The sequence below is a fragment of the Papaver somniferum genome, chromosome 5 (genome assembly GCF_003573695.1).
Source record: "Papaver somniferum cultivar HN1 chromosome 5, ASM357369v1, whole genome shotgun sequence".
In the NCBI taxonomy this organism is placed as follows: Eukaryota; Viridiplantae; Streptophyta; class Magnoliopsida; order Ranunculales; family Papaveraceae; genus Papaver; species Papaver somniferum.
Genome location: NC_039362.1, coordinates 113388708 through 113460796, shown reverse-complemented (window position 1 = coordinate 113460796; position 72089 = coordinate 113388708). Strand labels below are relative to the sequence as shown.

Below are 72089 nucleotides of genomic sequence, written 5' to 3'. Positions count from 1 at the left end.
GTCTTCAATGATAAAGTATGTGACATTGTCGACAAGTCTGGAAAAGTGATTTTTCAAGGATCATGTGGCAAAAATAACTATTATCTTCTAGATACTCAATTTAGTAATTGTTGCAATTTGACCAAGGTTGAATCTACACAGCTTTGGCATGAGCGTTTTGGTCACATCAATTATCGTCTTCTAACTAAGATCATCAACAAAGAACTTCGTAGAGGCGTTCCCAAAATTAATCCTAAGGTTGAAGGTGTATGTGGTGCCTGTCAAAAGGGTAAACAAACGAAAGTTCACACAAATCATCCTGAAATATTCTCACCAAAGCTCCACTTGATTTAATTCATATGGATCTTTTCGGCCCAATTCAACAATCTACAGTGGATGGGAAGAAGTATGCTTTGGTTATGGTAGATGATTACACTAGATTCACCTGGGTGGCATTTTTTGCTCACAAGAATGAAACTCTCAGTGAGTTCAAGATTATTGTTAATAGAATCCAGAATGAACAAGGTCGCAAACTAACGAAATTTAGAAGCGATCGTGGCATAGAATTCAGACACCAAGGTATTTGAATACTGTAACTCTCTGGGAATTATTCAACAATACTCACCACCTTCACTCCATAGGAAAATGGATTTGCAGAAATGAAGAATAGAAATATTCGAGAAATGGCTAGGGTAATGCTCCATAACAAAAACTTACCATTAAGGTTTTGGGGTGAGGCTGTTTTTACGGCTTGCTATTTGATCAATCGTCTTTATTTACGGTCAAAGACCTTAAACACTCCCTATGAGTTTTGGTACGGTAAGAAACCCAACTTACACTATCTCAGAGTGTTCGGAAGTAAGTGCTACATTCTAAAGGATCGAGAACAGAAAGGGAAGTTTGATTCAAAAAGCGATGAGGGCATTTTTCTCGACTATGCATCTGACAGTCGTGGATTCCGAGTCTTTAATCTCAGAACCCAAGTCATGATGGAATTACCTAATTTTATCATTGATGATTTAAGTAATTTTCATCATGACGACTCTCCTGTTGAATTGCCTCCAACCGAGACAATTGAGAAAATCAAAGAAACGTCATAATCAGAAGAAGTTGTTCCAACGGTTGCTGATCCTGATGTCTCTAGTGATGAGGAGAAAAACTCTAGTCAGGATGTTCCTCTTGAACAAGAACGTGTCACCACACGACATCTTTGGGTTCAAAGGAATCATGATACTAACAATATTATTGGAGGTAGGGATTCTACTGCTAAGACGAGAGGTCAACTTCAAAAGATTTGCAATTTTGGTTGTTATCTATCGTAAGTAGAGCCTAAGAATATTGATGAATCTCTTAGTGATCCTTTTTGGGTAAGCGCAATGCATGAAGAGTTAAATCAGTTTCAAAGACAAGATGTATAGAAACTCGTACCTTGTCCTCCCCAATATAAATATTGTTGGTACCAAATGGATATTTAAGAACAAGTATGATGAATTTGGAACCATTTTTAGAAACAAATCTAGACTTGTCGCTCAAGGATATTCACAGATTGAAGGGATCGACTTTGACGAAACCTTTGCTCCTGTGGCACGTCTTGAGTCCATTCGATTATTATTAGCTCATGCTTGTTTTCTTAAGGTTAAGTTGTTTCAGATATACATTAAATCCTCCTTCCTAAATGGAAACTTAAAGGAAGAAGTTTATGTCTCTCAACCTAAGGGTTTTGAAAACCCTGATTTTCCCGATCATGTTCTTAAACTTAACAAGGCACTGTACGGTTTAAAACAAGCACCTCGTGCCTGGTTTGAAAAACTAACTACTTCTCTTCTTAGGAAAGGTTTTTCAAGAGGTGGAGCTGATAAAACATTGTTTACCAAATGGAGTGGGAAAGATGTTGTAATTTCTCAATTTTATGTAGATGATATCATCTATGGATCAACATAGGAGAAGCATGCAAAAGATTTTCAAGTCTCTCTTGGTAAGAAGTTTGAAATGAGCAACGTTGGTGAATTAAAATTCTTTTTGGGTTTACAAATTCAACAACACAAGGATGGAATTTACTTATCTCAAGAAAAATATGCAAAAAATCTTGTTTCAAGATTCAACCTCGATAAGTCAACTCCAAAACTTACTCCTATGCCTACCACGGGGAAACTACATAGAGATGAGAAAGGTGTAAATGTGGATCAAAAAATATATCGATCTATTATTGGAAGTCTTTTGTATCTCACTGCCACGAGACCTGACATTTCTTTTAGTGTTGGTTGTTGTGCTAGGTTTCAAGCAAATCCAAAGGCATCTCATCTTGCCGCCACAAAGAGGATCATACGCTATATCAATCACACTGTCGGGTATGGTCTTTCTTACACTTTTGATACTAACACTGATCTTACTGCCTATTCAGATGCCAATTGGGCATGGTGTGTGGAAGACAGAAAGAGTACATCAGTGGGATTCTACTATGTAAGGATGAATCTTGTAGCTTGGCATAGCAAGAAACAAAATTCACAATCTCTTTCGACATGTGAAGCAGAATATATTGCTGCTGGTTCATGTTGTACTCAACTTCTATGGATGAAACAAATGCTTGTTGATTATAGAATTGATTCCGGAATAATGAAGATCTTTTGTGATAACTCAAACGCGATTCGCATCACTGAGAATCCTGTTGATCACTCAATGTTAGAGCACTTCTCGGTCGAACTCGCATGCGTTGCTATCTCAAGCATATTTGTCAATGTTAGTGATCAAAACTATAAGTCTTGATTTCTAGTCTACTATAGCTAAGTCTCGGACTAGGATAGAAAGTGTAGTTGAGCTCAAGAACTCCATGCCGATCATCATACAAGACGAAGAACTACTCAAGTAACTGGTGGAACTTCATCGACTAAAAGGTATGTGGAGACTTTAACTTATCTATCACTCAAAAGTCTATCTACTCTATCTCCTATCTTGAGACAAAAGTCGTTTTTCTATATAGACTTTGATTATACACATTTGCTATTTCGAGCCGAGTTTATCTCGCTTATCTATTTCTCGAAATATGTGTTGGTAAGCTTTCACTTTGGCCAAGTTCATCTTTACCTAGTGACGAAAGTCATGTTATGTTTCAATCACTTGAAAATGGCTTTGACGAAAAATGGTTTGTGAATAAAAACTATATAACATCCTCTAAGAATGTTTCAATGATTGGAATGAGAGTTTAGATTATATAACCAATGTTGGTATAAGCATTGTGTGGTAACACATACATGTATAAGTCCTTATTCCTTGAACCAAAGTATGCGTACTTTGCTGCTCAGGAAAACCGGAACAGAGTCCGCGAACCCAGTCCGCGTACTGTTGGAGGTTCTCTTCCCGAGAAAATCTGCTGGAGTTTGTAAACTATTTACAAACTTATTCTGGGTACTTAAGTCCGCATACCTAGTACGGGTACTTAGGTTGGTTATATTCTAAAAACGATTATTCATGAACTTATACTTATATTAATTAAGGAATGCAAGTTTGCAAACCGTGGCTATAAAGTTCATGAATTGATAAATCCTTTTTTCCTTGATTGTGTCTTGTATACTTCTATAAGATCTAAGAAAGTGAAAAACTCTCTAACTAGTTCATTTGAGTCATTTGAACTAGTTATGGTGAAGAAGAATATGGTTGATATGAAAGTGCTCATATGGCTAACCATTTGGTTAACTACTGTTGAACCAACAACTGTACATGTTTGGGTACGGTTACAAAAACCTAAAACGTGCATTTCATTTGTGTGTAACAAGCTAAGTTTAAGATCTAACGGTTGAAAGATATTAGCTTGAATCTAATCAAGTTTTCATCTAACGGTGAATATTGAATGCTTTGTTAATAAGCTAACATTGATTGCAAACCCTGATTTGAAAGACTATATAAAGGAGAACTCTAGCAACTGGGAAACCTAATACCCACACCTCCTGTGTGATACTAGTTGTATAAGATAGAGTCGATTATCCTTTAAACTTAGGTTTCTACAAAGACCCTGTAGGTTAACGACTTGAAGACTTCATTGGGATTGTGAAGCCAGACCGATACTACTTTCTTGTAGTTGTATGATCTGATATTGTTGTTTCTATACTATTGAGTACAATCGTAATGATTGGCTTGAGATTGATATCTCCGATAGGCAATATATAAAAGTAATCACAAACATCTTCGTCTCATCGTTTGTTATTCCACGATATCTTCTTTTGCCGCGTCTATTAAGATTATTGTGAGGTGATTGATAATACGAGGTTTTTCTTCGGGAATATAAGTCCGGGTTATCAATTGGTTCATGTTCACCTTGATTTATCAAAAGACGGAACAAAACTCGTAGGTATTTCTGTGGGAGACAGATTTATCTATTACCGTAGACTTTTCTGTGTGATACACATTTGTTTATTAAAGTCTTCGACTTTGGGTCGTAGAAACTCTTAGTTGTGGGTGAGATCAGCTAAGGGAATCAAGTGCATAGTATCCTACTGGGATCAGAAACGTAAGGAGCGCAACTGTACCTTGGATCAGTGTGACATTGATTGGGGTTCAACTACAGTCCAGACCAAAGTTAGTTTGTAGTAGGCTAGTGTCTGTAGCGGCTTAATACAGTGTGTGTTCAATCTGGACTAGTTCTCGGGGTTTTCTGCATTTGCGGTTTCCTCGGTAACAAAACTTCTGGTGTCTGTGTTATTTTTTTTTCCGCATTATATTTTGTTATATAATTGAAATATCACAGGTTGTGCGTTAGATCAATCAATTAGAATATCCAACCTTTGGTTGTTGATTTACATTGATTGACACTTGGATATTGGTCTTTGGTACCATCCAAGTTATCTCTCTTGTATTTAATTAGACTCGCAGATTTCTATTTGCTTGAGTAAGAATTAAATCGAGAGATCGAGATATTATAACTCTTTGATATACTTTATTAAGATTGAGTCTAGTTGATTCTCTTGAAAGTATATTGGAGTTATTCCATACATATTGCTAATTGAAATATTGGGTGTGGTTGTTGTACCCCCACTTTTTCAATTGGTAGCAGAGTAGGCAAACACGTGTAAAGATCTTACAAGTATGTGTTTGTGGCAATCTGAATCTATGGACAAGAGTACCATCTCTGATAAACACGTCATCAGAAACAAAAGTTATGTCTCGTCTATTTATATTAAAGAGAAAGATTCTTCAATCTCAAATATAGACGAACCTTGTGTTCAAACAAGACAGACAGACTCTGACATGTGTTTTTCCGATTACCCTTCAAAAGAGTTTATCTCTATTAATGAACGGGAAACAGCTGAAGAGAGTGAATTGATTCTAAATATTGTTAGAATTCAAGCTGATAGATTTAATTGGTTGAAACATCATGTCAATGTTCTTCTTGGTGTAGTAAGAGACTGCAATTTCAAAGAAAATACTGAAGATCATTCTTCACGTATGTCTCTTGAGGCAAGCCTCAAAAAGGATGCTTTGGTAAGTGAACATCGCTTGAGTAAACTCTCAATTCAAGGATGCTCTAAGCAGTCTAATATACCAAGTACTTCTGATACGACTGAAAAAGTTCCAGCTCCAGAAGTAAAATCAGAATTCCTTCTGTAGATGGTGGATTTTCGACAAGGGATAAAATTGTAAAACCATAATTATACGTGCTCCTAATCCAGCAATCAGATGAGTATTGAGGCTCATGTCTCTCATCGAAGCATAAAAGCTCATGCCACAAAAATCTCTGACTGAGACTACTGTCTCTCAGAGTTTATGTAGATGTGTAGTCTCTCAGCTGAGGCAACGACATATCTCATGAATACTGATCAATTTCAATAATTTCTTTTATATAGAATCGAAAGATTGGACGGCTCCTAGACAGCTTGCCTGCTAGTATAGAGCAATAACGTCTTCAAGATGTAACAATGTTTTCCCTGACTATATAAAAGAAATATGACGCTTCAACAAGCTCATATCACTCAATTCCTAAATAATTAATGCTCCTAGACGATCCTACTAGTATAGAGCCCTCAATTAATTATTCCTAAATCATTAGATTCATTAACTGAGTCCCTGAAAAATATTCTAGGTTTTTTCATAATATTTCGTTACTTCAATTCATGGTTCTTCCCAGCAGAATTCCACGGGTTAGTAATAAATATTCAACACACGGGCATTTGAGCCACTATCGAGTAAGCCCCGATCAAAATGGTGCAAGTGTACTCATCAATAATGCAATAACGAGCACCTGAATGCACGAATGAGCATTCCAAAACACGAAGGAACGATGAACCTATGCAAAAATAGGAAGAAAATAATAAATAATAAAATATTAACCAAGGCGCTGGGGGACTGGGCCCATCGGCCGACCGGTCGTGTCGTGGCCCGTCCCACACCCAATTTTATATTTTATCATATTTTTATTATTTTCCTTGATCTCATGAAAATTCCCTCATTTGAACAAAATTCCTTCGTTTCAAGGAAACTCCTCAATCTTATGGTGTTTCCTTTGCATCAAGGAAATAATAAATAATTAGGAAAGGTGTGCGGGACCAAGCCTACTAGCCGACAGGTCATGCCCTAGTTGTGGCCGGTCCCACACCTTGCATTTCTTATTATTTTATTATTATTATTTTCTTCATCCCATGAAATTCCTTGATTTCATGATATTTCCTTCATCATGGAACTAATACATAAAATTAGGGAAAACTCACGGGACCGGGCCCTAGCCGGCCGCCCATGCCCAAGCCGGTCCCACACGCCTTTATTTTATTATTATTAATATTATTTGTTTCCTTCATCTCATGGAAACTCCTTTACTTCAAGGAAAACTCCTTAGTTTCAACAAACTCCTTGATTTCATGATATTTCCCTAAAATCATGAAAATAATATAACATTAGGAAAATTGTCATGGGACCGGGCTCATTGGTTGGCCGGCCATGCCTTGGCCATAGACGGTCCCACACTTCATGATTCCTTTATTTTATTATTATTTCCTTTATCTTATGAAGTTTCCTCAGTTTCAGCAAAATCCTTGAGTTCTTCATATTTTCTCAAAATGTTGCTCAAACGCACATCCGAAAATATCAAAATTCTCAGGACTGAGACACGGACACTCTGGCGACGTGAGCATGTTACCTTGACCGACCAAGGTTGGCTCTTTGTCTTGCAAGGAGCCGGTCCCACACATTTTCACAATTTGACATAATTTGCACAATCACACGTATTAGGTCCAGAATCATTCCAAATAACTTGGAATTTCATGGAATAATCGTCAGTCGATCCCGTGACCAACCAGGGCCGGTTTCATGACCCCTTGGTCGGTCCCTCATCTCTTCATAATTAATTAGGTTTTATCACCTAAGGCTCAGACGAGCATTATTTTAATAAATGATTAGACCAGCATTTAATCATCCTTTCACCAACTGGTCTTCAAAAGACTTTGGTATTTGCTCACTCGAGTATCTGGGCGTAGCCGGTCCCTCCTTCACTCCATGGTTGATTTTCAATAAATCATCAATTAATCAACAATTGATCAAAATTAGGGTTTCGAATCCAAAGCTCTGCAAAAACATGATTTTGAGCAGATTCAAACACTAATAATTTTACGAGGATCCCATGATCAACATTTTATTAATTATACTCGGTTCAGTTGCCAGTATCTTAAATATTGGTTCAGTTATCAATATTCAACAATCCATCGAATGAGCAATATTTGCTCACCTTAGCTATTAACATTTACTTGAGAATCATACCTCTGTCTCAATAGACACATTCAATTCATGAGTCTCAGAACATTTGCAAATCATGTTCGACTTAGCAATACAAGGACTCATCGTCCCATGAAGTCAGTAACTGACTAACTTTTTTTTTTTTGGTAAATCCAAATTGTATTAAAAATAGCAAAGATGTACAACAAAATAAGCTATAAGAAAAGAGGTCAGAGAGACCCCAAAAACTTGAAGCCTATTTGAAATGAAAATCAACCAAGTACATGTCTGCAACTGACTAACTAAATACATGTCTGCGCAATCACGAGACATCAATCGTGTTACATGGGGGGATATTAACTAGGGTTTGATCTGGCGGTCTACGACACGTGTGTTCATACAAACGATGAGAATGTGAGCAAGTCGTGCAATCAGTTGAAGGAGTTAACAAAGTAGTGGGTAGAAAATCAACCAAGTCTCCGCACGATGAGCAACTGGTTTTAACACGATTTCCACTTCCCCACTCTTTGACTCCAGCAACTGTCACACTTCATGGAATCAAGGTGTTTACAATTATAGCAATATAAATAAGTCTCTGAATCATGATTGAAAACAAGACAATCTTTCGTCAAACAGACAACAAAGAGATTAACTTCTCAACGTCTGAGCAATTACTCTCAACATAGCAAATTCAATCAATCAGAACTTATCTTATTTATTCACGCAGAATACACAACACACCTACAATCTTCAATCATTATTGATCTCACACATTTCTCAGCTTCCCTCCTACAGATCGACCCATCCTCTCTTGTGACCGAATTGACTCTGGAACGACCATTGTCTTGGTTTAGGCCGGATTCCTACAGATTGATCTCTCGAACTTAAAGCACTCCCTTCTTGCAGTGCATCTGTGTGAGGTTAAGCATTTCACTCGGTTCAAGGAGTCTCCTTCGTACGGTCGTCTTCTCAATTCCGTAAAAACCAGCAAATCGTTTTTCCCCATCTACATATTGGCGACCACAGTGGGAGTTCATTATCTCGGTTGCAATTCTCAATTCTCACAAATGGTCGTTCCATAGTCAATTCTCACAAATCGTCTTAGGTCTGGTTCAGTTACCAATCGGGGTTCAACACCCGACCCCAATATTGCAAGCTCTAGTGGTACTGCCAATACCAATCCTTCGGCGCAACCAGCCACTACTACTCCTCCGGCGCAGCCTACCACTACTACTCCTCCAAATGCTCCGGTGATCACCCCTGCGAATGACGGCACTGGCGCCATCAACAATCCACTCTTTGGTCGGTCTCCTGAAGAAATAAGAGAAAATCCACCTACCATTGGTGATCTCATGAAGGTACAAGAGACTCTCGCCAAAAATCAGACTGACATGGCTGCTACTCAGAAGGAACTATGCAATTATCTCAAGACTCTTACAAACAAGATGTCAGAGAAAACTCAGGAGAAAGGAAAAGTTAAAGAAACGTCTTCAGACGCTGATCCCGAGGTCACTCTGATCCATGTAGTAGATGATGAGGAAATCCCTTAGGCTGCAGACAATCCACCATCGAAAGATCCATCCAGTTTTATCACTCGTGAAGACCTGGAGCGCCTTTTGGAGGATCGTGGTAAAGACAAAACGTCTTCTGTCCACTGTCACCAACCTCCATACCCTGCTGCTACGCAAAGGATTCCTCTGCCGAAAGGTTACAACTCTCCAACATTCACCCTTTATGATGGAACCGACAACGCTCGAGAACATGTCTCTCGATTCTTGGAAGCATTGGGTGCAGATGAGCACAACCATACTGTCCGAATGAAGGAATTTTCAAAGTCTCTGAAAGGCAGAGCATATACCTGGTACAACAGCATCGCACCAGGAAGTATCAAGAGTTGGGGAGAAATGGTTAATGCTTTCTATAGAAAGTATTTCTTCGTTTCAGAGAAAATCACCCTCTCTGATCTCGGAAGGATGTTTCAAAGAATCAACGAACATCCTTACGATTATGTGAAGAGATTCATAGCTCAAGCTTTGGACTGCCATGATCCAAATGTCATAGAACAACAACTTGTGGACTTGTGCATCAACGGAATGATTCCAGTCTATATGGATTTACTGGAAAATCTCAGGTTCCAGACTTTCTCCGAACTTCATGAAGCGTCTAAGAGATCGGCAACTACTGCACCTGCTTTACTGGAGGGTTAAACTACAAAAACCGAAGAACCACGGGAGACTCGAGGTAGCAGACGTTTGATCAACAAACAGTACAACCTCAAACCTTCCACAAACGATGTAGCAGAAGGGGGCAAACGAAAATCCGAGCCACAATGCAAGCATACTTCCTCAACTCCTTTAAAGGCGCAAAGGAAGGATAATACACAAGTTCCTTCTCAACACATAGAAGATGATCCAGAGGCACCTGACTTCCCCTTTTCCATTGAAGAAGTTATTGAACTGCTAGATTCCTGGGTTCAAGACGGCGCAATCAAGTTGTCGTATGTCAAGAAAGAACCAACTGAAGAATCCATGGAAAATCCTCGTTATTGTCGCTTTCATAGGTTAGTCAACCATCCCACAAGTGATTGCAGAACCTTAAAACGCATATTTAAGGAAAAGATTGAATCAGGAGAGCTTAACTTGGGGACTGGAGGAGTACACAGAGATCCTCTCCCAGTCAGAGCCTTCACTCTTTCTGAGCAACCTGTCAAGGAAGCAGTTCAATCCTTAATTGAGCATGTTTGCGAATTGGTGTATTTATCAAAATCTCAAAGGGGAGACATGTTTGCTGCATTAAACCACATTGTGTCAGGAAAGCGTTTATCGATCCAGGAGACGCCACATGAGCCTTCAGCAGCAACAGACAAAGAAATGTACGACTGGGGACTTCTCACCACAGTCCATCTCAAGGGAAACAAATTCAGACGAGCATTGATTGATGTTGGCACTGCTGTCAATGTTATCCCTCTAAAAACTCTCAGAGCCTCCGGTATCACACGACAAGAAGCCATTCATGCTCCAACATCAATTGTGGATCATGAAGGAATGCCCAGAGAGGCTTATGGCCACATTACTCTCAAGGTGAACATAAACTCATCCTGGACAGAAACAAAGTTTTACATAATCCGAGAACATCCAGGATATGATATGATCTTATGGCGTACGTGGATTCATGCTGGAAATTTAACACCAATACCTTATATTGCACACTTCTTGAAGAAACTTCTGATTCAGAAGAAGAAGAAGAAGATATTTCACCGTTCGAGTATCTGGAGGAGGTAAAAGCCCTGACAGGGCTAACACAAAAGCCTGAAGAAAATGCAAATTCTTTCATAAAAATATTTCGTACACATGCAAGTTTTATTCCTCCTCATGTGTCCATATCGTCAGTTTTCAAATATGCTTATTTGGTCCGAGGGCTTCACTCCACCAACAACTCAGCTATTGCAAAATGCTATGAGTGGATAACCTCACCTCAGCAATATTTCACTAAGTGGATGGATGCAGAACCTCTCCGAGTCGAACACCTCACTAATACAGTCATTGATGAAATAATGGCTGAATTCGACAAACAGTATCCCAAATATTCTCCTTTACACGAATGTCCACATGTGCCGCAAGGTTGGAAGACTTCAACAACATGAAATTCCACTGCACGAAGAATCCCAAACCAACAGAAGATATTCAGGGCACGGATGATCAAGTCTAAAAAATTCCAGGAAGGAGATTTAGTTCTCAAAGAAACCAAGCGTAACTTTCACTCTGCAAAGAACTCCAACTGGGAAGGACCTTTTATGATCTCTAAGTATGTTACTGGTGGATACTACAAATTAATCAACATGGACACCAAGGAGACTGTGGCCGTAATACACGAGAATTGGCTCAAGGCCTTTGATGTTTAAGGTTTTGGATATTCGAGGTATTGGATGTTCAAGGCATGAACACCCCAAATATTTGGCGTTTAGAATTTTCTTTCATTGTATTTCAATTCCTCCAAAATGTTTGCAATACTTGCATTCAGTAATTTAAATTCAACAATTTATCAAAATTCAGTTTACTTAAAGAAAATCTCTATCAAACCCAAAAAATCCTCAATCATCTACTTATCCAAAACTAATCAAAACCAGAAATAAAACCTTAAATCTCTCATAAGTTCAGAAGTTCAAGAGATTATGAAAAGAAATCAAAGAAAATCAGCAAAGAAAGACTTTTGCTCTTCTGAATCCTTCAAGACTTTTAAAGCTGCCTTCTTCATGTTCAGCTCTTCAGTCAGCCTAGCAATCTTGTCTTCCTTCTCCATCACAACATCATTTGGAAAGGATATGTTCTTCTCACATGAGTCCTTGATAGTATTTATCTTCTTACGAAGCCACTTCATGTTGGAGCCAAGTCTTTCAGAATTCTCCAAGTTGAACTCCCAATCAAAGAGTACATATGGAGTGACAGTATTTCTGGCCCTAACGCATATGTCACTTACAACACGCAAGATAACACTTACTTTCATTGTTAAAGAATAATCACGCTTGGGATCTCTGGTAACGATGATGTGACCAAATTTCTTCCATATCTTCTCGTACAAGCCGGCATATCCAATGGGAACGCTGAATCCACCAACCAGTTCGTGATATGGGAGTGATGCATCAAATGGAGGGTCAAAAGCAATCCCTGCACTCGGGTATTCATGCACTACTATATGATTCTCGATTACTGGAGCAACTTCCACGGTCATGCCAACAGTTTTTTCAGTTTCCTCTACTCGCGGTTCAACTTCTTCCGCCACTGAAGCAATAACTATTGAAGTCTCAACATCATTGATAACCCTCTCATGGCCTTGAAGTGCAGAGATGGTTGTCTCTCCATCAATGGCCCCAGGGTTGCTCGAGTTATCATTATTAGCTCCTTCAATCTCAACTTCGGTATTTGACACCTAATACGAAGATTACATGAGATTAGGATCATCCAAGCATGAAACCAAAGGAAATCATAAAGTTTGACATGAAAGTGAACTAATGATACTTAAGTTCTTCATTTTACATGCTAGACATCAGCAAATAACGTTAAAGTCACAAAAACACGTTTTACAACAAGCTCGTCTGAGAAGATTTTACACTTCCCTGTACAAAACGACGAACTGGGAGCAATTGGTGAAGAATCTAAGTCTTCGTTATATACCCTTCTATTCGTATGGGTCTTATATACAACATATCAAAATTTCATGACAATCGGATGAATGATCAAAACGATGTGGTCAAAACATCGGACTACATGACAGCTGAAAATTTTCTGGAAGTCTCCTGGAAGTTTACTATTTCGCTGATTTCACCTCCTAAATGTACTCAAAACTCTAAAACATTATTAAATAAGTCTTGGAAATTTCCTGGGCATAAGGATACATGGGTAGATTGCGAAAATCCGAAATCGTATGAAGATTCTACATCATTTTTGCTATAGGGCTGAGATCTGAAATTTCTGGTGACGTATTTCGGCAAAACTTTTTGTATATTCACATGAATTCTCATCCACCCATTCATAAATCAGGAATGTTATGCTCCTATGGATTAAATTTAAAGTAAATACTTACTTGGGTGGTCTATGAAGCGTTCGAAGAACCTGAATTACCCGCATTAACACCAAGAGCACCGTCACTTTCATTCGGTTTTGAGCTCTGAGAATTTTCTTTATCGCCATTTTCCGAGGATGAACGATCATCACCAGTACTATCCACCTCCATGGAGACATCCTCCTGGACATATTCTCAACAATTAGCATTTTGTCTACAAAGAATCATAATTGGATATACGAAGAAATACTTACGACCTCTTCTTCACTCAAATCAGAAACTGTTTGCCCAGCGGCAGAGAATTGAAGACCGTCAATACTTGATGGAGTAAAATTCTGTAACAAAGCAACAAACATTGGTTTTGCGATCCTAATTACACGGATGAGAAGAAGTCACGGTGAAAGAAATATCGACAACTCACCAAAGAAATCACTGGGGACTTTATGGTGTTAGGTAACATCTTATAATTCTTATTCCTGCCTTCTCCACCATGAATAATTGCTTCAGTTTCTGAGAGGTCTTACGTTACGACCGTCCTGTAGAAAATTTTGATGCAGTAATCAAAACACAATTATCATAATTTTATGAAAATTATACAAAGAAGACTTACTTGTGAACGGCATGGAGATGTTTTCCGCTTATCACCACCAGGGAAATGCTTCAGTATTGGTCGAGTAGCAATCATCTCAGTAGAAGGAGGCTCCTTCACCAAAGTTTGATCAACCGACACGAAATCGAGTAAACCCCCCGAGTTGTTGATCCCAAAAGTTTATGTAACCTGGAGTTACATATGTGATTCGCTCAGAGCTAGGAAACCCGTATTCACTTCCTTCCACATGTGTGTGGTCTAAACGGGTCATGAGCTGTTCAACCGATGGTTTCCTTCTACGAAAAGTCGAAACGCACTGATCCATACCCATTTGTCGAGCTTCTCTGTCAATATTGTATTATTCCACCAAGAATTCGCCATGTATTATTGATATCAGGTGACCAGGAGTGCAACTCAACATAAAAGACCTCTCGCCGTCACTCAAATCAGCACCAGATTTCAAAGTCATACTTTATTCAACATTGAAAGTTGTGAACTGAGAAATATAAGAGGGAACTGACACCCATGGGAGAAAGTTGAATTCATATTCACGGTCTAACACATCAATGAAGCGAGTCTTGATTCGAGGTTGCTTTGTGGACCAGCGCAAGATCCTGGCATTGGTCTTCTCAGAGAAAACGCGGCGAGCATCAGCATTCAATCCTTGCAAGATGGTACATGGAATAGGTGCATAATTCTTGAAATGTTCTCACATCAAAGCTTGAAGAATCATTGTATTGGAATAGCATTCAATCTCCATAAAACCATTCGAGATGCCGGAGTCTATAATCAAGGAGTCTAAGTTAGAGTACAAAGAACCCAAGAACAGACTACCTATTGGGAGTTGCTCTCCCTGAACCATCTTAATCACAAAAGGAATCACGAACGGCTTCAACAAATTTCCAGTATCTTCAAATACATCTATGGACAGCCATAAACACAAGAAAGCAGCAATAGATAACGTACCGTCAACAAGCCACTTCAGAGGAGTATCTTTTGGCCACCAATGTATTAACCAATGAGCATAACAACCTTTGATTCCGGATGCCTTATTAATCTCTTCCATTGCAACTGTCAAGATGTTAGAGATTACAGTCTCCTCTAAGGAAGAAAGACCTTCAGGAAGGTTGCCCGTGATTGGAAGATGCAACAAAACAACTACATCTTCTAAAGTAATGGTAAACTCTCCCCATCTGCATATGAAGGAGTGAGTTGGAATACACCAACGAGCAAGTAGAGCTACAATACCTCGTGCATCATGAAAAATGAACAAGTCTCCAGAAGCTTGGATAGCCCGTATTATCTGTGCATCATGCAACTTGGCTCGAACGCGAGGAAAACCCAGCATATACCTCGCCCATCCAGAAAACTTCTCTAAAGGCTGTCAAGAAAGCTTGAATTCAATAATTGATGCTGAAAAATATCCTCGTTCGAGACAAAACCAAATGGTTGCCTGAGGAGTCACCAATTTTTTTTGAGTAACCTCTCTAGGATTTATCAGAAGACGAAATGCTGGAGTTCTGAGACGCTTTTCAGACCCTTGATCCACAAAGAACGTATCCTCTATATTCGGAACATTCTTGATTCCAGGTGTTTCGTCTTCCTCTTCGCCAATGGAAGTCTCATCCATGCATGTATCGTCCCTGGAGACATCATTATCTACACATGTATCATCTCTGGAGGCATCATTAGCTTGGGAATCAGACATCCTCGCGAAGTAGCTGTAAGATTCACATAACATTCTACTTCATTATATCATCCAGATGCAAACTTCGATGATGGAATCATGCAAATGGCAAAATGCTCAACTAGTATCTGCAGAAATGGTAATCCAAGTGTCATTTTTTTTGTATATACACCGGTCGGTCTAATTGGTCTGTTTTTTTTTAGTAACTCAATCACTCTATTTCATCCTAGCAGTAATAACAATTCGATGTTAGTGACCCACCGAATCACTTAGAGAAACAAAAAGTTTGCAAAAATAAAAATAACCAGAGATATGATGACGATTCTGAGATATGGTAACAACTATCATGTTATTTGTAACACCTAAGCTCTGTCATTTTAGTTAATGGGTTCCTCTACTCCTGCAACCAAGATGGTTCCATCAACTTATATTGTCTAGTGTCATCCTGAAGGCACAAGTATCTAGATTTCAGAATTTATAAAGCAATTTTTTTTTAACTTTTCTATTTTTTTTTCTTTTTTTCTAATGGAATCAAACTCTACGTATAAACTATACAAATACTCCCTCACACTTAAACTTTACACTGTCCTCAATGTAAAATTTAGTCACTCAAAGTAAAGTTCAAAGTGGGAAATTTCCTAAAATGATATGAAAAATAAGAATAAAATGCTTAAAAATAAAAAGATAAAGATACAAAACCGGTAGGTTGCCTCCCACTTAGCGCTTAATTTAAAGTCGTCAACGTGACTTTGAGCTCCAATTACTCCTCCAGAGGGAGTGGATCACTCAATGTGACCATATCCTGATTCTCCGTCACAAACTGCTCATAGTATGGTTTCAAACGATGGCCATTGACCTTGGAAACCATCCCTGTTTTCGGATTAATAATTTCAACTGCACCATGAGAGAACATATTAGTAACAACAAATGGTCCAATCCATATGGACCTAAGTTTACCCGAAAACAATTTAAGACGAGAATGGAATAAAAAGAACTTTCTGCCCTACTTCAAAACTCTTTCGGGGAATCATTTTATCATGGAAAGATTTGGTCTTTTCTTTGTAAATGCGTGAACTTTCATATGCATCATTTCGTATCTCTTCTAACTCATTGTGTAGTTGCAGGAAATCCTACACTACACCCCTCACAAGATTTCATTAACATTCAACTCATTTTAGATTAACAATCTTAATTTTATTGATGAATCTTTGAATAATCTTACAAGAAAATATAAAGGAATCAAGAATAACCACTACTCTAGATTTTCTCTCTCCTATTTACTTGCTTCTCAATCAGAAAAGATCTCCCCCTTTCCTTTACAACTGAACGACTATTTATAGGGAAATACATAGTGGATGACAGCTAATCTGTCCTTTATTTTCGGATATGGCTTGCGACATTCTCGCAACGTTACAAATGTTAATCTCGCAACCTCTCTAATTGTTGCAGTACAATCACATCTTTCTCATGATTTTAGCTGACGTCGTTTATTATATCATTTCTGAAATTGTTCTGCGACGTTGTTGTGTTGTGTTGTTGATAATTTCGCTGAGACATTATTGCTGTGAGATTATGATCCTACATCTTACCTCTTCTCATATCTTCTCTGCGAAGTAGAGAATGATGTGAGAAATGCGCAGTTATCCATCATTTCATATTCTGTATTTATCACACGTATCCTTTTTCCCATCTGTTTCTTGACAAGTCTTTTATAACTGCTGCTTTTTAACCGCTTACATCTTTCCGCATTAATCGTGTTTATCTTCTCGAGAAAAAATTTCCTCTATATATACTCTTTCTCACTCCCTTTTTCTCTCTATTTATTTTCTCTGCAACTTCATCGTTCTTCTGCAAATTCCATTATTGCAACTTTTCCTCTTTCTTCTTCTTCTACATCCATCTTGGTTCCAATTCTCAATATTAGAGGTTCTTCTATAGTACCAACGTTTACTTCTTTTGTTGGTTCTGCGGCAGTGTAACTGGACTTGGGTTCTCCCATTTGTGTTGGTTCTGTAATTGTTTTCAGAGGTCCTTCTCCTTCTTCCGAAATTTCGCTGGGTATTCCCCTGCCTTCTTTTTCTCTGATCATGTATACTCTAAATTCTTATTCTTTCTTTGCCTCATTTGCCAACTTTCTGCGAAATTGTTTCCTTTTTGCTTGTCCTTCATAATGCTTTACTTCAATTTGATGACATAATTTCGCATTGTCAACATCTCCTCTGATTTCACCTATTCCATTTGGTGTGGGGAATTTAATACATTGATGCAACGTTGATACTACAGCTTTTATCGCATGTATCCATGGTCTTCCTAGCAACATATTATATGGTGATTCCATATCCACCACGCATAGTGTCATGTGTGTTTCGATCTCTCCTAGTGGAATTCGTACCACTATTTCTCCTTTAGGTTTTGTTGTGGGTTTTCCAAAGTCATGAACAAGATATGTTGAACTAGACATTTCTTCATCTTTAAATCCCATTCCCCTGAACGCATGATAAAATATTATATCCACTGAACTTCCTGTATCGATTAAAGTTTTGTTCAATATCCATTCTTCCGTGGATTTTGTTGTTGTTCCCTTCTCTTTTCGCGTAATAGGCACTGTAATAACCAATGGAGATGTGTGGTTCAAATTTTCTTTTGGTATTTCTGCCGCCATGAATGTGATTTTTTGCTTTTCCCAATCTTTCAAGGGTGATGTCTTTTCTACCGCCATAACCTTCCTTTCTTCAAAATTTCGTTTATGTATTCTTCCTTTGATGTTTTCATGGAATTCATTAACCATTGTTTTTGTTATCATATTACACTCCAATCTTTTGTCATCTTCATTGACTCTAATCATTTTTCTTTTAACTGGTTCACTGATTTATTTAATCACTTTATTAATCTGAACAATCTCAACAACAATCTTCAACTTTCGATCTTCAGTTCCCTGTTTCTAGCGCCATTATGTAGTTGCAGGAAATCCTACAGTACACCCCTCACAAAATTTCATTAACATTCAACTCATTTTAGATTAACAATCTTAATTTTATTGATGAATCTTTGAACAATCTTACAAGAAAAGATAAAGGAATCAAGAATAACCACTACTCTAGATTTTCTCTCTCCTATTTACTTGTTTCTCAATCAGAAAAGATCTCCCCCTTTCCTTTACAACTGAACGACTATTTATAGGGAAATACATAGTGGATGACAGCTAATCTGTCCTTTATTTTCGGATATGGCTTGCGACATTCTTGCAACCTTACAAATGTTAATCTCGTAAACTCTCTAATTTTCGCGGGACTATCACATCTTTCTCATGATTTTAGCTGGCGTCGTTTATTATATCATTTCTGAAATTGTTCTGCGACGCTGTTGTGTTGTGTTGTTGATAATTTTGCTGAGACATTATTGCTGCGAGATTATGATCCTACACATTGAGTTGAAGTTTCCTATGTTCACCATCTGCATCTAATTCCATATTACATACCTTGATAGCCCAATAAGATTCGTGTTCAAGTTCAACCCGCAGATGGCAAGGTTTACCATAGACAAGCCTAAAAGGAGACATACCAATGGGTGTATTGTATGATGTCCTATCCATAATGCATCATTGAGTCTATAACTCCAATCCTTCCTTGAAACGTTCACCGTCTTCTCTAGGATGGACTTAATCTCCCAGTTGGAAATTTCAGCTTGACCGCTCGTTTGTGGATGATACGGTGTGTCAACTTTATGAGAAATATTATACTTCTTTAGAAGAGCGTGAAAGTATTTATTGAAGTGCGAACCTCCGTCTCTAATCACCACTCGAGGTGTACCAAATCTAGAAAAGATATGTTCCTTCACAAACTCGCAAACAACTTGAGAATCATTAGTTGGGGTGGCTTTATATTCCACCCACTTGGAAACATAATCTACAACAAGAAGTATATAAAATTTCCCATTGGAATTCACAAAAGGTCCCATAAAATCGATACCCAAACATCAAAAATCTCAACAACGAGAATTGGTGTTTACGGCATTTGGTTTCTAGCACCTAGGTTGCCTGTCCTTTAACACCTATCACAAGCCTTGAAAAATAAATATGCATCCTTAAACAATATAGGCCAATAAAAACCACTTTCGAGAACCTTGAGGGATGTCCTCTTGGCTCCGAAATGGCTACTACAAGCATATGAGTGACAAAATTTCAGAATTGATTGGAACTCGGATTCGAGTACGCACCTGCGGATCACTTGATCGGGGAAATGCTTCCACAAATAAGGTTCATCCCATATATATTGCTTGGCAATCTTCTTGAGCTTGTGTTTTTGAAATGTAGACATGGAACTAGGTACTTGTCCCGTGACCAAGAAGTTAACAATATCAATGTACTATGGAGTTGTGCCAACAACCGCAAAGAGTTGTTCATCCGGGAAATTATCGTGCAAAGGAATCGCTTCTTCGGACACAATCAATCTTCTTAGATGATCCGATACGATATTCTCACTTCCCTTCTTATCCTTGATTTGTATGTTGAACTCTTGAAGAAGAAGTATCCACCTTAATTATGAGCCTTGGCTTAGCATCCTTCTTTGTGAGCAAGTATCGTAGTGCAGTATGGTCAGAGAAAACAACCACTTTCTTACCCACCAAATAAGATCTAAACTTCTCTAGTGAAAACACTATGGCCAAGATCTCCTTTTTAGTAGTGAAGTAGTTGATTTTCGCTCCATTGAGAGTTCTAGAAGTATAATAAATGACATATGGAACTTTACCATCTCGCCGTCCCAACACGGCTCCAACGCCATAATCACTAGCATCGCACATGAACTCAAAGGGCTTGCTCCAGTCCGGTGGTTTGATAATTGGTGCAGTGGTCAACAACTCTTTCAAGGTGTCAAAGTCTTTGTCACCATCAAAGGTCACATATTTCCTCAAAAGTCTACACAGGGGCATTGCAATCTTGGAAAAATCCTTGATGAATCTCCTATAAAAACCTGCATGACCAAGAAAAGAGCGAACCTCCCTCACAGTTGTGGGGTATTGTAAGTTTCGAATCAAATCTATCTTATCCTTGTAAACTTCTAACTCCCTAGAGGATATAACATGGCCTAACACAATCCCATGATTCACCATAAAGTGACACTTTTCCCAATTAAGAACAAGATTAGTTTCTACGCATCGTTTAAGAATAAGTGCAAGGTTATCTAAGCACCTGTCAAAAGAATCACCATACACACTAAAATCATTCATAAACTGTTAGGGCATTGCTCGGCCGAACTCGCATGCGTTGCTATCTCAAGCATGTTTGTCAATGTTAGTGATCAAAACTATAAGTCTTGATTTCTAGTCTACTATAGCTAAGTCTCGGACTAGGATAGAAAGTGTAGTTGAGCTCAAGAACTCCATGGCAATCATCATACAAGACGAAGAACTACTCAAGAAACTGGTGGAACTTCATCGACTAAAAGGTATGTGGAGACTTGAAATTATCTATCACTCAAAAGTCTATCTACTCTATCTCTTATTTTGAGCAAAAGTCGTTTTGCTATATAGACTTTGATTATATACATTTGCTATTACGAGCCGAGTTTATCTCGCCTATCTATTTCTCGAAATATGTGTTGGTAAGATTTTTATTTGGCCAAGTTCATCTTTACCTAGTGACGAAAGTCATGTTATGTTTCAATCCCTTTGAAAATTGCTTACTTTGACGAAAAATAGTTTGTGAATAACAACTATATAATAACGTCCTCTAAGAATGTTTCAATGATTGAAATGGGATTTTAGATTATATAACCAATGATGGATATAAGCATTGTGTGGTAACACATATATGTATAAGTCATTTTTTCCTTGAACCGAAGTTTCCGAACTTTGTTGATCAAGAGAACCGGAACAAGAGTTGTGAACTCAATCCGCGAACTGGCGGAAGTTCTCGACCCGAGAAAATCTGTTGGAGTTTGAGAACTCCTTCCGGGAACTTAAGTTCGCGAACTAAGTCTGCGAACTTAATTTGGTTATGTCTAAAGACGATTGTTTGTGAACTTATATTTATATTAACTAAGGAATGCAAAATGCAAATCGTGGCTATAAATTTCATGAACCGATTCGAGTGAATCAAATCGTTTTTGCTTCGATTGTGTATTGTGTAGTTACATAAGATTTCCTTGCAATTGAACAACTCTCTAACTAGTTCATTTGAGTCATTTGAACTAGTTATGGTGAAGAAGAATATGGTTGATATGAAAGTACTCATATGGCTAACCATTTGGTTAAATATTGTTGAACCAACAAATGTACATGTTTGGGTAAGGTTACACAAACCTAAAATAGTGCATTTCATTTGTGTGTAACAAGCTAAGTTTTCGATCCAACGATTGAAAGATATTAAATTGAATCTAATCAGGTTTTCATCTAACAGTGAATATCGAATGCTTTGTTACCAAGATAACATTGATTGCAAACCCTGATTTGAAAGACTATATAAGGGAGAACTCTAGCAACTGGGAAACTTAATTGTAGATGGGGAAAAACGATTTGATGGTTTTTAAGGAATTGAGGAGACGACCGTACGGAGGAGACTCCTCGAACCGAGCGAAATGTTAAACCTCACACAGATGCACCGCTGAAAAGGGGGTGTTTTAAATTCGAGAGATCAATCTGTAGTACTCCGTCCTAAATCAAGACAATGACCGTTCCAGAGTAAATTCGGTCACAAGATAGGATGGGTTGATCCTTAAGAGGGAAGCTGGGAAACGTGTGGAACCAATGGTAATCAAAGATTGTGGGTGTGTGAATTCTGAATAAGATAAGCTCTGAATGATTGAAATTGCTCAATTGAGAGTAGTCGCTCAATTGATGAGTTGATGATCTCGTGTTGTCGATGAGACGTGAGATTGATGATACTGTTGATGCTGATGATTCAATCATGATTCAAAGACTTATTTATATTGCTGGAATTTTAGACACCATGATCCCATGAAGTGTGACAGTTGATGGAATCAAGGAGTGGGGAAGTGGAGATCGTGTTTGAAACCAGTTGCTCAACGTGTGGAGACTTGGTCGATTTTCCACCCACTACCTCGTGAATTCCTTCAACTGATTGCACGACTTGCTCACATTCCATCGTGTGTTTGAACACACGTGTCGTAGACCGCCAGACCAAAAACCTAAGTGATATACCCCGAAGTGACACGATTGACGTCTCGTGGTTTGTTAGTCAATTGATGACTTCGTGGTTTGATGGGACGATGAGTCCATGTAGTAGTTGAGTTGAACATGATGTTCTGAAACTCATGAATTGAACATGTCATGAGACAGAGGTATAGTTCTTACGATGAAGTGAGCAAGTATTGCTCATTCGATGGATCGTTGAACCAATATCCCTTGGTTTGAGCAAATATTTATCATCTGAGCAAGTGTTGCTCATGTGATGAATTGTTGAATATTTGATCGTCTGAGCATGTGTTGCTCATCTAATGAATTATTGGCAGCGTACCAAAAATATTAATTAGAATACTGGTCGTTGAACCGAGTATAATTAATAAAATTAATGACCGTGAGGTCGTCGTAAAATTATTAAGGTTGGAATCTGGAATGATGATCCTTGGATTCAGAAACCCTAATTTGATCAATTGATGATCAATTCATGGTTCGTCAGAATTTCAACCATGGGACGAAGGAGGGGTGACTACATGGGACCGTGGATCAACCATGTAGTGTCCATATGCTCACTTGAGCAAATACAAATAACTACTGAAGAGTTAACGATTTGTTGGTGGAAGAATGATTAAATGCTGGCTTAATCATTTATTCAAAATACTCGTCTGAGCCTTAGGTGAGAAAACCTAATTAATTATGACGAGGCGAGGGACCGACCATGGAGTCATGAAACCGGCCCTGGGTTGTCACGTGACCGCCTGACGATCACTTCATGAAAATCCAAAGTGTTTGGAAGTGTTTTGGACCTAATACGAGCAATTGTGCAAATTAGGTCAAAACTGTGAAAATTGATGGGACCGGCTTCCGTGTGCCAAAGACCCAATCTTGGTCGGTCAAGATAGCGTGTTCTTGTCCCCAAGGCGTCCGCGTCTCAATCTTGAGAATTTTGATATTTTCTGGCGTGCAATTGAGCATCCATTCGAGAAAATATGCCAAAATTAGAGTTTCGACGAAACTGAGGAAAACACCATGCGATGATGAAAAATAATTATAAAATAAGGAATAAGGAGGCGTGGGACCGTCGTGGTCAAGGCATGGTCGGCCGGTCGTGACCACGGTCCTGTGGTGCCCTTTCCTTAATTTTAAAATATTTTGATGATTTTATGAAAAATTCATGAATTTTGAGAAATTTGATGAATTTAGGGAGTTTCCATGAATTGAAGGAGTTTTCATGAGTTCAGGGAAGAAAAAAATATTAAAATAATAAAAATAAGAGTGTGTGGGACCGTGGAAGGCATGGACGGCCGGCTTGGGCCCGGTCCCACGAGTTTCCCTAATTTTTGTGTATTTTTCATTTTCTTTTTAATTAATTGAGGGAATTTTTCCTAATTTGAGAGAAATACCATGAAATCAAGGAATTTGATGAATTCAAGGAAAAATAAGATAAATAATAATAAAATAATAAAGCAAAGGGCGTGTGGGACCGGGCTAGTGGCCCAGTCCCACAAGTTTTTTCATAATTTTATTTTATTTATTATTATATGATGATTTCTGCAAAAAATACCATGAAATCAAGGAGTTTTTTCATGAAATTAGAGAAATAATAATAATAATAATAATAAAATAATAAGGAACCGTGGGGTGTGGGGCCGGTTGGGACCAAGGCATGGCCGGTTGGCCAATGGTCACGCCCCACACTCCTTTCTTTAATTTTATAATATTTTTTATGGATTTATGGAAGTACCATGAAACCGAGGAGTTTCCTCGAGACGAAGGAGATTTGATAAAATGAGAGAATTTTCATCAAATCATGGAAAATAATAAAAATGCATTAAAAATATAAAACTGGCGTGGGATTGACCACGACAAGGTCGGTCGGTCGTGTGTCCATGCTCCCAGCATCCTGGTCAATATTTTTAATTATTTATTATTTTCCTCCCTATTTTGCATAGGTTCATCGTTTCGTTGTATTTTTGAAATACTCGTTCGTGCGGTGACTGTTAGTGTATCGTGGTTGAATACACCTTCACCATTTGAATCGGGGCTTAGTTAGAGGTAGCTCAGACGCCCGGTTGCTGATTATTTATTACTAATTGTGGAATTCAGTGGAGAATAATTCACAAAACTGAGTAATAAGATGTTTATTATTAATTCATAGGATCAGCTGAGGATTCGACTACGAATTCAGAATAATAAAGTGAGCATTTATGAGACCAGTTGTGGATTTGATCATGAAATCTGAGTAATGAGATAATATAGTTATTGATATTCTATGAGATCAAGTCGTGGATTCGATCATAGAATCAGAACAATTGTTATTGCCATTCCATGGGACCAGTCGTGGATTCAACCATGGAATAGGAGCAATTGTAATTAGAATAATTAACTTTGTGGCTATGTACTAGCAGAGCAAGCTGTCTAGGAGCATTAATTATCCCGATATGAGCTTGTCGGTAAGTCATATCCTTTATATAGTCAGGGTAAACTCGTTGTTTGTTCCTGAAGACGTTATCGCTCTATACTAGAAGAGCGAGCTGTCTAGGAGCTGTCCATCTCGTGATACTATATAGAAATAATCACTGAAAGTATTCAGTATTCATGAGATATGCCGTTGTCCAGTCGTGAGACTACATATCTACATGTACTCCGAGAGAAAGTACTCTCCGTTGAGAATTCGATGAGAGACCCGTGTCTCAATACTCACGTCTGATTGCTGAATCAGAGCTTCGTATAATTATGAGTTTACGAATTTAGCCTTTGTCGAAAATCCACCATCTACACTAGTCCCCACACCTCATGTGTGATACTAGTTGTATTAGCTAGAGTCGATTCTCCTTTAACCTTAGGTTTCTTCTTGAAAACCAGGTTAACGACTTAAAGACTTCATTGGGATTGTGAAGCCAGACCGATACTACTTTCTCATAGTTGTGTGATCTGATCTTGCATATTCTATCGTGTTGAGTACAATCGTAACGATTGGCGTGAGATTAATATCTCCGATAGGCAAGATATAAAAGTAGTCACAAAAATCTTCGTCTCATCGTTTGTGATTCCACAATATCTTCTTTCGCCGCATCGATTAAGATTATTGTGAGGTGATTGATAATACTAGGCTGTTCTTCGGGAATATAAGTCCGGTTTATCAATTGGTTCATGTTCACCTTGATTTATCAAAAGACGGAACACAAACTTGTAGGTATTTCTGTGAGAGACAGATTTATCTATTATTGTAGACTTTTCTGTGTGATACAGATTTGTTTATTAAACTCTTCGACTTTGGGTCGTAGCAACTCTTAGTTGTGGGTGAGATCAGCTAAGGGAATCAAGTGCGTAGTATCCTGCTGGGATCAGAGACGTAAGGAGCGCAACTGTACCTTGGATCAGTGTGAGACTGATTGATTGTGGTTCAACTACAGTACAAACCGAAGTTAGTTTGTAGTAGGCTAGTGTTTGTAGAGGCTTAATACATTGTGTGTTCAATCTGGACTAGGTACCGGGGTTTTCCTGCATTTGCGGTTTCCTCGTTAACAAAATTCTGGTATCTGTGTTATTTCTATTCCACATTATATTTTGTTATATAATTGAAATATCACAGGTTGTGCGTTAGAATCAATCAATTGGAAATTCAACCTTTGTTTGTTGATTGAAATTGATTGATACTTGAACATTAGTCTTTGGTACCGTTCAAGTGATTTCTCTTGTATTCAATTCGACTCGCAGATTTCTATTTGCTTGAGAAAGAATTGAATCAAGAAAGAGATATAACTCTTTGATATACTTTATTAAGATTGAGTCTAGTTGATTCTCTTGAAAGTATACTGGAGTTTGTCCATACAGATTGCTAATCGAAATATAGGGTGAGGTTGTTAGACCCCCGCGTTTTCAATTGGTATCAGAGCAGGCAAACACGTTTAAATACCTGATAAGTCTGTGTTTGTAGCGATATGACTCTATGGACAAAGGTGCTATCTCTATCAACGTACCACCAGTCTTCGATGGCTCTAATTACTTATGGTGGAAAATTTCTATGCGAGATTTTCTTCAAGCACGTGATTTTCAATCATGGGTATATGTTGTTAATGTCTATGATGTTCCCGTTGTGGCAGTAGGAAATGTAAACATTCCCAAGAATATTGGTGAATACAGTCCTGCCGAGATACTTGATGCAAAGCAAAATTTCGACGGTTTGAATGCCATCATACATGCCATTACCCTGAATCTTCAGCACCATGTGTCAAATTGCACTAAGTCTAAAGAAGCGTGGGATATATTAGAAACCGTATTCGAAGGTAATACCAGTAAAAAGGAAGTTAGGCTTCAAAACCTTAATTCCGATTGGGAAAACCTTTTATGGCAGATGAAGAAACATTTGATCAGTTTAATCACAAAGTGTCTGAAATTGTTAATGCATCTTTTGCATTGGGTCAGACTATTCCTGAAAAGGACATTGTGATGAAAATTCTCAGATTGCTGCCATCTAGATACGATTCTAAGAAGCATGCCGTCATTGAGGGAAATCACCTAGATAATCTCTCCAGAAATACGCTGGTTGGGAAGATTAAGTTCTTTGATCATGAGCATTCATCCAAATCTAAGGATGTTGCATTCAAAGCACTAAAGGACAAAAAAATTACTTGATAAAAGTAAAAAGTATATATTTATGAAGACGATCACTCTGAGACTGATTCATCAGATGAAGATCTAGACAAATCGGTCTCGATGATCACAAGACAGTTTAGGGATCTTCTGTTGAAGAGAAGTAAACGGTTCTCCAGAGATAACCCTAAAGCATCAGTCAAACCTCATAATCGTGTTCCTTCTAAAAATAGGGATACTGATGAAACTGATGACGAGGATATGCCTCAGTGCTTTAAGTGTAAAGGATTTGGTCATTTTGAAAATGAGTGCCCAAATCGTAGAAAATACACTAGGAACAAAGGTCTTGCTGCAACTCTTGATGAAATATCTGATAGCTATGATTCTAATAAAGACAAAAAATCAAGTGTTGCACTTCTTGGTGAAAATATTGATTTTGTTAATTGTAGCAATACATACATCAATCTTGATATTCTTTCAGAAAAAAACCCAACTAACCTGGAAGAAAAAATTGACCCATTCTTTGGAAACTCTATATGTGAAAAAGCAGGGGTCTAACAACCACACCCAATATTTCTCTTAGCAATCTGTATGCACAAACTCCAATATACTTTCTAGAGAATCAACTAGACAGTCAGATTCAATCTAGATTAAAAGTATATCAAAGAGTTTATATCTCAGTCTCTCGATTTGATATATACTCAAGCAAATAGAAATCTGCGAGTCTTTATCAAATACTAGAGAGATAACTTGGATGGTACCAAAGACCAATATCCAAATGTCAATCAATTTAAATCAACAACCAAAAGGTCGGGTATTCTAATTGATTGAACAACGCACAACCTGTGATATTTCAATTATATAACAAAATATAATGCGGAAAATAAATAACACAGACACCAGAATTTCGTTAACGAGTAAACTGCAAATGAAGAAAAACCCCGGGACCTAGTCCAGATTGAACATACACTGTATTAAGCCGCTACAGACACTAGCCTATTCCAAATTAACTTCGTTCTGGACTGTAGTTGAACCCCAATCAATCTCACACTGATCCAAGGTACAGTTATGCTCCTACGCCTCTGATCCCAGCAGGATACTGCGCACTTGATTCCCTTAGCTGATCTCACCCACAACTAAGAGTTGCTACGACCCAAAGTCGAAGACTTTAATAAACAAATCTGTATCACACAGAAAAGTCTACGGTAATAGGTAAATCCGTCTCCCACGAATATACCTACGAGTTTTGTTCCGTCTTTTGATAAATCAAGGTGAACATGAACCAATCAATAATACCAGACTTATATTCCCGAAGAACAGCTTAGTATTATCAATCACCTTACAATAATCTTAATCGATGCAGTGAAAAAAGATATTGTGGAATCACAAACGATGAGACGAAGTTTGTTTGTGATTACTTTTTATCTTGCCTATCGGAGATATAAAATCTCAATCCAATTATTACAATTGTACTCGGACGATAGAAGATGCAAGATCAGATCATACAACTACAAGAAAATAAGTATCGGTCTGGCTTCACAATCCCAATGAAGTCTTTAAGTCGTTAACCTGGTTTAGAAGAAGAAACCAAAGGTTAAAGGAGAATCGACTCTAGCTATGCAACTAGTATCACACGTAAGGTGTGGGGATTAGGTTTCCCAGTTGCTAGAGTTCTCCCTTATATACACTTTCAAATCAAGGTTCGCAATCAATGTTAGCTTAGTAACAAAGCATTCAATATTCACCGTTAGATGAAAACCTGAGTAGATTCAAGCTAATATTTCTCAACCGTTAGATCGAAAACTTAGCTTGTAACACACAAATGAAATGTCCAATTTTGGGTTTATGAACCGTACCCAAACATTAACATTTGTTGGTTCAACAAGTCAACCAAATGGTTAGCCATATGATTACTTTCATATCAACCATATTCTTCTTCACCATAACTAGTTCAAATGACTCAAATGAACATTTCTAGAGTTGTTCAATTGCTTAGATCTTATGTAACTACACAAGACACAATCGAAGAAAAATCGGTTAGATTAACTCGAATCGGTTCATGAACTTTATAGCCATGGTTTGCAAAAGCATTCCTTAGTTTATTTAAACATTAGTTCAAGAACAACCGGTTTTAGATATAACCTGCTCAAGTTCGCGGACTGGGTTCGCGGACTTAAGCTCATGGAAGGAGTTCACAAACTCCAGCATGAATTCTCGGGTCGAGAACTTCCGCCAGTTCGCGGACTTGGCTCACGCCACTTCCATTTCTCTTGATCAACAAAGTTCGCAAACTTTGGTTCAAGGAATAAGGACTTATACATATATGTGTTTCCACAAAAATGCTTATATCCTACCAATGGTTATGTAATCTAAACTCTCATTTCAATCATTGAAACATTCTCAGAGGACGGATATAGCCGTTATTCACAGACCATTTTTCGTCAGAGCAATTTTCAAAGTGATTGAAACATAACATGACTTTCGTCATTAGGTAAAGATGAATTCGGCTAAAGCGAAAGCTTACCAACACAAATTTTTAGAAATAGATAGGCGAGATAAACTCGCTCGAAATAACAAATGTTCATAATGAAAGTCTATATATCAAAACGACTTTTGTCTCAAGAGTAGGAGATAGAATAGATAGACTTTTGAGTGACAGATAAGTTCAAGTCTCCACATACCTTTTAGTCGATGAAGATCCACCAGTTCCTTGAGTAGTCATTCGTCTTGTATGATGATTTCCACATGTCTTTAGCTCAACTACACTTTCTATCCTAGTCCGATACCTTTAGCTATATAGGCTAGAAATCAAGACGTATAGTTTTGATCACTAACGTTGACAAACATGCTTGAGATAGAAATGCATGCGAGTTCGACCGAGCAATGCTCTAACAATCTCCCTCTTTGTCAATTTTAGTGGCAAAACTATTAATACATATGGAATACAAAAAATAAATATATTAACTTTTGTAGCTCTTATTTCACATGCCTAATCTTCAACATTACTCGAAATCTTCGTCACTTCCAAGTACTCCAATGATCCCGAAGTTTGTAAGTTTAGTATCATCGTTGTTGAAAATCCGTAGCTATAACAACAAGAAAACAATAGTTTTCAATCATTGTTATACAGTGTCATAGTATCATTACACAGCGTCAAAGTTCAATTGTATCATAACTCCAACAACAATACTATGGTGATATGTATCACTCCCCCTTAGTCAATACTCCATCTCACATGGAAACCGCTCCCCCTTACATAATGATCCGAAAACCATATGTATTTGTAATGTGAACTACATATTAATTCTCCCCCTTTTTGTCAATAAATATGGCAAAGGTACAAGAACGGGATCCTAATGAAATTTCCGAAAGAGACATTTCTTGACCAAAAGAAAGCAAAAAATATCAACTTGTTCTTTAGATGCAATCATAAATCCGAAGCTAAATGCATTCATCAAGGAGTTTAAAGATACAAGATAACCCCTATAATATTCCACAGCCGCACTCCCCACAAAGATATGACAATTAAGCGCAAGTTCTAAAAGAACCCTCCCCCATAAAATGTCATTCCCAAGGGAACAACAAGAGCGACCTTAATTTCGAAAGAGAAAAGAAGGATTTCTTTGGACATAACAAATAACATACAAGTATGAATTTGAATCCAAAATATTAAATTAATCACAAGAAGATCATGATTAATTTAACCGAAAATGCTCAATACAAGTAAACTTATGGAGACTTAAGAGCGCTCAATTAGATTAATCACAAGAAAACCCATAATTAATCTAATCAAAATACACAACCAAATTAACCACAAAAGTAATCAATTTAATTGGTCATACTCACATAAGAGAGTCTATGGAGCAATGACTAAGTTAATCATGAAAACAATTAACCTAGTCATGTACGCTCAAACATAAGAAGACTTATGGATTCATAACTAAATAACCAAACAAGATGATTAATTTAGTTCAAAATGCTCAACATAAAGTACCTTACGGAACAACAACAAAGCTAATCATAAAAATAATCAACTTGGTTGTTTCGTGCTCAACATAAGACACATTACGGAGCCACACAGTAATATATAAAATATGGATCAGGGAAGATCAATTACTGCGGAATATACAAGGATTCATTCTATTTTCCATCACTATTTGCACAATGACATACAATAAACATAATCCTTGCAAACAAAAGATTTTAACCTATCTTCCATCAAAGAGTGACAATATAGGCTTAACTTTTGTATTTGTCAAAATTCCATTCATTCTTTTATCAATACATGCATATCAATTCATGAACGACTTTACTTTTGACAAGATATGGGACAATCAAGTTCACGGACGCAAACACACATATCCCATAACAATATTGCAATATATAAAACCATAAAGATTAATACTGCAAAAATCATCTTCCAAACAATTTAGAATTAAACCAATAAATCTAAAAACAATAAGATGAAAATGTTGGACATAGCTAAGTGTAATCACAATAATGGCTATTCCAAACTCTAGTTATTCTTCTAATAAAAACAAGAAAAAAGAAGTTTTACTAGGCAAACAGAAGAGAATCAAAGTTCGTTGAGAACCTCATATCTTTCAATGAATCCGTCAAAGAAGGTATCACTGATTTCCTTTATTCTCTTGACTGTAGACATACCATGTTCATGAGTTAGAACACTAACTTTGCGATCAACAACCCGAGCAAGCTGTCTAGCCTTGGTGCAGTCCATAATGAGCTTCTTTGGATTCCGTATCAGAATATTCTGATTAGCAAGGATTCTGGCATGACCATCCAAGAGTTGGTTTATTTGCAATTGAATATTTGCAAACTTGACCTTTGAATCGTTCCGAATACGAATCAAATCCTTGACATAATCATCAATCCAGGAGTTGTGATCCTTTCTTTCAAGCATCTTCTTTAGGACCATCTCTTGAATTGACTCACGTCCTTGAGCGTCTTCCTCCATATCAAGATGTACAATCTCTTGAGATTTTGCAGAGTTCTCCATGTAATTTTTTGATAGGGATGGAAAGACACAATATAGAGTAATATATATGCGTATGTAAACAGGAGAAGGAAACTCTTGTTTATGGAAAGCCTAAGAACTCTCAAGAGGAGGACGCCGACGTTTGTGGACTGTTAGCATAAAAGAAAACTTGCACAAAAACCGAAACTGAAATAATATACAACATACTTGAGCATTTCTCAATAAATTTCCACTGTAAAAGAATACATGGAGTCAGGTGGTAGAGTGGAATTTAGTTCCACTGTGGTCATCGATAAAGGAGTTGTATATATCATCTGACAGTTTGATCTTCGTGTTCTTCGCCTTTCTTCGGTTGTCTTTCATCTCAGGAGAGTAAGACATGGTGTGTTTAACATATCCGTCAGAAGGCTTTTTCTGAGGACTAAATCTAGGACCTATTGCAACTGGTTCAAGAGGATCAGAATGGATAGGAATCCATTTTCTAGACTTGTATTTACCAGAACCAGTCTTATAAACACAGGGAATGCTTTTAACGGCAGCACAATAATTTATACCACTAGAATGCATTTGAACTCTATGATGATTTCTAGGAAAGAGATCATGTTTATAAAACTTCTGGTTTTCTGTGGGCATGCGATTCACTGCAGTATTCGACGGACTATTTATCCCATTGACAGTGTAAAGAAGCAAATTATGAAGTTTAGAAATTTGTTTCTTTCTGGCAAAACAATGGATAGCATAGTGATTCTTTTTCCCACAGAAGGTACAGGTTCGTGGAGGAAAAGCAACAACTGGCACCTGTTTTAACTTCATTGCCATGTGAGAAGATTGTAAGTTATGCAAACTTTTATTGACACAATCTTCTTCTGGAGAAAATTTCGTCATGTACTGTAACTCATGAGAGTTAGTACGTACAGAAAAATTTCTCTTTAAGACAGAGTTTTCCTTTTCCAAGGATTTACACTGTTCATGAGCTAGAGTAAGAGATGCTTCTAGTTTCTCTTTTTCAACACGAAGTCTGTTAAGATCTGATGAATGAGTCTCGACCAAACGTTTCACTCTAATTAAGTCTTCCTTAACAATATCTTCAAGAACACTAATCTTTTCACGTTGTTGAGTAGTTTCTTGGAGAAGTTTTTCAATATTCTTAGAGAGAGACTCAATGATGTTGTAGAGTTCATGTTCTCGATCAAGAGACTTGTCAAATTCATCAATAAGCTGATCATGATCCTGAAAATCAATAATCTCAGCAGTGTTTTTTGAGATTCTGGTGAGCTTCATTTCAGCTTTTGCCATAGTGCTCAATGTCTCATCGGAGAGAGATATGTCATCACATGATGAAACAATCTTCTTACCTCGGGATTCGGAAGAATCAGCTAAGGAGTAATCCTTTGAGGTATTCCAAAGACATTTGGCATAGTTAAAAGATTTAGAAGACATCTTGGTATGCGTAGAAGAGATTCTGTCCACAGACTCAGATTGCCACAAACACAGACTTGTAAGGTCTTATACGTGTTTGCCTGCTCTGATACCAATTGAAAAAGCGGGGGTCTAACAACCACACCCAATATTTCTCTTAGCAATCTGTATGGACAAACTCCAATACACTTTCTAGAGAATCAACTAGACAGTCTGACTCAATCTATATTAAAAGTATATCAAATAGTTTATATCTCAATCTCTCGATTTGATATATACTCAAGCAAATAGAAATCTGCGAATCTTTATCAAATTTTAGAGAGATAACTTGGATGGTACCAAAGACCAATATCCAAGTGTCAATTAATTTAAATCAATAACCAAAAGGTTGGATATTCTAATTGATTGAACAACGCACAACCTGTGATATTTCAATTATATAACAAAATATAATGCGGAAAAGAAATAACACAGACACCAGAATTTTGTCAACGAGGAAACCGCAAATGCAGAAAAACTCCGGGACCTAGTCCAGATTGAACATATACTGTATTAAGCAGCTACAGACACTAGGCTACTCCAAATTAACTTCGGTATGGACTGTAGTTGAACCCCAATCAATCTCACACTGATCCAAGGTACAGTTATGCTCCTACGCCTCTGATCCCAGCAGGATACTACGCACTTGATTCCCTTAGCTGATCTCACCCACAACTAAGAGTTGCTACGACCCAAAGTCGAAGACTTTAATAAACAAATCTGTATCACACAGAAAAGTATACGGTAATAGATAAATCCGTCTCCCACGAATATACCTACGAGTTTTGCTCCGTCTTTTGATAAATCAAAGTGAACAGGAACCAATCAATAATACCAGACTTATATTTCTGTTTTCACAAACGATGAGACGAAGTTTGTTTGTGATTACTTTTTATCTTGCCTATCGGAGATATAAAATCTCAAGACAATTATTATAATTTTACTCGTACGATAGAAGATGCAAGATCAGATCACACAACTACAAGAAAAGTAGTATCGGTCTGGCTTCAGAATACCAATGAAGTCTTTAAGTCGTTAACCTGGTTTAGAAGAAGAAACCAAAGGTTAAAGGAGAATCGACTCTAGCTATGCAACTAGTATCACACGTAAGGTGTGGGGATTAGGTTTCCCAGTTGCTAGAGTTCTCCCTTATATACACTTTCAAATCAGGGTTTGCAATCAATGTTAGTTTAGTAACAAAGCATTCAATATTCACCGTTAGATGAAAACCTGATTAGATTCAAGCTAATATTTCTCAACCGTTAGATCGAAAACTTAGCTTGTCACACACAAATGAAATGTCCAATTTTGGGTTTATGAACCGTACCCAAACATTAACATTTGTTGGTTCAACAAGTCAACCAAATGATAACCATATGATTGCTTTAATATCAACCATATTCTTCTTCACCATAACTAGTTCAAATGACTCAAATGAACTAGTTAGAGAGTTGTTCAATTGCTTAGATCTTATGTAACTACACAAGACACAATCGAAGCAAAATCGGTTTGATTCACTCGAATCGGTTCATGAACTTTATAGCCACGGTTTGCAAAAGCATTCCTTAGTTTATTTAAACATTAGTTCAAGAACAACCGGTTTTAGATATAACCTGCTCAAGTTTGCGGACTGGGTTCGCGGACTTAAGCTCATGGAAGGAGTTCACAAACTCCAGCAGAAATTCTCGGGTCGAGAACTTCCGCCAGTTCGCGGACTGAGTTCGCAGACTTGGCTCACGCCACTTCCATTTCTCTTGATCAATAAAGTTCGCAAACTTTGGTTCAAGGAATAAGGACTTATACATATATGTGTTTCCACAACAATGCTTATATCCTACCAATGGTTATGTAATCTAAACTCTCATTTCAATCATTGAAACTGCAATATTCGTCCAAAATTAAGAGGGCATTTTTGTCTTTTGCCAATAAAAGATATTTTAGTAATTTACTATTTTGATTCGGATTTTCTCTTTGCAAGCCCCATTATGTTTTTTATGAAAATATTTATGATAAATGTTATTTAATCGTTCTTTTATATTATTGGATGGATATTATTACATGAAACTAGTTGGAAGCCTAACAAGCTGAGCTCCAACGACATACTATTACATTAATTGAACAGGTTGCTGTGCTAACCTACCTGCGAGCCTCATGGGTAACCTAGCCAAGGGAGCCGAAACGGCGGGAGGGAGGGCTGAGATTGTGTCACAAGGGGGGCAAACTAATACTACCTTCCATGTTAATTCCTGTAATATTACGCCATTGGGGACTCGAACCTGGAATCTCCTGGAGCGCATTAAACTTTGGGGAACGGGGATGACCAGCTGAGCTAGGGGCCCGTTCTTCCATGTTATTTAATTAGTCTTGGTAAGAATATTAATTAGATATCTTGATAAATTTTTTATATTTATGAACATTTAGCTTAAATAGGCATGTTTAGCATCAATTAAGGAAATAAAATTTGACCATAAATTACATATGGAATTCAACCCGTAGGGTCACTTGAAAATGAAATCTAAGATCAACTAGTTTTGGTAAAGATTAATTTGGACATTTGTCGCCTTGCCATTGGTTGTTGCTTTTATTATTGGAATGATTAAACTTAATTACAGGATAAGTCATTTCCAAGTTAACTAGCTCACGGCAGTTAATAGGGATTTTGATGACCGAGTTTAACAAATGGAATCAAAATATTTCACACCTGGCTATGGGTGAAAACGTGTTTAACTAGGTAGGAAACAGGATAAATAAATTTTCCATTTTTTTTATTATTAAGTTCATGTCGTGTGTCACCGTTTGATAGGCTACTAGCTATCACTAATTGTAACAGAATGGAAATCTTAGTTTCTGCCTTTGACCCAAATTCTTAAGCACGTGTACTCAAAATTAGGTCGAGCTCATTTTGGATTTTTAGTATATATATATATATATATGAGACTTGTTTTGAGAGATGGAATGGAAGTTTATATGAATGTGAACACATAAATCACGAAGCCATCCACGTGTTCATAAACAATACTCGCATACAGTCTAATTCTAGAATTGCACGCTGTATGTGTAAAGGGGATGATTAAATCGATTCATCGATTCGAAGCCTTCGAGCTTGTAAATAAGACAAAGACTTACGTGTTTCAGCACTAAGGCCTACATCCACGGGACTGGTGTTTCATTATGTATTGAATGATTACAAAGATAGTCGAATGACTTTAGAGTGTATATAGGTCTGCGGAAGTAGGGGGATTCCTTACTCTTCTTATTTCTCTCTCCTATATTCTCCTATAATTGCTCTGGATTGGTCGACCCCTTCTCTCTTAGTGGAGAGGGGTATTTATAGGGTTGGAACGTGGGTCCTACTTTTGAGGTGCCGTTGTAATCTTATCTTCTTGTGCTTTGTGCCCATTACGCAGAGGTCTTCGTAATATGCTGCGGCCTGAGCTTGAATACGAAGGGTTATCCTCGCCTCTTCCACGAGCTGATTGACACGTGTATATCTCTTTGGTATTTAATGCGGGTACACGGGTGTCTGCTCGTGTCAGGCAAGTGTCTCTTTGTCTGGTCACATCTGTGTCAGTCAAACTTCCTCTCAGCCGTTGATCTGGGACCTTCCTCGGGATTGGGTGTATTAACACCCAAGGGGTATTATCTGGTGCTCCTCTGAGCCATCATACCTCTGTGATCCTCTGTCCCTGACCGTCAGATCTGCTGACCGGTGGCATCTTCTGATGAGATGCTTGCTATCATGTTTTGATATCTTCCACGTGTCTCTTTATGTACACGTGGTGGATGATGAAAGGTGTACATATAATTTGCCCCTCTTCTTCTGACTTGGGCGTATTTTGCAATTTAGAAGAAAGGTCGTCCTACACGTTTCCCACTTTGCATTAACTTTCCCTATAACTGCTCCTTGGTACGAGGAAAAGTTATTGTCTTCTCTAGCTTCATAAATAGGAAAGAGAATGTGAAAAAAACTTTTATCCTCTTCTTGTCAGTGTTCATCCTCTTCTTGTTTTCTATTCTTGTTCTTTAGTCATTAATTATCGTCATTCTTGTGAGGAAGATAACATCATTCAATTTTCTGTCTCTTTCGCTCTCGATTGTTGTTGCCCCTGTATCGTAGACAACTAGCTTTTGATATCTCCGATCCTCCTTTCTTCGACTGTGGTTGGTGCTTGTCGTCCTCTTCTATACAGGTATGGGGTTTTTCATTAGCTTCTCATCATTGATTTATATATGTATCTACCCGTTTGTTTCCTGCTGCTGTATTGTTGGTTTCGTGATGAAGAACACACATGTCGAAGCATATATGTTTACCCCTGTTCTTTGTTACAAAGTCTGTGAGTCTGTATCTAAGAATTATTCCTGGAGTTGGATGGAGTATTTCTGGTTATTTTTAGTTCTTAGGGTTTTTAATGTTTATCCGGATGAACCATGAATTATGGGTTTTTTGATCTTTAGTGATCTCCTCGTATTCTTCTCTAAACTGTTTTTGTGTTTCTTTGTAGATATGTCTGATCGTCCGCGGGCCCCTTACCAAACCCCGCCGTCTAGTCCGCCAAGATCCCCTCCACGTCGAGATTCTGACAGATCTCCACTTGGGAAAGGTCCTTACAAGTCTTCGAAATCGGATCCTCGGGGTCATAGGGTTTCATCTTCCTCTGGTGCGAAGGTTGTGCCTACTAAGAAAGGGGATGTGCTGAAGGGTCCTTCTGGATCTAGGTATGCTGTTAACCGCGCACCTTCTCGTCCTCGTGAAGATTCTAGGAGTACGCAGGCCCCTCCTCGTGATGACTCTAGGAGTACGCGGGCTCCTCCTCCTCGTACTGAAACACTGGATGTTCCGCCCCTTCGTTCAATGGCTCCTCCTTCAGTGCCTCCGCAGAAATCTTTGTCGCCTCCTCCCGCGGATTCTTTCAAAGGGAAGTACTCCAAGGGTACTATGTCGAGAGCTGATACGTCTAAAAATCTTCCTTCTAAAAGGAAAGCTTCGGAATTGAGTCCTGCTTCTGATTCCGCAGGCGAAGAAGAAACTGTTCCCGTGATACGCAACATTTCAGTTGGTAAGAAGAAAGTCACTTTCAAGCATATTGATCTTGAGATGTTCAAGGAAAAACATGAACTTCAAGCTTTTGAGGTTCGCTTCTATGCCCCTGACGATGATATCACTTACGAGCTCTTTGCTAAGTATCAGTTTGACGAGTTTCATCTGTTGACTACGGTTGGAGCCTTCGAGGAGGGTCTCATGTTTCCCCTATATAAGTCGGGTGACTCCTTTTATTATGACGTGTTGGCTAGTCGCGAAGGTTCTTCCACGAACACTCATAATGGTTCCGTGTCACAACTATCTTGGAATTATCTTCGTTCACTGAAGGATGTTACCTGCGAAACAAGGGAGAGACTATGATGACCTGCTATGTTCCAAATCCTGCTGAGATAGAGTGGTACACTCCTCAGAATTTTAACAGTTCTTTTGGGGATTATGTCAACAGTAGAAACCGTAAGCCGTGGAGTGTTAGTCTTCGTAATATTGCTGCTCCCCGTGGTGAAATTCGTCTTTTGAGTGAGGTGAGTGATGCCAAGCTGAAGTATGTTCCTGGTACTGAGGGATCTGCTAAACGGAAACTCTTTCCTGCTCGTGAAAGGATTAAGCGTGACCATGATTACGAATGGCATGCTACTGTTATTGAGGTAGTTGGTCTTTGGGCTTATGGTTGGATTCCGGGTCCGCGTGGTTGGCGTCCTTCTGAAAACAGCAAGCCTCGTGAAACTCCTCCTGCTCGTTATGGAGATTTCTGTCCTTGGTGTCCGAATTTCGCGGGCATGAATTTTCCTTACGCTCTTGATGTCGTTGATGGAGATGAGGAAGAGGGTTCTGGTGCTACGCATCCAACGAAGAGTGCTGCTACTGCCAAGGTATAGTTTCTTCTTATATTCTCTATTCTATTTGCCCCTTTTTCCTTGCTTGAAATAATTTTCATTTTTGAAGTGAGGGAAAAAATGAGCCTTTGTGGGGATGTGTACTGGTTTGTAGGTGTCGAAGAAGAAGAAACTTGGACCCAAACAATCTTCTACTATGGTTACCGGTGAGGCTGAGGTTTATGAGGAGGTTACGAGTCCTGTAAACGAAGGGTATGCTGAGGATGAAGAAATGTCCGATGGAGAAGAGCGTACCGACACTTCTCACCCTGATGACGAAGGTGGTAATGGTGAAGAAGAAGTTGTCGCGGGTGGTGATGGTGAAGAAGGAATTGCCGCGGGTGGTGATGGTGATTCTGAGGGCAATATTACCGTTGGTGGTACTGGAGGGGGTGGATCTGCCCCTGTTGGCGATAATATTGTTGGTGTGGGTACTATGCCCGTTAATTCCCCTGAATTTTCTTTCGGTAGGATATATTCCGCGGGGGAATCCTTTGATGTGAATGCTTCCATGGGTCTTGCCGAAGACTTCTCATTGCTTTCCCCAAATGATGATTGGAATGTGCTTGGGGATATTGGTAAGGAAGATGCCACCGGTCAGCAGGCTGAAAACGCCGGTGGTCATACTGAGGATGGTGATGTCGAGACTTGCGCGAGTGAGGGGAGAACAGCCAAAGGGAAGTCTGCGGTTGAATCTCCTTCAGAGGATTTCCCTTACTCGCTAATGCCTGAAGGAGAATATGCCATTTTGGCTTGGCTTAAGAAGAAAAGTCTGATGTTCGTCCCCAACCCTGCCCCGGTAGTCCTCGGTGAGAAGAATTATGACGCTTATACTCGTCAGATGATGCAAGTGTCTTCTGAAGTCCGCGTTGCTGAGATGTGGGAGAAGAATCTGAGAGCTTCAGAATCTAACCTAGTGGTTGACCCTCCCTCCTATGTTGCTGATATGATGGCCATAACTGATGGGTATCAATATGGTTTTCCCCAGCAGCGTGTCTTAGAGGTAAGTCCTTGTACTGATTCCCTCATGATATACGAACATTGTTTTCTTCGCGATATCCGATCCCTTGGGTATAATAATGTTTGTCGTTTGTGACATAGATGATGAGGAGCGAACATTGTAACCATGTTCTATACCAATTCTTTAAAGCAAAGTCTTTAAAGTTGGAGGCTAAGCTTCGTCATAGAGAAGAAAAACTATCTGCGGCCGAGATGGAAATAAGTGAACTGAAGGGTCGCCTGAAGGAAAAGGAGCGGCTGGGTAATGCCGAGGAGAGCCTCCGTTCGGAACTTGCTATAGTCCGCAACGAATTGGAGCAAGCTCGCAGAAATGTATCGTCCCTCACAGGTTCGTATTTTTTTTGGTCTTTTACTCCTCGTGATTCCCTTTGTACTCTGTGTTCTGTCTCAGTCTCCCCACCCTATCTTCAGTGGGTGGAGTCCCCGAGCTCATATGGCTTCGGAAAGAAAGGGAACGCAGAAATCCCATTGCAGAGTTGGTGGGTAAGTTGAAAAGCGAAGCCGTAAAGTGGAATGCTCGTGCTGATGAGCACAACGCCTTACAGCTGAGTGGCGTGAAAAGCGAACACTGATGGTTGATATGCAAAATAAGTACAATCATGACCGTTGTTGTTTAATGGTACGCTGCTATGGACGCGTGACAACCTGCGTGATGCGAGGACATGCTTCGGACTTAGAGGCTAGAGTGCGCTTTTTGGAAGGAGAGTTACAACAGGCTCGTTCTTTCTTAGGCCCCGGGGTTAGGGATAGTATGCTGCGTCTTTCCGAGGAAAGAGATAATGCTAGGGCTGAGGTTGGTGCTCTTAGTAAAGCCCTAGCAGCGTCTCGAGCTGATGTTGCTCGCCAAGTGGATCTGAAAGAGATCTTGAAGTGAATGTGTATCGACTCCATAAAAGGATGGGGGAGATGAATGACGAAGTCAACCATCTTCGTCACTTGGATTCAATGAAGCAGGTAGACTTAGACGCGAGTCAATTTGCTCTTACGAACCTTCAAACGGATTATAAGAAACTATCCGACGAATATGACTTTCTTGATGAGGCTCGGGACGCAGTTGTAATGAGTATGAAGAGGCTTCGGCTAATGTCGAAGGTATAACCTCGTTTTATCGAGTGTGATTTGTTATTTCTTCGTTTTAACCCCTTGGTATTTCTTGTTTTCAGCACTCGAGGGACAGCTTCACGCAGCAAATGATGAGCTTAAAAAAACTCAATCTGCCTTAGTGCAGCAGGAAGGACAAGCCAACTATTTCAAAGGGTTGGCCGCGTCTCGTGAGGAAGCAGCGGAGATTGCCTCCAAAGAGGCGGAACGCCTATCTGCATTGCTGTCTCAGGCCAACCAGCGGACCGCTGTTATCACTTATAAAGCTCGATGTCAGTTGGCTGAAGAGACCAACAAAGTCCTAGATAAGATTGAACTTGATCTTAAAGTCGAACATGGTCTTGTCAAGAATTATCCGCGTCGTCCCCTTCCCGCGCCCTTGCCTGGTTCTTCTGGGCCTTCTTCAGGTGGTAGCGTACCTTCATCTCGCAGAGACAACCTGTTGATGGAGCTGTATCGTCCAAGTAGATTTCTTTTATTAGTCATAGAAAGTTGATCCTTGTTGATTATATAATTTCGGATCATTTTTTGATGTGTTTCCTGCTTTATCTTATTTGCTGAATCTTGTAATCAACTCTTTATGAAATGGATCATCCTTTTGGCATACCTGCGTTATCAATTCATCTTTATTTTAAGTATTGTGAAGTGTTAAACTAGAAATAACTTGCTTTGTAAAAAGTTGAGAGTGTTTGGGTGCGACACCGAAGGTAAATACCTTCGTGATCGTCTTGAGACCTGTCACCCCGCTGGCGAATCCTGGGCCAGAGGATTCCCAAACGGTGGGGGCCGAGGCAGCGTTCTAGGATATGGAATGCTTATTTGAAATATTTACATGCACCCATTCCGTCGACCCGCTGCCTTAAAATTGGTTGGGTATCTCTTTCTGCTGGGTGCCTTCCCCCTGGTCTTACACTCATAGACACTGATAGGGGAGCCCTGAGAGATTGTAGATTAACTACTTTCCCCAATATTGTTAATTTATTATGTAATGTACATGTTCACCCAGCGGGCCTTTTGACCATTTCGTTTGCTTGAAGATTTCCCAAAAAGTTTGTTTGATTGATAGGTTGAGGCCTGCTACTCCTCGTCCAGAGATAGAAACATGTAAAGCGGTTACGCTGCCTTCTTCTTCTGGTATTCTTCACGCAGATGCAAAGCTGCGCTGTTCCTATGGGTAGTACGGTTTGAGCCATTTAGCATTCCAAGGGTGCCGGAGGACCTCGCCTTTCAGATTGCGAAGATAGTAGGAACCGTTTCCCGCAATGTCGTGTATTATAAAAGGTCCTCCCCATGTAGGTGCTAACTTTCCCCATTTCTTGATACTCGTTGTTCTTAGCACATACTGCCCTTCTACAAAATTTCGAAGCTTAACCTTTTTGTTGTACTCTCTCGCTAGTCCGTTGATAATTTTCCATCTTTTGCAATGTTGCTTCCCTCCTTCTTCCAGGTCGTCCAGTCTCTCTAACATCATGTCTGTTGTGAGATTTTTCTCCCATGCTTCGGTCTTTGTGGTTGGCATGAGGATCTCTGTTGGGATGACTGCTTCAGCTCCATAAGTGAGGAGAAATGGGGACTCCCCAGTGGCAGATCTTCGTGTTGTCCTGTATGCCCATAATACATTGTGTAGCTGTTCACACCATCGCCCCTTGTGTTCGTCTAATTGCTTTTTGAGGATAAGGGCGAGGGTCTTGTTAGTAGCTTCCGCTTGTCCGTTGCTTTGAGGGTATATGGGGGTGGACTTGTTTTTCCTTATTTTGAAAGTGTCGAAGAGCATGTCTATGTTTTTCCCCTGTAATTGTTTACCATTATCGGACACGATTTCCGCTGGTATGCCGAACCTGCAAATAATGTTTTGGAATATGAAAGTAAACACGTCCACGTCTCTGATCCTGGCTAAGGCTTTGGCTTCCACCCATTTACTGAAGTAGTCCGTGGCTACTATCAAAAATCGTCTTTTCCCTGATCCTTCGATGAAAGGCCCAACGATATCTATGCCCCATTTTGCAAATGGCCACGGACTATCCACAGAATTCAACGTTGTTGCTGGTGCGTGTATCTTTTTGGCGAAACGCTGACATTCTTCACATCGTCGGGACATTCTTGCAGCATCTTGTATCATTGTGGGCCAGTAATATCCTTGCTTTTTGCTTTGTCGGCTAGTGATCTCATGCCGCTATGATTCCCTGCGTCACCATAATGGATGTCGTTTAGAATTCGATGCCCCTCTTTCCTGGATAAGCAACGTAGTAACGGTCCGAGGAAAGATTTCTTGTACAGGATCCCATCCCGAAGATCATATCTTCCTACTTTGGAGAGTATTTTCCTGGTTTGTTTGTGATCCGCGGGTAAGGTTCCATCCTTGAGAAACGCATGGATCATCATTCTCCAATCATCTTCGTTGTTGAAATCTTCGTCTTGATTTGCTCTTGACAGGATATCTTCTTCGTCAAAATCGTCACGGATGTCTTCTCCCACCTGATCTTCGATATTTTCTTCCACTGTATCTTGATTTGTAGCAAAGGAAAATTGTGATGCAATCGAAGGCTCGTATACCCTTGTTATTTTGATAGCTTCGATACTCTTGTCCTTCAGCATGGATGATATATATGCTAGGGCATCCGCGTGCCTGAGATCCCTTCTGCATAAGTGCCGGAACTTGATGTTCGGAATTTGTGATGCCAATGTTTGGACCAAGGCCATGTAAGCTGAGAGGGTGTCGTCGTACACATTGTATTCGAGCCCTATTTGCCGTATGACAAGCTGCGAATCACTTGTCAGTCTTACATCAGTTACCCCCATCTCTATTATTAAGCGGAGGGCATGTACGACTGCCTCGTATTCGACGATGTTGTTAGTATGCTCTTTGAATTCTAACCTGAGTGCCTGTACGATCCTTTCTCCAGTTGGGGTGGTGATGACAATGCCTATTCCTGCCCCTTCCTTATTTTTGGAACCATCAACGAAGACTTCCCATTGTCTTTGACTCGCGGGTTCGAGGACATCAACTGGATCCTTGCTTTCCTCGTCGGCTTCTGGTATTCCCCTAATCTCTTCATCGTTGTCCAGGGGGAGGTCTGCTAAGAAATCCGCCAAAACTTGGGATTTTTGGGAATGTTGAATTTCATGAATGATGTTGAATTGGTCCAGGTGGGTGTTCCACTTGGCTATTCTACCTACTTTTCCCGCGCTTTTGAGGACTGCTTCCAGTGGTGCTTTGCATGGGACGCGGATGAAGTGAGTTAGGAAATAGGTTCTCAGCTTTTGAGTAGCCCATACAATGCCAGGATGAGTTGTTCGATCTTCGTGTAATTCCTTTCCGCAGAATTGAGGGTCTTGCTGACATAATAGATAGGTTGTTCTATCTTCGTATTGGTTTTGACCAACACTGCGCTAACTGCGTCTTCTGTCGCTGCTATGTACAATGCCAAAACCTCATCAGGATCAGGCTTCTGCAGGATTGGAATTGAAGCCAGGTGTTCCTTGATTCTTTGGAAGGCTTCTTCGCATTCTGCGGTCCATTCAAACTTACTCCCTTTTTTGAGAATATTGAAAAAATGTTTGCATTTGTCCGAGGATCGGGCAATAAATCTGCCCAAGGCTGCTAAGGACCCATTGAGCTTTTGCACTTCTTTTAAATTCTTCGGAGATGGCATTTCCACTATGGCCTGAATCTTCGCGGGGTCTACCTCAATACCCCTTTTTGTTACCAGATATCCGAGGAATTTCCCTGAGGTGACACCGAAGGTGCATTTTTCTGGATTTACTTTCATGTGATTTTTCATTGCTTCGAAAATATCTCTCAGGTCCTGGTGGTGATCTTTGCGCAGCCTACTTTTGACGAGCATGTCATCAACGTAGACTTCTAGGGTACTACCAATCCATGGCCTGAAGATAGCATCGACCATTCTTGGTAGTTGCCCCTGCGTTTCGAAGTCCAAAGGGCATTCTAGTGTAGCAATAAAGGCCATGCGGGGTGTAGAATGTGTGTGTGTAGTTGATCTTCTTCTGCCAGGGCTACTTGGTTGTAACCAGAATATCCGTCCATGAATGACAGCTCTTCGTACCCTTCCACTGCTTCAACCAGTTGATCTATGCTCGGTAGGGGATAGCTGTTTTTGGACATGCCTTGTTGAGGTTAGTAAAGTCGATGCATATCCTAACCCCTCCATTTTCTTAGGAACGACGACCATGTTGGAGATCCATGTAGGGTATTTGACTTCCTTGATGAAGCCTGCTTCTAGTAGTTTCCGAAGTTCTTTTTCTACTGCCTTATGATACTCTGGTGCAACTTTTCTTATTTTCTGCCTGAAAGGTGGCGTGCCTGGTTTGATGCGCAGCTCGTGTTGGATTATTTTCGGATCAATCCCCGGCATGTCTCCTAACTTCCAGGCGAATACATCCGCGTATTCTTTAAGTAATTTGGTTAAGGAATTTCTTCTTTTTTCGTCCATTATGGTCCCTACTTTGATCATCTTCGGGTTTTCTTCCGTTCCTATGTTGATTTCTTTTACGGGCTCCACTGGTGTGAACACCGGCTTCGGGTCCCCAAGGACTGGGACGTTCTTTAATTGCTATTTGGTATGTTTCTGTCCTTCGTTGGCTGCTGAAGTACTTGCTCTGTGTTAAGGACATTATCATCCTTTGTCAAGCCCTTCCCTGCGGTTTCTTGAGGAACAGGTCTATGGCCTTTTCTTTCGCAGCTTCTTTATTTTTGATCCTTCGGGTTTTTCGCTGCTCTTCCTGTTCGTTGTTGATACGATCCTGAGTGGCTGGCACTCTTTTGCAGAGACCCGATCTCCCTTGATTTCCATTACTCCCTCGGGTGTAGGGAACCTGAGATATTGGTAGTAAGTTGCTGCCACTCCCTTGAGTTTATGTACCCACTTTCGTCCAATAATGGCGTTATAGGGGGATGGGGCGTCTACCACGCTGAATCGTGTTTCTACTTTCATGGGCCCGGCGTTCACCTGCAACACGATGTCTCCCAATGGCTTTGTGGGCGCTCCGTTGAACCCGTAGATGGTGTAATAAGAGGTCATCAGCTGTTCATCATGGAGCTTCATCCGTTTGAAGGCGTCGTAGAATAGAACGTTCACTGAGCTTCCCCCGTCGATGAGGATCTTTTTGAGGTTACATCTGGTCACTGGTAGTGTGAGGACCAAGGGATCGTTATGGTCTTACATATCTTCTTCGATATCTTCAGTATCGAATATGATAGGTGCGTCCATCCACTCTTCGTGCTCGTCCACCTCTACGCCATCAATCTTATATAATTCGCAGTGGTCTTCGAATTGCTTTCGTAGCCTCTTTCCTATCTGCGCTGTAAGTGAGGGCCCTGCGGCTTCGGAACACGAGATGGTGTTGATTGTGCGGTTTCCCTCTGGAAGTTGGACTTGCTTGGTTCGTTTGGATCTGTCCTCGGTGAGCTCCTTTCGTATGTATTGCTTGAGTTCGCCAGCATCAATCAATTTTTGGATCATTATTTTGAGGTTTTTGCATTTCTCGGTCTGGTGTCCATTGAAGCAATGATACTCACAATAATCTTTAGACTTCTCGGTCCTTGGGGGCTGTTTTCCCTTAGACCACGGCCACTCCAAATTCTCCTTTCCTTTGATCTCTCGTAAGATCCGAGCGTAGATAGCATTGAGCTTCGTGTAAACCTGATCTTCGAATTTTCGATCGTCTTTTCGTCGTTCATCTCTTCGTTCCTTCTTATCTTCGTGCGGTCGTTCCACTGAGTTATTTCTTTTGGCCCCGCTGGTTTGTTCTGCGGAATTGGTACGGTGAGACCTCTGCGTTTTTTCCCTCGGGTTCTCACGCTGGATTTTTTCAAGACGAGCATACTTCTCAATAATTATTCGAAGATCTCCTTCTGTCTTAGGTACGCTTCCGTGGATCTCAACAAATAGTGGACTCATTCGGTCTAATCCCCACTTGTAGCAGTTGATTCTTACTACGGGATCCACACTCCCTATGGCTTGGCAGATCTTGTGCCATCTGTTGGTGTATTCCCTCGTGTTATCCTTGTAACCAATTGCCAGAGAAAAACGTTTATCCATTCCGGTGTTGACAGCTTTGTTGTACATGTAGGTTCTCAAGAATTTCTCTGCGAGTTGATCGTAGGAGTTAATGGAATCAGGTGGCAGGTTGTCAAACCAAGAAAAAGTCGATCCCTTCAGACTTGATGGGAAATACCTACAGAGGACGGCGTCGTTTTGACTCCATCGGGCTAAGATACGATTATAATACCGGATATGTGCCGCGGGATCACTGGATCCGTCATAGCATTCAAAAGTTGGGACGTGACACTTTAACGGAATGGGGGTATTTGCCAGGCGATGAGTTAGGGGCGTGGAGTTAGCTTCTTTCATCACCTCTTCAAGCCTTCCTCCGCCTTGTCTGGATTTTAACTGCCTGATCTCAGCCATCATCTCATCACGAAGCTCCTCCATTGCGCGGTAATATCCCACGTTCTCATGCTCAGTTGAGCGTTTCTTTCTTCGAACTTCACTGTCATAATAGTCTAAGTCTTCGGCGGCATATTCCGGATCGGATGCACTGCTTCCCCTAGCGGCATTTGCTAGGATGATTCTTCGGTCTCGATTAGGCTCTGGTGCTTTAGAATTTGCTTCGTCCAGTTGTTGGCTAGTCTTCGTGCTTTGGGCAATCCTATCTTTCAAGTCTTGGTTCTCCCTGGCCAGAAGAGCTACGACATCTGCGTAGACCTGCTGGCTCTTTTTCAATTCTTCGAGCTCTACCATCAGTCGGCGGGACTAGTTTGATGATGAGTGCTAAAAAGTGCATATTTCTATATATTTTTCTTGGCATTTAACTCATCTTTTGTGCATTAATTCTACATTTTATCCCATATTCTGTATTTTCATTGTTTTCAAGAATAAATATTTTTATTAATTAATTTTGCATTTTTAGGTTGTAAATAAAGTTTGGATGAATTATGGAGCAAAAAGAGCAGAAAAGTGGTGGAAGCCAAGAGGAATCACACAAGGAAGCCACGAAGAATGTTGTGCGCAAGACCAAAAGGCTAGAACTGGGCTTGAAGAGGAAGAATTGTTCTTAAAGAATATATGGGCTTGGCATACCCCAGGCCCAAAACCCTTACCCAAACCCATTTCCAATATCCGTACCCGTCTCCTTCGTCAGCCGTCAGATTGGATCACATCTGAATCCAATGGTCGCAGCATCGCCAGTAAATCAAAGTCTGAAGCCCCTGTCTAACACTACAACACCTAACTCCATCTTGAGCCATCAGTTTCGTTGTATCAGGCATCCGACGATCGATACCAGCCTCTTCACTTGTAGCCGTTAGATCAATCTATCATTTCCGCATCCCACGGCTCAGATTCGCGAATCATCGAGACTTGATGCAACCGCTCAACACCCAAACACCTAACACCTATACCCGCAGAACCAAACACACCTCTATCCCTAATTCCATCGACTCCACCTCCATCTTCTCCACTCCGTCTGCAACATCCTCACCTTCACCACCAACTCCGTCAACTCCACTGCCTCAACCACCACAATCAACCACCAAAATCCATCATGGCTATCCCTCACCAAAACCCATCATTCCCCTAAACTTCTAGCCATCTATTCTCTCGATTTCTTCCCTGATTTGTCTCTGAAACCCTAGGTAAGAAATCAATGGAATAGGTCGAGTTAGAAACGCAATTGGAAGGCATGGAGAGGAGCAGGAGAGTCAGAGAAGAAATGGGTCGACCTTCTTGAGTGATTTGTCACGTCAAATTAGGTAAAGTCGAACCCTAATTTCAACTGTGTAATTTGGGGATTTGGGGATTTTCTCTGTAAACCCTAATTGATTAATTTGGGTATAAATATGGGTTGTGGATGTTGTGTTGAAGAGATGCCTGGGCTAGCCAGTGCTTCACCCAAGAGGACTGGAATAGCCAGTGCCTCAAGGGTTAGTTCTTAATTTAAATTATTTTGTAAATTTCAATTGTATTTGTTCACCATGTCTAGTATGTTCTAATTTACTTGGTAGGGCTTAGATGAAACTCTTGATTGCATGCCAGGATAGTTAGTATACATGTTATTGTTCTTGTGATGTTTAAACTGAAGTAGGACTGATAATTAGCCATTTGAGCTAATCACCTGTGATCAGCTGTGCTGTAAGAAGACAGCTGATGCTAGGGGTGAAGTTGTGACTGTGGTTAAGAAATCAGTCCATTTGAAGGACTGTATTGAATTTCCTTAGGAATGATAGTTAACTAGTTGAGCCAAAATACCTGTGATCAGCTGTGCTGTAAGAAGACAGCTGATGCTAGGGGTAAGTTAGCAAGGTTAGTTAGTAAATCACTCATTGTAGTCTTCCCTGAAAGAACAAGACATATCTTGCATAAGAACTTCCTTAGTTCAGGATCAAGATGTGGAATCAAATGCCTTAGTATCCTCCTAGTCTACCATCTGTAGCTGTAATCATCTTCACTGCCTTTGGCTCTCTGCCACTGTCACTCTTTGATTCATTAGTTCACTGCTTAGAGAATTAGCTTAGGAAACTTCAACTCACACCCTAGTCCCTGTGGATTCGACCCGTATTTGCACAAGCTACAACCGACACCGTGCACTTGGGGTTAAAAAGTAGGCTTCCTCTTTGCTCTTATTTTCTTACATCCTTAAAAGCCTACCATTTGATCCCTGATTGGGGGTTCCGGCTTGTGCCCCTACGGCCATAGCTCCCCCTTCGTCTACTGTGTGTATTAAGGGTGGCAGAGGATCATCTTCAATTGTTGGTATCTCCAAGTTTGGTCCCCGCGGTCCTCTTGGTTGAGCTTCCACCCGCGGTGCTAAAACCACTGGTATGGTTTGATTCTGACCGTTGGTTGACGGCATTCCGAAGACTGGTGGATGTGCGGGCCGATGTCTCATAGATTCTGCCACCCCTTCTCCTTGTTGATGGATTTGGTTTGAAACCAAAGTCTTGTTAGATTCTGTAGCCTGGAGGGACGCAACAGTTGCGTTGTTTTTTGTGGATGCTTCTTTGAGAGCCGCGGCTGCAATGGAGTTAGTGTTCATAGACGAGGTGATTTCCGCAGCATCCTGTCTGTGAGTAGCTGTTTTAGGTTTGTCTCCTTTCTGCTTGCTTCGGGTCATGACCGGGGTAATCCTCGGTGTCTCCTTTGATGAGGCTTTGGTTTTTCCTGTCTCTAGTATCTTTTCCATTTAGTTTTTTCTGCATAGGGGAATAAATAAAGAGAACCAAAGATATCCACGAGGATCGGGTTAGTGCCATTCGTATCCGCAAAATTATTGGAATAGAAAGAAATGAGCTGCCCAAGGGCCTTAATAAAAGAGAAACACAAAGACTCCATCGGTCTAGTTTTTGCAATACAAATCCTCTAATAAACAATCATGGACCTTGTTTTCAGACTACTTTTGAAAAGGAAAACTCTTGAAAAGGCAGATCCGTCGCGAGAACTCATGAATCTGGATTATTAAGTCTTAGTTTTAAAAGAAAAACGCCTCACGTGCAAATCTGTGATAGATAGCCGTGGATGTTTCTGCTTTGAAATGGTGTTTGTGAAAATGAAGACCATGAACCCAGAATAAAAAAGGTTTTGAAAGCACGCTGAACCCAGAATAAAAAAGGTTTTGAAAGCACGCTGAACCGAAAATAAAAAAGGTTTTGAAAGCACGCTGAACCCAGAATAGGGCACAACCATAATGCGCGTTTAAGGTGAAATCACAGGATAAGATAAATCTTTTACCGGGACAAAGTCCCTGTTTCTAGCGCCAGATTGTGAACACATAAATCACGAAGCCATCCACGTGTTCACAAACAATACTCGCATACAATCTAATTCTAGAATTGCACGTTGTATGTGTAAAGGGGATGATTAAATCGATTCATCGACTCGAAGCCTTCGATCTTGTCATTGTCTAGTTGAATATTATCATAAATAATGTTCGTATAAAGGAATAAACATAGAATCGAGTATAAATGTAAAGCACATGAAGTTCAACGCTGAATGTAAAGTGCTAAAATGTAAATAAGACAAAGATTTACGTGGTTCAGCACTAAGGCCTACATCCACGGGGCTGGTGTTTCACTATGTATTGAATGATTACAAAGATAGTCGAATGACTTTAGAGTGTACATAGGTCTGCGGAAGTAGGGGATTCCTTACTCTTCTTATTTCTCTCTCCTATATTCTCCTATAATTGCTCTGGATTGGTCGACCCCTTCTCTCTTAGTGGAGAGGGGTATTTATAGGGTTGGAACGTGGGTCCTACTTCTGAGGTGTCGTTGTAATCTTATCTTCTTGTGCTTTGTGCCCATTACGCAGAGGTCTTCGGCATATGCTACGGCCTGAGCTTGAACACGAAGGGTTATCCTCGCCTCTTCCACGAGCTGATTGACACGTGTATATCTATTTTGTATTTAATGCGGGTAGATGGATGTCTTCTCGTGTCGGGCAAGTGTCTCTTTGTCTGGTCACATCTGTGTTAGTCAAACTTCCTCTCAACCATTGATCTGGGACCTTCCTCGGGATTGGGTGTATTAACACCCAAGGGGTATTATTTGGTGCTCCTCTGAGCCATCATACCTCTGTGATCCTCTGTCCCTGACCGTCGGATCTGCTGACCGGTGGCATCTTCTGATGAGATGCTTGCTATCATGTTTTGATATCTTGTTTTGCATGCCTTCCACGTGTCTCTTTCTGTACACGTGGTGGATGATGAAAGGTGTACATACAATGAAAACCGAAAACATATAAAAACTCTTTAGCCTCCTTTACTGCCGCCACATAGAATAACAGAGTTATGTTTAGATCGAAAAAGAAATTGGAATACAGTAGCACTATTTGGAGAGGTTGTTCACGGAGGTTCTTTGTTCCTGTTTATCGTTCTTCGGTAGTGTTTGAGGTAGGCGCAACACAATCAAAAATCTTTTCCTATTTAAGTTTTCTTTAATTAATTTCAGATTTACAAGTTTTTATTATTGTATAGATAATAAATGATTTTATTGATAAATGATGTTGTGAGTATGATTTTGTTTTTGGCTTGCGTTCCATGGGCATTAATCCCCACGTGGGCCTTCCTGGGGCGAGCAGTTGATTGATTTGACTCTTTTGTTGATATTGGCTCCATGGGGCGAGCGGATTGATTCATTTGATTGTTTTTATGGATGTGGTGTTTCCATGTGTTTGTGATACTGTTAATCATGCTAGTTGTTTTATAAAAGGAATTGAAAAATATTGCTTAAAATTTTTTGTTGCTTCTTTTCCTACTAGGTGTCACAACTCACGTCGTTTCATGACAAAACATTTCCAGATTTTATGGCACCACAAGGAGCTAATGGCGGAAAAGCATAGAGATCGGTTTTGGTGCTATTATTAGTAGTTTGCATAGGATTTATGATTGGAAGTTGTAATAAAATATCATCGAACTCTTTTAGATGATATAATGAGTTTTTATTGATCATTAGTACTTTAGATATTATTGGGTTAATGTATAACCAATGAAACAATGCTTTGTTTAGAAAATTCTATTTAATTGAACAATGAAAATTTCAGAGTCCTCCTGGTTTGACTGTTAATGATAATTATTCTATAATATATTTTTATTTAATTCTTTTTTGAACCTTTGAGAAACTCCTCTTAGATATATTGATAAAAATTTCAGAATTTTATGAGTTCTATAAGTATTTTAAAACAATTTTTTCTCACTGTACTAAATTCAGACGTTTTCTGACAGATTCAACTATATTGGAGTTTTCCTGTTTCAAAACTATTATATGTTATGTTTTAGACTTTGGTGTCTTCTGTAAACTTGAAGATATTTCTTTTTCCTTTTTAAAATGGTAAACTAAAATTGATTTAGAGTTGTGAGTGATTTTATACGATATTTATAAAATGGACAATCTCTGTTTTTCGTTTCTGCAGTTCTGGTCAACTAATAGTTTGACTGTGATCAAAAGGTTTTTAAGATAAACTAAAAATTATAGAAAATTTATGATTGTAACTATACTCAGTTAGGATTCAGAATATATAATCATAATAATTTTTGTGTTTGAATTGGGTTCAGTAAAATTCTGGGAGTGAACTGATGTCTGTTTCTGTTTTATGATTCTTCCTTAAACATGTGACTCTTTTGGATTAAATCTGGAACATTTAACGGTGGAATTAAATTTTATGATAAACTAGAGTTTTCTAGGATTCATATGGATTAAAAATCATGTCAAAGTAACGGTTAGATCTTTCTAGAAGATTTTTTACGTATCCGCTGCGATAGAATTTCTGAACTGAACATAAATTAATTAAACCCAAATAAATTATCTAATGAGCTTGGGCTTAGTAGCCGGGCTTCGGCTATGGTATCGAAGTAGCAATTCGGGTTTTCGGGAATGGGATCCGGGAAGGATACGGGCAAAAAAATCGGGGTGTTACAGAAACATTCTCAGAGGACGGATATAGCCGTTATTCACAGACCATTTTTCGTCAGAGAAATTTTCAAAGTGATTGAAACATAACATGACTTTCGTCACTAGGTAAAGATGAATTCGGCTAAAGCGAAAGCTTACCAACACATATTTGGAGAAATAGATATGCGATTTTATCTCGGCTCGAAATAGCAAATGTGCATAATGAAAGTCTATATATCAAAACGACTTTTGTCTCAAGAGTAGGAGATAGAATAGATAAACTTTTGAGTGACAGATAAGTTCAAGTCTCCACATACCTTTTAGTCGATGAAGATCCACCAGTTCCTTGAGTAGTCCTTCGTCTTGTATGATGATTTCCATGGAGTCTTGAGCTCAACTACACTTTCTATCCTAGTCCGAGACCTTTAGCTATGTAGGATAGAAATCAAGACTTATAGTCTTGATCACTAACATTGAAAAACATGCTTGAGATAGCAACACATGCGAGTTTGACCGAGCAATGCTCTAACAATATGTAATCTTTCAGATTCCACCATGTGTCTAGTTGCTTGCACATCTCAGAAGCCTGATTTTTATCCTAGATTGACGTGCTCGTATTGTTCTCTAAAGGGTCATGAACTTTCAAAGTGTTACAAGTACAAACACCAATTGAGGCACGTCAACAAACTTCAACGAAAAGCAAATCAATTAGAAAATAAGCTTAAACTTGCTCAGAAGACCGCTGAGGTATGTAGGATTTTATCTTCGTCTAAGAAGTTAGTTTCCAAGGATAAACCAAGACCATTAGAAAAGAAAGTATGGTCAAATCGTTGTGATATACAGAGGTCTGTGGATTCCTATCAATAGGAAAATTGTGGACAAATTGTTGTTCACCGCAACACAACTTGATTGTGTTGATTGGTAAATCATGTCTCATGTGCCTGATCAAAAGAGACAAGATTGTGCACCTCTCAGGCTTTAAGAAAAGTTTGTTTTTTTCTTCTTCTCTTAGTTTTGTGTCTATCAATTGTTTGAGGGTAAAAACTGATTCTCCTGTTTTTGGTAGTTTGGAGTGTGTTGAATGAGAAACGAATCTAAACCCTAAACAAATGCACTGCACGGGAATGCTTTCAGGTTCGAGAAATCAATCTGTAAGACTCTGTCCTAAACCAAGAAATGGCCGTTCCAGACTCAATTCGGTCACAAGGTGAAGGAGAAGGGTTGATCTTAAGGAGGGAAGTGGAGAAGGTGTTTGAGATCAGAATGTTGAACTATGAATGTGGATGTTTATGACTTGCGTATCAGAAAATGGTTTCTGGCTACTTGTGTTGATAACACTTGTGTTCTTCGTGTTGTCGTTGAAATAAGTTAAAAGCCTATTTATACAAGTCATTGAGCGTAAAAATCTGATCTCGTAGGAAGTGGAGGAGATTGATTAATAGAGTAGTGGAGTTGTGCAGGTGGTAGTGATCGTCATGTTTCCACTATGAGGGAAAATCTGTCACTCTTTCACCCATTACTCTCATTACTGCTGACCATCCGTCTTTTCCTAACACTTTCTCGTAATGGGCGCGTTGCACGCTGCACGCTGTAAACCGCCAGACTAATACCCCAGTGAGCATCCCCCAGCTTGTGACATATTTGATGTCTCGAATAAGTGGGTCATGGGACCCGCGGAGAATAGCATGGTGCTATTAGGTGAAACAACTAAGTTGTTTATGAGGTCAATAAAATATTGTATGCATTCAATGCATGTAAAGCATCGCAATTAAGCAGCTCAATTAATCGATGTGTATGAAGCATCATTGTTTTAGAGCCTGATTGAATAAGTCGCGGATAAGCATCTTAAAGGAGACAGCATGATCGACCACCTTTGGGTGATCTTTTGTGGACCCTACGGTCAATTCATTACTTGGCCGATCGCCTCATGTGGAAGAGGGATGACCGGTCTTCACAATGTTGCTTTGCTTGTTTTCGAAAAAAAATCCGCACCATCCAACTAGGTTAGCAAAGTTGGATGGACGAGATGATTTGCGGCAGTTGCATACTGCCATTGACGCAACTTTAGGGTTTAGGGAGCCGTGTGGCCCACCCCTCTTTAGACGTGCATTTCGAGGCGTTAAGCCCTAGCTTGCGTAGGCCGGTTAACCACGTGCAAAGGTGGGTCCACAGTAATCACGTTGACATATTCAGGGCTTTTTAAAATTAAATCTAAGCCACTCAAATCAACTGGCGAAGATGTGTGGTCGAGATCAATTTGCGGCAGTAATATGTTGCCGCAAAGTAATTTTAGGTTTTTGAAAACTGCGTGCTTACGCTACTTTGGGCCGGCGATTTGGTGCGCTTTGGACTCGCTATGAGCAAGTCGATCGGCCATGTGTGGAGTTGGGTCGATGGTGAACATGTTGGCATCTCCTTGATCGTTTGAAACACGATCTAAGCCGTCCAACTAGGCTGGCAAAGTTGGACGGATACGATCGATCAGCGGCAGTTGTATAACGCCGCTTATTCAATTTAGGGTTTTCAAGGCTGCGGGATCATCCTAGTTTGGGTGAACGATTCTATACGTTTCAACTTGCTGCGAGCAAGTCGATCGACCATAGGTGTAGCTGGGTCGCCGGTGTACATGCCAGTACTTCTCCGGTCGCTCAAGATGCTATCTAAGCCGTCCAACTAGGCCGGCTAAGATGAACGCTCGTAATGCGTTTTGAGACCGTCTTTGCTGGTCTCAATTCGTTTGAGCCATTTTACACAGCGCGAACACCCATGTTTGGGTAAGAGATTGAGCACCCTATAAGTTTGCTGCATACGAGTCGATCGACTAGGGCACTAGTGGGCCCGCTGATGATCATGCTTGTGCTTCGTTAACTGTTCATAGGAGGATCCAAGCCATCCAACTAGGCTGGCAAAGTTGGACGTTCGTGATGCTTCTAAGACCGTTTTGAACAACCTAGTTCGTTCGATCTTCTTCCAAACAACGCGACCACCCTACTTAGGGTTAGCGTTTGACAACGTTGGGATGTACTTAGGCATGATCCAATCAGTTGGGACGTTGGTGGGCCCACAGTCAGTCAATGCAGTAATTACCTAGTTCTGCCAGGAATGGTCTAGGTTTGTTGAATTATATGGCCCAATTGTGTGGTCGTGATCGTTTCTGAGACTGATATAATCAGTCTAGATTTTCCTTTAAGGAATTCAAGTGCGATTGAGCTGACTTAAAAGCGCGTTGATACGAGATTCTCTTTGTCAGAGAGTGATGTAGCCCGTGGGGTATTTTCGTGCAGATCTCAATATTGGCACTTAGGGAGATTCATGTTACTCTGCTGAGAGTGAACACTCCATCGTCATGTCATGTCAATAATGAGAGTTCGGCTGAGAACATAGCATAGGAAAATACCAGGCAGGTCAATGCATTAATAACTAACGCGTTGAATCTTATAGAATATATGGGATTGATGCTCCAATTCTGATAAATTTCATAAATATGTCGAATTACTCAATACACATATAAGTAAAATAACACTTATCATTTTCAAATGGCTTTTGTTCCTTTGCAGGATGAAAGCGCATTAAATGCAGGGTTTTACAATTTTGACCCCAAACTAAAAGACCACCATCAACATTAAGTCCCCTGCTTAGTACGTAACAATGACATTGTTGCGGAGTAAGCACTAGATGGTGATAAACAAGAATAAATCGAAAAGGCAAGGTATGAAAGGATTACCAGGAATCATTGATGCACTGTTAGTCCGACCATGTAACATTGGCGCTCACGGGGAAGCTGCCCTCCTCAGTGCGTGGCATAAAAGAAAACCTTTCCTATATTCGGATTCCAAGATGTTCGTGCGTATGGCAGGGAGGTCTTCCTTCCTCTTTATTATTCGCTCTGCCCGCGCATTTTCTTGTGGAAGTTGGTGCTCTGTGTTGATCTCCCGCAGGGAGGTGGCTGTTGCTTGAATTTGGAACAACGACCTCCCGTCCCTAGTCATGATTCAGAATCAATTTTAACGCATTCCTTTTTTGACCATCCAACGGTCCCTTCCTGGCTTTTAATTAGGGTTGCAACAAGAAGCATGACTTAGTCAGCGTTGAACCCTCGCTTATCAGATGAATCTTGTCACAACTTTTCAGTCTTGTTTTAGGGTTTCTGCCATGTATATATATAGAGACGCCCTTATTGTTCCGAGATAAAAGTCCTCCGGCTGGGATTCCCTGCTTTCATCATGTCAGATAGAAGTGGATCATCTTCCTCAGCTCAGTCGGATTCTTCTGTTAAACGCAAGAGGATTGTATCCAGGGTACGATTCTGAATACTTATTTATTTTGAAGTAGTGATTCTTCTTTTCTTTTGACGTCTAATCATCATTTTCTTTCAGAGCGGCCGAATCCCTGAGCCTTGTGACAGTTCTCTTGCTCGAATTATGCGAGTCAAGAAGATCATACCGGTATAGCAGTTCTGCTGATCGAATTCTTTTCTTTTTTTGCATACTGGTAGGTAACGAGATCTTTTCCTTCTTCTCTTTTTTGCAGAGGTATCCTTCTGGAACATGTGTAACAGTGGTTGATGATGATGATTTAACCACTCCTCCCCCTTTAAGCTCCAACTCACCTGTCGCTGACCTGGAAGACGCTGATTGGGTATCTCCTCATACGAGTACCCCAACGCGGGCTTGCATTTCGATGTTCATATGAGATTTTTGTCTTCTAGTTATCGGGTTGTTGGCGGTTTTCTAGTAAGGAAGGAGTTCATGCCTCTGTATGCAAAAATATGGAGAAGGTACGGCCATATTGCAACTAGGAACGTGGTGCGATACTGCTCGTCTGCTTTAGTTACTACAGTGAACTGTATCCTACCCATGATTGCCGAGATGGAAGGCGCATCCATTCGTGATGTTGCTGAATCAAGCATTGAGAAGTGGGAAGATATGATATCCACCTGTGAATCCATGGAGTTCAACGTGAGCTGGTTGTGGCAGCGTCTTGATGTTATCAAAGTTGATCGAGATGGTATCATTTCCAATGTTTTCCCTGCTACAAAAGCCATCTTGGAAGAGGAGAAGGCCTTGGATGCGGAATCTGAGAAGGTGGAGCAGGCGATCCGCGACTTGAAGAATAGGACTGAAAGGTATCAAGAGAGGCTGAAAATGATGCTTTCAAGGAACTACAACTTGCTGGACGGCCTTTTCTGAGTTGTACATTTGTCTTGATGTTTGGATCGTTGTTTTTTTTTTTTGGGTTTTGAAACTTTATTTGGAAAATAAATTTCATTGGATTTTGTTAAGTGAATGGAGTTTACATCAACATGTTTTCATTAATGGAGAATTTAATAACTAAGAAGTGAGAAGAGTGACAATGCCTGATTGTTGCGTTGTGATGCGGCAAGAGATAAGATGATGGTCAGGCGTAGTATGCCTTGAGCCATTTTTCGTTGATGACTGCTTCCAATTTACCTCTATCCTCTTTAATAATCTTATAGTAGCCAGTGTTGTAAGCCTTGGTGATCACGTAGGGACCTTCCCATTTTGGAGAGAATTTTGATGCAGACATGTCTTGCTGAATGTACTTGACAGTCTTCAAAACTAAATCTCCCACTCTGAAAACTCGTGGTTTTACAACTTTTTCATACGCTCTGGATATCCTGCTTCTGTATGTTTGAGTACGTTCCTCTGCTTTATATATCCTAGAGTCTAGGGTGTCCAACTCGGCAATCCTGGAGCTCAATGCTTCGGCTTCATTCCAGTGGACCCCACTTGCTGCTGAAATCCTGGATGACGGAATTTTAATCTCTGCCGGGAGAATCGCGTCCGCACCGTAGACGAGTAAGTAAGGGGAAACGCCGGTAGAACTCCTAGGTGCCGTCCGATACGCCCATAATGCCATTGGTAGCTGTTCGTTCCATGTTCTGGGGTGATCATGCACTGTTCGACTGAGAATCCGAATCAAGGTTTTGTTGGTGCTTTCGGCTTGCCCGTTCCCCTGGGGGTAGTTGATGGTGGAGAAGACCTGCTTAATTCCATAAATTCGAGCAATTCTCGTACCTGTTTGTTGGTGAAAGGAGTGCCATTATCAGTAATGATATGTTTAGGCACGCCAAACCAACAAATGATGTGTTCCTTAATGAACGTCGCGATTGTTGCTCCAGTAGTCCCTCGTAGAGGAATGGCTTCAACCCACTTGGTAAAATACTCTGTTGCGGTTATGATATACTCGTGCTGTTTTGACGATGGCGGGTTGACCTTCCCAATAATGTCAAGTCCCCAGCTGTAAAATGGCCACGGGATACTCACCGAGTGTAAAAGAGTAGAAGGTGCATGAATAAGATTCTCGTGAATTTGACATTCGTTGCATCTTTGAACAAACGCAGCGGCATCGTCTTCCATGGTTGGCCAATAGTATTTCTCGTGTATTTGGAGAAATAGCTTTTTCTTTCCCTGGTGTTCGCCTTCGTGCATTTGTTTCATCAGAATCGGGATCTCCACCTCGGCCAGGCACCGTAATAGGTCGCCTCCAAAGATTTTACGGTACAGGATTCCTTCATGAAATACAAATCTCTTTTCTCGTTGCTTCATTTTGGCTGCGTCCTTCTTGATTGTAGAGAGTACTCCGTCTCGAAGGTAATTGACATACGGATCTCGCCAGTCCCCAGTGTGGTTCACGTTGAAAACCTCCAATTGGTGTGGCGATTTTTGAAAATTGGAGCAAGACCCTTGGAGCGATCGAGATTGAGTCTCCATATCCGGCCAGTAGAAGCCAAGGCGTTGGAGACGTCGATAAAGAGTCACTACCAACGTTTGTATGCAAATTTCATTTTGAATGCGGTTAAATTGTAGTTGCGCTTCCTCGTCTCCAAGACATCTTGACAGAGACCCATCTGGATTACGGTGATACAACACTCCATGAAGAATGAAAAAGCTTTGCAGGGTTTTGAGACTGACCTTTCCTTGGGAGAGTGAACTGTTTAACTCTTGAACGATTGGAGTCCTCCAATCGTCAGTTTCTGCATCTTTAGATTCTGCAAGCCATGTCGACGCTATAGTCCGTCTTCTCATAATCAAAGTTTCTTCCAAACCTTCAAATTGCAGCTTCGAAGCCAATGTGGCTAGGAAATCGACGTGTTTATTGTTATTGCGGCCAATATGGGTTATGGTCACATCGGAAAAGTAGTTCATTAGCTTTTGTGCCTCGGATCTATAATGGGCCAGCGTTACCTCCTTGAGTGAGTAGACCCCATTCATCTGATTGACCAGCAACTTAGAGTCACCTCTTACTTCCAGGTGTGTGGCTCCTGCTTGTTTGGCTAGTGACAATCCTATGAGGAAAGCTTCGTATTCTGCCGAATTGTTGGTGCATTGAAAGTCCAACTTGAAAGAATGCGAAAAGACTTCGCCCGTTGGAGACACTAGAACTATGTCGGCTCCTCCGGTATTATTGCTAGGCATAGAAGAACCGTCAAAATACAATAGCCACGCCTCTTTTTCGATAAAAGAGATTTCGGGAAATTCTCCAGGAAGGTCTTCATGTAGCACGATGGTTCCTTCTCCTGGGAATGCTGCTAGAAGATCTGCCACCGCTGTCCCTTTGATAGCTCTTGGAGGAGCGCATGTTATATCAGACTCTGACGTTTGAAGCAACCATTTGGCCGGTCTGCCTATCAAGGCTGATTTCGAAATTAAGAACTTGATAGGGTTAGCTCTGGATATTAACACCACCTTGTTCGACAATAGATAATGTATGAATTTTTGCACAGCGTGAACTAAGGCTAAGCATGCTTTCTCTGCTTTGGGGTATCTGAGTTCAGCATCTCTCAATGTACGACTGAAGTAGTATATGGGATGTTCAATCCCCTCATCATCTTCCTGAGCAAGGAGGGCCCCGACAGTAGTGTCGCTAGAAGCGGTGTAGAGGCATAGCACTCTTCCTTGCATGGGGGATTTCATAATGGCGGGTGACGAGAATATTTGCTGGATCTTCGGAAATGCTTCTTGTTGCTTTGTATTCCAAATGAAACTTGCTCCCTTCTTCAACATGGGAGTCAATGCAGCGATAAGTTGGGCCAAACCAGGTATAAAACGTCGGATATAGTTTACCTTGCCCATGAAGCTTTGGAGTTCTTTCACAGTTTGTGGGTGAGGAATCGTAAAAATAACTTGGGTTTTGGTTGGGTCGACCTTGATTCCTTCAGAGGTGACTTGGAATCCCAAAAATTTGCCGGAAGAGACTCTGAAAGCGCATTTCAGAGGGTTCATCTTCAATTTGTACTCGCGACATCTTTCGAAAACTTGCCGTAGGACGTCTGTATGGGCTTCACGAGTCTTTGACTTGACCACTATGTCATCTGCATAATCTTCGACTTGTTTATGCATCATATCGTGAAAAATTGCAGTCATGGCGCGTTGATAGGTAACACCAGCATTCTTCAAACCAAAAGGCATCACAGTATAGTAAAAGTTTCCGAGAGGAGTTCGAAAAGTTGTCTTACTTGCACCGTGTTCACACATCTTTATCTGGTTGCATCCGTTGTATCCATCCATGAAAGAGAACATGCCATGTCCGCTGGTAGCATCTACTAGCATGTCAATGTTGGGAAGGGGAAAATCGTCTTTGGGACAACACTTGTTCAGATCTCTGAAATCAACACAACATCTAATTTGGCCGCTTTTCTTCTTTACAGGAACTACATTGGCTAACCAGGTAGGATGGTGGATGGGCTTGATGAAGCCAGCAGTCAACAACTTCTGAATCTCAGTTTTGATCTGCTCCTGCACGTCGTGTCTGAATTTCCTTGGAGATTTCTTGATCGGTTTAGATCCAGACTTTATATGTAGATGATGGGTTACAAGTTTTTCATCCAAGCTGGGAATTTCCTCATACGTCCATGCAAATATGTCTTGATATTCTTTGAGAAGGTTTACAAGATTTGTGCGTTCGTCCTCTCGTAAATTAGAACTGATGGAGATAGGTCGCGGATATTCTTCGTCTCCAATATTGATGACTTCGAGTTCATTGGTTGTGGAATCGGCGCCGTCCTGCAGCTATCGCGGAGCATCCTGTACTTCTTCTTGCGGCTTGTCGTTGTGATTGCATTCTATTGGGCGGATAGACTGGGTGGTATCCTCCCCTGCTAATTGCTAACAACGGCGACGATATACAGTTTTACCTTGTTGGTCCCGGCTCGCCATAAAGGTCCGCTCCCTCTTAGTATGGATGTGAGTTGGGCCTCCGCTTGATGAAGAAGAGTTAACTCGTCTTGTTAGCAGAGGCGTGCCGTAAGACTTGGCCTCCCTGTTCAGTGATGCGAGTCGGTCTTCCTCTTCGATCGACGTCCATGTGGGGAGCGAGGCGCAGTAAACCTTGTTTGATAATCGTTGTGAATTCCCCTTTGGTTCAAACAGTTCCACGCCACAAATAGGTGCATAAGGAGACAATGACACGGGTATGCGAATATGTCGATGAGACAATCTTATTATCATGAATCCATGGTCTTCCCAATATCCTATGGTAATCTGGTTCTTTCTCTATCACTTCGAATTTTACTTTCGACTGGATAGGCCCTACTAATATATTCAAGTTGACATACCCGTATGTATTGGTTTGGTTTCCTTCGAAGTCCGTCATTGTGGTAGGCTGCCGTGTGACTATGTCTGGTCGAACCCTGGCTGTCCTGAGAGTTTTAAGAGTTATCACATTCGAGGATGCTCCAGTGTCGATAAGATCTCTCTTGAATTCTGAACCTTTGATGCGTGCGGTAACATGCAGGGCCCTGTTGTGACCTTCCTCTGCCATCATGTCATCTCCGGTAAACGTGACATTGTTTATGGACACCTCTGATGTTTCCAACGCTTGATTGCGCGAAGGGGACAAACGTGCGTCTAGAGCTATCTGATTGATTGCAACAAACGTTTCCACTCGTTGGTCCTTTGAGAGGTGTAGAAGCTCGCACAATCTTTCTACTAGAGAAGCCGCCTCCTGGTCCACTGGCCATTGGTTGGTGGTGAAGCTATTGATTTGAGGATGGTCATCGGTTGAAGAGTTGGTCCTCATCGTTGGAATCTCCGGAGCGTGGAAGCCTCTTAAATCCGATGTGAGCTTGACGAGGAAGTTGAGTATGTTTTATATCGTCTCTTTCATCATGTCCATGTTCCTCGTGTGTATTTCCTATACTCGAGCCAATTCTATTAGGGTTGGAATTTCTCCATTGGTCGTGTGATCATCATTGGAATGATGAACATCGCCATTTGAAGGGTCTCACTCGGAGTTTGAAGTCGAATTGATCCTAAGACCAACCATTCTGAATTTGAGAAAATTGCAGTAAAATGAAAATTGATCTCGCAACTGAGAGATTAACCTCCCGCTGTGGTCGCCAATTGTCTATGGGTAAAAACTGTTTCTGCTGTTTTTGGGTAATTTGGGGTGTGTTGATGAGAAATGAGTTCAAACCATAAACAAATGCATTGCACGGGAATGCTTTTAGGTTCGAGAAGTCAATCCGTAAGACTCTGGACTAAACCAAGAAATGGCCGTTCCAGATTCAATTCGGTCACGAGGTGAAGGAGAAGGGTTGATCTTAGGGAAGGAAGCGGAGAAGGTGTTTGATATCAGAGTGTTTAATTATGAAGGTGTGGTTGTTTATGACTTGTGTATCAGAAAATGGTTTCTGGCAACTTGTGTTGATAACACTTGTGTTCTTATTTGAATAGGTTGAAAACCTATTTATACAAGTCATTTGAGCGCAACCCTGATCTCGTAGGAAGTGGAGAAAGTTAAGTGGTGGAGTAATGGAGTTGTGTAAGAGGTGGTGAACATTGCGTGATCACACCTTCATCCACTACTCCATCATTGTTAACTGTCCGTCTTTTCCTAACACGTTCTCGTAACGAGCGCGTTGCACTCTGCACGAGTTCATCGGTTGTGGAGTCGGTGCTGTCCTGCAGCTGTCGCGGGGTATCCGGTACTTCCTCTTGCAGCTTGTTGCTGTGATTGCATTCTATTGGGCGGAGAGACTGGGTGATAGCCTCCCCTGCTAATTGCTAACAACGGCGACGATTTACGATTTTACCTTGCTGGTCCAGGCTTGCCATAAAGTTCCCGCTCCCTCTTAGTATGGAGATGAGTTGAGCCTTCGTTTGATGAAGAAGAGGTAGTGCGTCTTGTTAGCGGAGGCGTGCCGCAAAACTTGTCATCCCTATTCAGTAGTGCGAGTCGGTCTTCCTCCTCGATCGACGTCCACGTGGGGAGTGGAGTGCAGTGAACCTTGTTCAATGATCCTTGTGAATTCTCCTTTGGTTCCAACAGCTTCACGCCACACATAGGTGCATAAAGAGACAATGACGCAGGTATACAAACAACTTCTTCATTCAACATGACTCTCAGGCTTTGATGATAGGTCGAGGGGACGATCTTATTATCGTGAAGCCATGGTCTTCCCAGTATCATATGGTAGTCTGGTTCTTTCTCTATCACTTCGAATTTTACTTTCGACTGGATAGGTCCTACTGATATATTCAGATTAACATACCCGTATGTATTGGTTCGGTTTCCTTCAAATTCCGTCATCATGGTAGGATGCCTTGTGACTTTGTCTGGTCGAACCCTGGCTGTCCTGAGAGTTTTAAGAGTAATGACATTCGAGGATGCTCCAGTGTCGATAAGAGCTCTTTTGAATTCTGAACCTTTGATGTATGCAGTAACATGCAGGGCTCTGTTGTGACCTTCCTCTGCCATCATGTAGTCTTCGATAAATATGACATTGTTTATGGACACCTCTAATGTTTCCAAGGATTGATTGCGCGAAGGGGCCAAACGTGCGTCTAGAGCTATCAGATTGATTGCAGCAAACGTTTCCACTCGTTGGTCCTTTGAGAGGTGTATAAGTTTGCATAAAATTTCCACTAAAAAAGCCGCCTCATGGTACACTGGTCATTGGTTGGTTGTGAAGCTATTGATTTGAAGACGATCATCAGTTAAAGAGTTAGTCCTCATCGTTAGAACTTCTGGAGAGAGGAAGTCGCTTAAATATGATGTGAACTTGACGAGGAAGTTGAGTATGTTCCCTATCGTCTCTTTTATCACTTCCATGTTCCTCGTGTATATTTCCTATTATCGAGCCAATTCTACCAGGGTCGGGATTTCTCTATTGAATGTGCGATCGTATGGGGCGCTGGAAGGATGAACGTTACCACTTGAAGGATCTCGCTCGGAGTTTTGAGTTGAATTGATCCTAAGACCAACCATTTTGAATTTTGAGAGAACTAAAATGGAATTGAAAACTGATCTTGCAACCATGAGGAATAAATTTATTTGTCCAACAAAAAAGAATGGCACGTACCAAATCCTCTTGAATGATCTCCTAGCAATGTCTATAGAAAAAACCAGCGAAACCGTCTGGACCAGGGGAACTATCCACATCCAAACCAAAAACAGCTGCATGAATCTCATCAAAGGTAGGTAATTGATCCATTCTAATCCTCTCCTCATCATAAAGAATCTCATGATCAATGTTAAAAAGAGAGTCCATCGGAACTGCCTCATCCCCATTAAATTTTTTCTCAAAATATCCAACCATAAGATCCCTTATCTGGTCACAATCTGTCACAGTAACCCCATTTGAATCAACCAGCTCCGAAATAGTATTATTACTATGCCTCATACGAATACTATTATGAAAGAAATTAGTATTACTAGATCCTTCCACCAACCACTTATTTCTGGATTTTTGTTTTAACATAGTAGCATATTGCATACGAATCTCATTGACCTCAACTTGAGCATCCTTCATCAAATTCAGTTTATGCAAATTTGTAGGGTCCTCATCAGTAACCCGAATTGCTCATTCAAGACGAAGTTGAGCTTGTTTTAAATGCACATTCACATTACCAAACACATTTTGATTCCACAACTTCATAGCCACTTTAAGACGTTTCAACTTTTGAGGATAAATAAAGGCAGGAGAGCCAACCAAAGGCTCATTGCAACTGTCTCGTACCATCCTCAAAAAATCAGCATGTAAGAACCACATCTTTTGAACACGAAAAGGAGCCCTTCGCGGTCTTGTGTTAATAAAAGGGTATCCAATGAGAGGATAATGATCGGAAACTTCCCTCGGAAGATATTTACACCGCCAATTCTCAAAACGATTCAACCAAAATTGATTCATCACTGGCCTGTCCAACTTGCTAATAATTCTTCTTGCACCGGTTTGTCTATTAGACCAAGTAAACTTACACCCCAAAAAATAAGGTTCAAACAAATTATTATCATCAATCCAATCCCCAAATTCATTCACCACGGCTGTTCTAGGAACCGCACCCCCTTCTTTTCCTCATTGCGAAGAACACAATTGAAATCACCTATGACCAACCACGAAATCTGTTGATCACCCATATTAAGCTGTCTCCAAAGGTTCCTCCTAGTAGCTTGCACGGAGCTAGCATGAACAAGAGAAATCATAGCACCATCCACACCATTTGTAATAGCCTGTCGCGAAGTATTTAGAACAACTGGCTCAGTAATATCTCGCGACCATAAAACCCACAGATTTCCAATAGTACTCTCTGTAGAATTATGAATTATAGTATTATTAAAACCCTCCAAAAAAAACGTCTATTAGATCTTGACGAAACTTACACCCTAGGCTCAGCAATGCCAATGATATCAGGTTTATGTTCCTTAACTAATTCTCTTAGTTTACATTGTGCTTCATCCCGCACAATCCCATTTATATTCCAAAAAAGAACTCTCATTGGGAAACAACTGGGTTTGTGTTTGGTAACTTAACTCTCTGCGCAGACCTGTTGTTGTCTTTTTTAAGAACCCCATCAGCAGACTTAGTTTTAGAAGGCGCTGCCCTACCTCCTTTATCCAAGTTGTGATCATATTTGCATTAACAGTTGAAATCCCAGTATTCCGAGAAGCACAGGAACAGAATTGTTACGTGAAAGGATAACTGGAGTTTTGGATGTCCACTTACCAGATACAGCGTCAAAAAAAGGAATAAAACCATCTTCCAAAACTGCTTCATCAATTAAACCAAGTTCCGCATTAATCACGTCAAACTGAATTGGTGAAACAATGTTTTCACGAACATAAAGAGCATCAGTTAAAGGAGTTGTACAAGAATTAACAACAGTCTTATCAGTCAATAATTTCCTACTCTCCCTCGCTTCAGAATTCTCGACTGACTTATAATTGGGCATACTTCCTGTAGCACCAGAAACTAACGCTGCATACGCTGCTGCCTTATGTTTAGTTCTTGCCAATTCAACATAGGCAGAACGAAATACAGCTTCAGATTGTGTTAATTCATCTTGTATTTGTTCCTCAACAGACACTTGACCATTCCATGATGTAATCTCGCCTTCCTCAACAATAGAATTCCCCAGAATATCGTTAACATTTCGGCCATGCACAGCCGCATGCTGGCCATGCACAACAGCATGCAGGCATGTTACGCCAGAATTCTTCGATAAACTACGGAAGATTCAGGGATGACAGGAATTGATGGAGCAACCTTCCCTTTCTTACGTTTTGCTTCTTGCCAAGAATTCACATCGTTAGTGATAGAGCCTCCTTCATTAACCTTATTGTTCACCTGCGTATCTTTTGGAACGTTAGCTTCAATCTGTAGTTGCCCAGAATTATTGTTGTTCTTGTGTTTGCGCTTGCATTCTGAATCAGCATGACCAACGATCTTACACTTCGAACAAAACTTAGGCTTTTTAGGTATATCAATAGTTTGCCAGAAATCCAGTCCCCCCACTGTAACATGAATTGAGTCTGTATCATGCTCAGCAAAATTTATGTCAATCAGAACCGAAGCAAAGTAACCATATTCATGTGCTAATGTCTTTTTATCAACCACTATGGGAGTACCCAAAGTCTTTGCCAAATCAAGCAAGGTTTTTTCAATCCAAAATTCCATAGGTAAACCAGGTAACTTTACCCAAACAGTAGCGTGAGAAGTTCTTTGTCTGTCAGCGTCGAAACTAGGGTACCACTCCATCAAAATTAATTTTTGTTCATCAACCATCCACACCTCAGCTTCAAAAATCTTGTTTTTATCTTTCTGGGATTTCAATTTGATTATAAAAAAACCCTATTAAGAGGAACAAACTGAACTCGGCCAACACCTAGCTGCCATCGTTGCTCTAGGGTTTTCTTTGCATCATCGAAATTAATCCCCTTGAAATCCAGACGTCCAATAAGGCTGAACTGCCAAATTTCACATCCTTCCAAATAAAACGCCTCAGGTAAGACAACTGCAGGCTTTCCATCCTTCCTAGTAGGGTTTGGTAAAGTACTCAAATCAACCGAGGTTGTAGGTAACTGTTGTTTTTGTTTTAAACGATCTGCATAAGTTAAGATCTTGTTTTGGGATGGATCAGATTGATCCCCCATCTTGAATCACCGTGAGATGATCAAGAAAAGAGAAAGTGAAAGAAAAAATGAAAAACCCTAAAAAATTCGCCAGAGAGCAAAAAAATTTAGGAGAAAGAAAACTAATATTCTTATGACCAAAAAATGGTCGTTCCAGACTCAATTCGGTCACAAGGTGAAGGAGAAGGGTTGATCTTAGGGAGGGAAGCGGAGAAGGTGTTTGAGATCATAATGTTGAACTATGAAGGTGGTTGTTTATGACTTGCGTATCAGAAAATGGTTTCTGGCTACTTGTATTGATAACACTTGTGTTTTCCATGTTTTCGTTGAAATAGGCTAAAAGCCTATTTATACAAGTCATTGAGCGCAAAACTCTGATCTCGTAGGAAATGGAGGGGATTGAGTAATGGAGTAGTGGGGCTGTGCAGGTGGTAGTGATCGTCATGTTTCCACTATGAGGGAAAATCAGTCACTCTTTCACCCACTACTCTCATTACTGCTCACCGTCCGTCTTTTCCTAACACTTTCTCGTAATGGGCGCGTTGCACGCCGCACGCTGTAAACCGCCAGACCAATACCCCAGTGAGCATCCCCCAGCTTGTGAGATATTTGATGTCTCGAATAAGTGGGTTGTGGGACCCGCGGAGAATAGCATGGTGCTATTAGGTGAAACAACTAAGTTGTTTATGAGGTCAATAAAATATTTTATGCATTCAATGCATGTGAAGCATCGCAATTAAGCAGCTCAACTAATCGATGTGTATGAAACATCATTGTTTTAGAGCCTGATTGAATAAGTCGCGGATAGGCGTCTTAAAAGAGACATCATGATCGACCACCTTTGGGTGATCGTTTTTAGGACCCTACGGTCAAGTCATTACTTGGCCGATCGCCTCATGTGGAAGAGGGATGGCCGGTCTTCACAATGTTGCTTTGCTTATTTTCGAAAAACAAATCCACACCATCCGACTAGGTTAGAAAAGTTGGATGGACGAGATGATTTGCGGCAGTTGCATACTGCCATTGACGCAACTTTAGGATTTAGGGACCCGTGTGTCCCACCCCTCTTTGGACGTGCGTTTCGAGGCGTTGAGCCCTAGGTTGCGTAGTCCGGTTAACCAAGTGTAAAGGTGGGTCCACAGTGATCACGTTGACATCTTCGGGGCCATTTAAAATTAAATCTAAGCCACTCAAATCAGCTGGCGAAGATGAGTGGTCGAGATCAATTTGCGGAAGTAATATGTTGCCGCAAAGTAATTTTAGGTTTTTGAAAACTGCGTGCTTACGCTACTTTGGGCCGGCAATTTGGTGCGCTTTGGACTCGCTGATGGTATTTTTCAATGATGTTGTAGTAAGATGATTTGTTCACTCAGATTTGTTGAGAATTTTTTTTAAGACTTAATAAAGAAAATAAGGAAAAATATATATACACAATTTGTCACAAGATGAAGAGACGCTAAGACGTGGGATTCCACTACTTTTCATATTGTTATGGTTCAGTCATTAACTCTAGACAATATAGCTCAAACAAAAGAAGTTGTGACTCTAATTCTTAGCCAAAAATAGATTTCGTAAAATATTATTTGTAAGTTAAAAGCATGACGCATCTAAAGTATTTAGAACTAAGCACGCGGCATCTAACAAAATAAAAAATAATTAATAGAAATCATAAAGCAATTAAATTTATGCAAAAAGTCAATAAAAGAATTAATTCATTTACCATAATCATGAAAATTTGCTTCCTCCGTTGTCCCAGTGATGGGGTCTAGCTCCGCATGGTGAAAACACACTCAAAGGAATTTTTCATTGCTCAAAAAGGTGTTTACAAGGAGAAAATGGAGAAATAATTCAAAATCGGGTTTGTAACAATTATATTTGTTACAAACCAGAGAACGATACAGAGGATGTGTCACTGTTACTGTTGCTCTAAGACTGTCTCCTGAACTACGACCCTCGGCTGTGGGTCATTATCGCTGTAGCTTCTACGACTGTCACTATGTGTCGCAACCACTGTAACGACTGTCACTTCGTATGTTCTTCAATGGCAGCAGCAGAGACAATCTCTGCAACTCCCGATTCTCTGCTGTATTCTCACCCCTAACTCTCCATCCCCCTTGCTGACTTCTCAACTCCTCATTTATATACGCCAGAACCAAATATCTTCCCCTTAATTCCCAAATCTTCTCGCCATTAAAAACAATATCCGTGGAATATCTTTACGAATTTGCAGCTCATATAGTTTCCCATTTTATCTCCATCACGCGTCCTCTGGCAGCTAAGAACATGTAAACATGTTTAGAGAGAGTCGAACACCCTAACTGCACACGCCAGCTCATAAAAATCTCGTGGATGTACTCCTGCAAAACTCGTGCTTCTCTGTTTTCTTCCAGGCGTGATTGAAGCCCAAGTTAGACGAAACAAAACACATTACCATCCCTGTTTGGTACGTCCAAGTCATCCCAGAAAATCCCAGCCATTGAATCTTTCTCTAACTCTTCCAAAATTCCAGCCCTAAATGCTTCCGGTAACTGGACAAAATTCCGGTGAAACTCCATGGAATTCTGTTCTCATCACCGGTGATTATCCA

The 72089-nt window shown here is 40.2% G+C and overlaps 1 protein-coding gene across 1 annotated transcript; it reads right to left on the bottom strand.

The window, feature by feature from the left end:
• Window positions 1-16266: 16266 nt before the first annotated feature.
• Window positions 16267-60010, bottom strand: LOC113279468. Its single transcript, XM_026528163.1, has 2 exons — window positions 59581-60010; window positions 16267-16400 (listed from the first exon to the last, which is right to left on the bottom strand). The coding sequence occupies exons 1-2, from the start codon at window positions 60008-60010 to the stop codon at window positions 16267-16269; spliced, it is 564 nt and encodes a 187-aa protein (XP_026383948.1).
• Window positions 60011-72089: the final 12079 nt, after the last annotated feature.

Bases quoted from the DNA above. Each gene is read 5' to 3' on its own strand.
- LOC113279468 (XM_026528163.1), bottom strand. From the start codon at position 60,010: ATGGCATTATGGGCGTATCGGACGGCACCTAGGAGTTCTACCGGCGTT. The intron at 16,401-59,580 runs GTAAATTGGAAG...CTCATGGTGCAG, and splicing joins GATTATTAAAGAGGATAGAG to TTGAAATTATTAATCCGAAA.